General features: G+C 52.3%; 8 protein-coding genes across 8 annotated transcripts in view; 3 read left to right on the top strand and 5 right to left on the bottom strand.

Annotated features, from left to right (window-relative positions):
* Nucleotides 1–7686, top strand: part of VOLCADRAFT_107413 (uncharacterized protein) — a gene marked incomplete at its 5' end in the record, with an annotated part of 9371 nt that extends 1685 nt beyond the window's left edge. The window contains 11 exons of the mRNA XM_002956810.1: nt 1–28; nt 283–323; nt 527–718; nt 1180–1488; nt 2193–2249; nt 2700–2771; nt 3209–3419; nt 3898–4067; nt 4701–4881; nt 5429–5497; nt 6445–7686. The exon at nt 1–28 is cut by the window's left edge and continues 54 nt beyond it. Of these exons, the coding sequence (XP_002956856.1) occupies nt 1–28; nt 283–323; nt 527–718; nt 1180–1488; nt 2193–2249; nt 2700–2771; nt 3209–3419; nt 3898–4067; nt 4701–4881; nt 5429–5497; nt 6445–6584 (1470 nt within the window). The 3' untranslated portion in view covers nt 6585–7686. The remainder of the gene's footprint in view (nt 29–282; nt 324–526; nt 719–1179; nt 1489–2192; nt 2250–2699; nt 2772–3208; nt 3420–3897; nt 4068–4700; nt 4882–5428; nt 5498–6444) is intronic.
* Nucleotides 7687–8812: 1126 nt separating this feature from the next.
* Nucleotides 8813–12147, top strand: VOLCADRAFT_121573 (uncharacterized protein; the record flags this gene model as incomplete). Its single annotated transcript, XM_002956809.1, has 7 exons — nt 8813–9051; nt 9146–9271; nt 9868–9978; nt 10496–10632; nt 11132–11258; nt 11567–11651; nt 12038–12147. The coding sequence occupies exons 1-7, from the start codon at nt 8932–8934 to the stop codon at nt 12145–12147; spliced, it is 816 nt and encodes a 271-aa protein (XP_002956855.1). The 5' UTR covers nt 8813–8931.
* A 2776-nt stretch (nt 12148–14923) lies between these two features.
* VOLCADRAFT_107411 (uncharacterized protein) lies at nt 14924–18854 on the bottom strand. The gene is made up of 6 exons (XM_002956764.1): nt 18496–18854; nt 18124–18262; nt 17544–17736; nt 16724–16815; nt 15964–16181; nt 14924–15455 (listed from the first exon to the last, which is right to left on the bottom strand). The coding sequence occupies exons 1-6, from the start codon at nt 18741–18743 to the stop codon at nt 15218–15220; spliced, it is 1128 nt and encodes a 375-aa protein (XP_002956810.1). The 5' UTR covers nt 18744–18854; the 3' UTR covers nt 14924–15217.
* Nucleotides 18855–28534: 9680 nt separating this feature from the next.
* VOLCADRAFT_77270 (uncharacterized protein) lies at nt 28535–39986 on the bottom strand. Its single transcript, XM_002956763.1, has 16 exons — nt 39864–39986; nt 39755–39785; nt 39605–39666; nt 39148–39174; nt 36636–36718; nt 36078–36166; nt 35331–35409; nt 34980–35102; nt 34446–34655; nt 33966–34048; nt 33154–33443; nt 32366–32451; nt 31430–31616; nt 30787–31013; nt 29711–29789; nt 28535–29130 (listed from the first exon to the last, which is right to left on the bottom strand). The coding sequence occupies exons 1-16, from the start codon at nt 39966–39968 to the stop codon at nt 29038–29040; spliced, it is 1854 nt and encodes a 617-aa protein (XP_002956809.1). The 5' UTR covers nt 39969–39986; the 3' UTR covers nt 28535–29037.
* Nucleotides 39987–41628: 1642 nt separating this feature from the next.
* On the top strand, nt 41629–44024 carry VOLCADRAFT_97870 (uncharacterized protein; the record flags this gene model as incomplete). The annotated part of the gene is made up of 2 exons (XM_002956808.1): nt 41629–42018; nt 43458–44024. 2 exons carry the CDS (start codon nt 41629–41631, stop codon nt 44022–44024), a joined length of 957 nt encoding a protein of 318 aa, XP_002956854.1.
* Nucleotides 44025–46931: 2907 nt separating this feature from the next.
* VOLCADRAFT_97869 (uncharacterized protein) lies at nt 46932–52515 on the bottom strand (the record flags this gene model as incomplete). The annotated part of the gene is made up of 8 exons (XM_002956762.1): nt 46932–46981; nt 47105–47239; nt 47939–48084; nt 48333–48484; nt 48897–48941; nt 49559–49629; nt 51321–51589; nt 52475–52515. The coding sequence occupies 8 exons, from the start codon at nt 52513–52515 to the stop codon at nt 46932–46934; spliced, it is 909 nt and encodes a 302-aa protein (XP_002956808.1).
* Nucleotides 52516–60604: 8089 nt separating this feature from the next.
* VOLCADRAFT_97868 (uncharacterized protein) lies at nt 60605–65797 on the bottom strand (the record flags this gene model as incomplete). The annotated part of the gene is made up of 7 exons (XM_002956761.1): nt 60605–60657; nt 61451–61596; nt 62805–62956; nt 63444–63488; nt 64126–64196; nt 65186–65359; nt 65590–65797. The coding sequence occupies 7 exons, from the start codon at nt 65795–65797 to the stop codon at nt 60605–60607; spliced, it is 849 nt and encodes a 282-aa protein (XP_002956807.1).
* Nucleotides 65798–67535: 1738 nt separating this feature from the next.
* The window catches only part of gcp3 (gamma tubulin interacting protein), a gene marked incomplete at both ends in the record, with an annotated part of 11226 nt that continues 9393 nt past the window's right edge, over nt 67536–69368 (bottom strand). The window contains 3 exons of the mRNA XM_002956760.1: nt 67536–67631; nt 67880–67951; nt 68292–68618. Of these exons, the coding sequence (XP_002956806.1) occupies nt 67536–67631; nt 67880–67951; nt 68292–68618 (495 nt within the window). The remainder of the gene's footprint in view (nt 67632–67879; nt 67952–68291; nt 68619–69368) is intronic.

Genomic DNA, 69368 nt, shown 5'->3' with positions numbered 1-69368 from the left:
GGCGATCCGATGTCGAAGGGCATCAGCGGTGGGCAGGCCAAGCGGACAAACGTATGTGGTTATGTGGTTAAACTGGGCTGTACGGGGCTGTACGGGGCTGTACGTATAGATGTGTAATAATTACGTTTTCCTTTGTTTTTCTCGAGGCACATGTGCGAGGACCACGTGCCGGTCTGCTCACTGCTTTTTTTGTTGCTCGCAAGCCGCCATCTGCCATGCCGGCCCAGCTCGTTGCAAGCCTCACCTGCCCGCAGCACGTGCTCTTCCCCCGCCGTGTTACAGCCGTACAGCGCTTCCATTTCGTTTCCCTTCCGTACTTGCTGGTACGACATACAGCGAGCGCGACATTCGTTTGCTTATCTGTTTGTCTGTCCGTATATCTGCACACAATTACAGCATATTCTTTTATCTTTTTTTGCTGTTTATTGCCTTTGCTCTGCGTCTTGCTGTTGCGGTATCATTTGTGACGTGTCGTTTTGCTACTGCCGCCGTACTGCTATTGCTTTTCTCGGTTCAATGCATGCAGATCGGCATCGCTCTCATTTCCAACCCGCGTGTGCTGTTCCTGGATGAACCCACCTCGGGTCTGGACAGCTACACAGCCAACGAGGTGATGAAGGTGGTGCGGGGCCTTGCGGCCGATGGCACCACCATCGCCGCCACCATCCACAGCCCCACCGCCGCCACCTTCGCGCTCTTCGACCGGGTGATGCTGCTGGTGGGTCCGTCTGCTCGTGCTGCAGTTCATTGGCTCAAATTCGACAGCGGACTAAGTAACTATTGACTTGTGGGCAAATGCCCACAATCCTGCCGAAGCGTGTCAAACCGTGTTTTGAATAATAATAACTGTGCGTGCATGCACGTGTAGGGTTGGGGGTTGGGGTGGGTTAGGGGTTAGGGGTTAGGGGTTAGGGGTTAGGGGTTAGGGGTTAGGGGTTAGGGGTTAGGGGTTAGGGGTTAGTTGCCTTGGTCCGCGTTTATCTAGCCACTTAACCGAATCTACGTCGCTGGCTGAGAGGGGCCGAGTCTTGACCTTGCGAGCCCTTAACCACCTTGCCAGCAAGGCATCTGTTGCCTGGTCTTATCGAATGCTGCATCGCGAGCCGCCGCCTGCTGCTGAACGTTACGTATATGCGTACGGCTAATTGCCGTACATGGATGTGCTGCCGCCGTACACAGGTCCGCGGCCAGCTGGTCTACTTTGGTCCTCAGGGTCTTCCGGCGCTCCAATTTGCGGCGGCCGAATGGCCCTCCTCCACCGCGGCGTCGGAGCTGCTGGAGCTTCACCGCCGCGCCACCGTACAACAGACCGCTACCGGCGGCGACGGTGGCGTTGCTGCCGCTGGACGCGTCAAGGGCAGGGAGGTAGCGGTGGCGGCCCTGGCATTCAACGACGCGGAGGTGCTGGTCGAGACGGTGACGGAGGCGGACCAGCGCGGCGACGCGGCGTCACTGGCGGCGGCGTACGACAAGAGTGCGTTGCGGAAGGTACGGCTCTTAGAGGGTCGTTAGGCACGCAGGCATGCAGGCGTGGCTGGCACTGGGGAATGAACCTTATCGTCGAGGATGGGAAATAGTGCCGGCGTTTTTCTCACATAGATCTTGTTGCTTTCCTTATTACTCTTTCAGTTTTGACTTGTTTATTTTCTTTGACTTGCTTAACCTTCTACTGCATCATCTTATCCATTGCCCCTAGTACGAAAGTACGGCACCTCTATTTTCGACACATCATCTTCCCTTCCCACTTTCATCTCGTGTACAATCTCAGTTACGGTAACAGCTTTCGTGCGTCGTATGATATCTGTCTATTTTAGACAGCCTTCGGCCCCACGGCTCTTGGGCGGCCCCCACGGGCTTGTATGGGCCTGCTACACCTTTACAATTCAAATTGTAACACACACACACACAGTCCCCCACAGCCGACGATCACTCGCCACCTGCCCTGCCTTCAACAACTATTGATTTGAATCCAGGAAAACGACAGGCAGTTGGAGCTGTACCTTTCGGAGGCCTCCCTCCGTACAACTGCCAACCGACAATGCGCACCATGCCGGGTCGCGGCGGCACTACGACGCGCCGGGACCGGCGGCGGCGGCGGCGGCGGCGAGGGGGCCAGTGGGAACAAAGACGTGGAGTCTATCGCTGTTGCACCGGCGCCGGCGCCGCCAGCACCCGCGGCGCCGGCCCTGCAGGTCTCCGGACCCGCGCCCATTCACCAAGCTGCCTCAAGCTCCAGTCTCCCCGATCAGGTACTTGTTTATCGCGAAACCTTTAACTTGCACACGCCTAGCGCCATGTTTTTTAGATTTGCGACAACAACGAGCGGTTACATGCGCACGCACGCACGCATGGAGCATTTCCCAATGCCCCAGTATCTTCTGCTACGCACAAAATGTTCTGCTACGCTCCGTTTCATCTGCAACAATTACACACCAACACGCGGTCAGGTTCTAGGTGTTTCGCACGCTTGTTTCAACCCTTGCTCTTAGCCTTGATTTCGGCTTACTCCCCGCTCCCTTACACATGCATCCCCGCTCTCCTACACATGCATCTCCTGGGCCCCAGCTCGAGCTCTCTACTTCCCGCCACTCTCTGCACCCACACACAGCCCCTGACTGCGGTCCTCTCCACCGCTGTGCTGCTGCATGCTGTTTCATCCCCCCCCACACACACATACATACATACGTACGCACATACAGGTCGCCAAGGAGCTCGCGACTCGCAGTGAAACAGTGACCCCTTGGTTCTGGGGCTTATGGACCTTGATAAAGGTGCGAACCTGGTTGGGAGGCGGTCTTGGCTAAACATGTAAATCACCACCTAGGAGGTTTTGAGTGAATAGGTGAATAGGTGAATCGGTAACGCTAGGCTACTGGGACCCAACAAATGTCAGAGTAAGGGAGTTTCTTGGGTTTTTTCCTCTCCTTTTAAACCATACAACAAGAAATGGCTAAAATAGTACATATGGAGGTGTACGTATGGAGGTAATGCACCTAGGTGCCCTTGGCACTACATACGTGCAAAGCCAGCCTCCTAGACACACACACGCGGACTATAATGCCCTTGAACACGTGCAGTGTTTGTACGTTCCTTCCACGTCATGGTCGCGCTTCATCACTTTGCTAGCTATTTACTTTTTTTGGCGAAAATGACGCTCTCACGTGATGTATTCGAACGAACGCGCCTTATCACACATGCATGCGTGCAGTACCGTACGAGCCACAACTACTGCAACCCTGCTTGGCTGGGACCACGTATCGGCGACAAGTTGCTCATTTCCCTCATCATCCTGACTCTGTACCTCGGAGTGGGGGATAACATGGCACCGGACAACCTGGTTAACGTTCAGTCCAGTTTGTTCATGTGGGCTCTGCTGCCGGCCTTTGGCGCTGCGTCGTACGTGCCCGCCATCGTGCTAGGTGCGTCTGGGTGTGGGTTCTAAGGGTGTGTTTTTGTTGTGTATCGTTGTATGTGTTGTTGTTTGACGTTTGTTTATGTGTACTGAGCTTGCACTAAGCTCTGCTGGCAACGACGTCCCCTGCCTTCCTGTCCTGCCTCGCCTGAACACAATGCGCTAGTACACGCACATATCATGTACACGCGCATATCATGTACGCGCGACCGCCCATTTAATGGCTAGTTGTCTCTTCCTCTTTAATATGATCTGTCCGTCAATGGGCCTTTACCATAAGTCGATCAAAGCAATCTCGTACTCCGAAAAAAAAACCATTACGTACCTGATATAAACGCACCTATCCTGCCTGACTATCTGAGTACCTCAAGAGGTACTCAGATAGATCTATCTGCGCCTGTGCATGCTACCTACGCCTTCTGCGACTGACCTCCCACTGCCTGTATTGTTTGTATGTTTATACGTATGTATGTATGCATGCATAGAGCGCCGGTTGTTTGTCCGCGAGCGCTCTGACGGGCTGTATCGCGTTTTCACCTACCTGGCCGCCAAGCTGGTGGAGGAGCTGCTGCTGTCGCTGATCATCACACTCGCCTTCTCCGCCTACGTGTTCTACGGGGTGCAGCTGCAAGGCAGCTGGGTTGTGTTCTGGCTGGTGCGTCGTGCGGTTGTGCGGTCGTGTCGCTTGGTAGATAGATCGCGCCATGTGGTGTGGTGTCGGACGGATGACTGACGGACGCTCTCGGGGTGGGGGTTTCCTCGGGCGTCGTTGCGCTGGATAGCTTAAATAGGCAGGGGTCGCTTGTGTGCTTGCCTAATACCACTCGCTTGTTGAGGCTAGTAGACATTCACGCATCCTGAATACGTGAAGAGACTAAAAGTAACTTACATATATGTGCGGTCTGGTGCGGTTGGGAAACACTCAGGGTAGTACCCCGGTATGCATTTGGGTGCACTCAAACCACATGCTGAAACCCAGGCAACGGTATAGAGTAATAAACTTCGAGCAAGGCCCCGTCCATCCATCCATCTACACATCAACACATCAACACATCTACACATCAACACAATTACCCCCTTTGGACGCTAGTCTGGGCTGATGTGCGGTGTTTTCCTTACCTCCGTGGCTTTTAGGCGTTGTAGTATTGCCCTTGGGCCTTCGGCTCGTATGGGTAGTCTTACAGGTATGGGGTCACGCACCCCCCAACCATGTAAAACACACATCAACACACACACACGCATCAACACACACACACGCCTACACACCTACACACCTACACATCTACAGGTATACTTTGTGGATCTCTCGGTGGGCATCGTGCTGGCCTACCTAGTGGCAGCTCTCTCGCCCAACATGGATGTGGCCAATGCCGCACTGCCGGGCTTTGTGGTCACACTGCTGTTCTTTGCTGGCCAACTCATGACGGTGGACTCCATCCCCGATTGGTGGCAGTGGTACTCGCGTATCGGTAAGATGGAACGACGAACGGCGGGGACTGCAGTCTGTATGTCTGTATGTCTGTATGTCTGTATGTCTGTATGTCTGGGTCTGGGTCCAAATATCGCGCCCCTGGGTTGGGGTCGAGGGCGTGGTAATAAGCATGGCGCTTCCTCAATGCATATTTTGTGCATGCGTGTATGACTATTACCAACTGATGTTTGCCCATTGACCGGCAGTGGTGCTGGTGCTACTCCTTTGCTTTCCCCGGCACTTCGTTTACTCTTTCTCTCCATCCCGGAAGACCCGGGGTGACTATGCATATACAATGTATATGCCATGTATATGTGTATTATACATAATATACATTATAATATATGCGTATATGTGTGTGTGCGTGTGTTTACAAGCGATACCCTGATGTTAACCCACTACCTAACGTTGTGCTCATGGTAGCTGAAGATTTTCCACACCCGCCGTTCTGCACGGCGGCACTCTGAACCACCATGGCCCGCCCACGCCCCTCCACGTGTGTGCCCACGCACCCGCCCACCCGCGCAATGCATACATACATACAGACTTCCTTCGCTACGCGTGGGGTGCGCTGATGCTGAACCAGTTCGAGGACCACAACGTCGAGTTTGCGGGTAGGGGTGTCTAGCATACGGACATACATACATACATACATACATATGGACGTACGTTGTTCCCTCGTAGTATCTGCACTACTTTTACACAGGTGTGGACTTGCCTATTATAATACATTGTTTACGCAAGCTACCTACCTACCTGTAGCCCGGCATGCCGACCGGCATGCGTGAGATGTATCGTACAGGGCCGTACATACGTCTCCAGCCCACGTGGCGGCCATCCATGACCCGCCATCCAACCCTGCCGCTTACCCACCGCATCCCGTTTAACGAAAAGCTCTGCTTAGGAAATTCCTTGTAACGCCCACATGCGTGAAACTGTCATCATCAAACTGACAAAGTGGGTCCATGCACGTATGTACGTATGTATGTACATGTGTGACACGTAAAGGAGCCCAAGGGTATTATGCGCATATTATGGCCCTATCCCAGGGCCATCAGGCCATCGGGCCATCGGGCCACTGCAGACGGTGCACAGCGCGGGTCCGTCAGAACGGTTTGCCCTTTGGTTTAACACATCCATGATATGATATGATATGTTACAGAGTGGGAGGCTTCTGGGCCGCTTTATCACATTGTCAGTTCTAGATCATTTATCACCTTATAGCACCATCCACCACTATCACACTGTACTTCGCCATACGAACTGTAAGTCCAAGGCGGCGGATCCAGCCTTCAGGGACCCCTCCTCATCCATTCACCCGAACACCCGAAGAGACGGAGGGTTCGGCAATCGCCACCAATCCAGCGTGCGAATCTGGTCCACCAACTGTGACCTCAACTCCACATCTCAGCAGCTAACCATAATCTCGCGCTCCCGACTAATTCGGGGGTCTCCCCAGGAATCAAACCCAGGACTTTAAACCGCTAATTGCAGTAGTGTCAACCCAGACCAGACACATCCAATGCGTGTACGCATTTGCACGTGCCGCGGCCTGCTGCAGGCGGGAAGACGATCTTGGAGTATTACGGCTTGTTGGGAGCGGACAAGTGGACCTACGTGGGCTACCTGTCGCTGTTCTGGATCGTGTTCGCGACGCTGGCGCTGCTGGCGCTGACTTTCGTGCGCCACCAGAAGCGGTGATGAGGCCTGAGCTGATGCTGCTGCTATGAGTTATGGGCGTCGTTGTTGCAGGATCTCGTTGTTGCAGGATCTCGTTATTGCTGGATCTCGTTATTGCTGGATTTCGTCGTTACTTGATCTCATGGATTCGGAAGGATCACGAACTGATGAAGCCATTATCGATCCCGCCGGGCGCTATTGGTTTGGAGGCATCTCGGCAGGCGGGATCCATCGTCTCGGAGACGTCTCATCATCGTCTACGTGACGTGCGTGTTTGGAAAGGAGACATGCACATGCGTCCTCCCATTAACTTCGGAAGCGTTGTTGGTTCTGAGTGATGCATGCACACGTGTATGTGTGTATGTCTATCTGTGCAATGGATGTGAAAAATGAGGAATCGTTTTTTCTGTTCCCACGACCGCGGAAGATATAAAAAATGGGTTATGCAAGAAAAACAAGCGAATTAAGGATATACTCACCCTTGCAGCTAATACCCTTCTAATACCATCGGCATCGTGCACCGAGCGACCGTGGAAGGGACAGGGTTGGATATCCGGATTGATGGACGTACATAGGCTGTAGCTGTACGGGTGTAGCTAGCAGCGGCGATGTACGGACCGGCTCGTACACGACTTACCGTTTTGTCGCAGGCGTACCCCGTTCGTTGCTTGGGTGTTCATCGGTGGTGGGCATAGAACATTTGTGAGTAGAAAGCCGGGCCGGTCGATCTTTTGGAATGGTTAATTGTAGGAATGCTGATGCTTAGTTACAGGAAGTGAGTGCGGGAAGGGAGGGCAAACGGATTACCCTTCCACCCTCACCCTCCCTAACTGTCTAGTGGAGTTGCCGATGAGGCGAAACCGGATTGAGACATCCCCCATGCTTCGTTCTTGAACCTGGGACGAAGGGCTGCTGCAGCATTATGCGGTGATTTCCGTTTGGCGCCCGCTTAGATGAAGGGTTGGCGTTGTTCAGGATGGTTAGCTGTCTGTGTGTTTCGTAGCTTAGGACTGATTCGTACGGTACGGTATGTCCTCGTTGGAACTTTGTACGGCAGGTGCATCCATGGGGCGTTACGCTTTACCTTTCATGTTTATATGTGTGTTTGTACTTTTAGGTGCCGTGCTTCGCAAGTGAAAAAACGCATTCTGTCAGCTGCTGAATGTGGTGGAACTCAAGAGGAACTCCGCCGTACCGCCGTACTGCATTCTCGTACAATTATTGGTGATAAGCTTGACATGCTGTGTCTCCCTTCTATATAAAACGTGCATGGTCTCAGCATGGAAAAATATGAACGATGTCTCAATTATGCACTTCTCGTCGATGGACTTTGTGTAGGGGTGTGTTTTTCCTTCAAGTGTACGAATGTACGGCAGGTGTAATTCATGCGGATCACTTGTCCGCTGCTGTTCCTTACTTGATGTACACCGAGATACAGAGATTCAATGATATGCAGAAGGAGTTTTGGTGTTCCCCCTAAAGGGGAACTAATGAGAGATGCTTTATGGGAGCGACGTCCTGTAATGGGTTTCAGCCTCGCCTGTATAAAGAGCCAACCTTACCAGGTATACAGAAGCAACCTGGATTGCTCCGTTTCATAGGATTTTACCCTTCACGACACGTGTAGCGAGTGGGACCTACCAGAAGCGCAGCAACCGCAGGCAACCGCCGACAGCTTAACATCGCCTAGGAACTAAAGCCAGCTTGAATGTTTAAGAGCAGGTATCATGCAGCTAGGGCCTTCAGTATCGATTCCTGAAGTATGGCTAGGCAACATCTATCGGAGTTGGCAGATAGATTCACACAAGCAAAGTCGCGCTACAGTTAACGGTTCAGTTTTGATCTGGGATGATTCAAATGCCTCCTCGTGGGTAAGTGCAGGGAACGGACTTAAAACCTACACCTCCGCTCAGCCCAAGATGCCCCGCCGGCATATTACATGGCTAGTGCGCAAGCTTTAAAAGTTTATTATATTGCCGTATTATCATTTCTAAAACATATAACCAGGGGGCCGCACAGCCATCGCTTACCCCCGGAGCCACATGCTTGACGCCTCAAGCCGCATGCTACATGCTATAACAACTTTGTCCCTCTTAGGTCATTTTCAATTTATTGAAACGAAGCTCAGCTTAAAAACACGCCACAATGTTGTTTTGTTTCCTAACTGCCGTATTTGGACGAGACTTCGAAGTGAGCAGAAATCTTCGTTAAAGTTTTCAAGATATATGACAAGTTGTCATAGCCTTTTGGTGTGTTTCAACTTTGTCAAACGTCTTAAAAGAAGCTTGCCAATTTTAATTCTTTCCAGGACGCCTGCTTTGAGCCCCTTAGTGTTTTCTTTTTACCGCCTGGTTGGATACTATTAAAAATGGCTGAAGAAGCACATCCATACCTCTCTTACAACAAGTCAGACGATGTCCCAACTCTTGTCGGAAACTGGGTGGAGGAACGAAATCTTAAGGAACTGACGGGCTTTTCACGAAATCTGGTGCGCATCTGTGACGCACATGTGCTGAACCTGCTACCCGGGATACTCCACATGCCCATCAGCGGCCGTCTTCTCGACCGCCCATGTTTCCTAGGGCGCGACGGAAGTGCTGAAGGACACGCTTTCAATTGACAATACATCGCCCTCACGGGCGCGAGCGCAAGGCAACACGCTTATGGCAACACATCCCCGAGTTATAGAGCACGTCCAAGCGCAGACGGTAAGGCATGGCGCCTGGAAGCGGCGAAACGAGCAGCCCGGAGACTTTCCAGGCAGACGCGCTTAACCTGCAGAGCAATGCCCCAAGAAGCCTAAGAAGCCTTCGTCCAGAGCACTGAGCCACCGTTCACATCGCCTCCTCGCCCGACAGCATCCCTTAAAACAAGCATCCTAAGAAAAACAAACATCACTGCCTCATTCCCCTTTCTTCGTCTCTTGTTTGGGGAGAAATCTCCCTTTAACCCGCCTCCTCTTCCTTGGTATTCCCCACCCTTAAACTCCACGCCTCTCCGCACGTGCCGTACGCACGTGTCGTACGCATGTGACCCATCGCACGCAGCCAGCAATCCTTCACCCATACCGTCCACAAGCTCCCATCTGCTTGTGGCTCCGAAGGGCCCTCCCCATCGTTCCCCCATGCTTTCGGGTTCAGCTTTATCGTGTAGTGCGACACCACGTGTTGTGTTGATCAGTCTGTCTTCCTCTTTCTCCTCTTTCTCCTCTTGTATCCGCTTCCTCCATGATGAAGAAGGCTTCCTTGCTTATCATTCATTCATCCATCCATCCGTCTGTCCCTTCCCTATGCTTCCTTGGCAGCACACCGCCGACTGGCAAAGCACGCTTCAGGCCTCGTACCGACCGCCCACCGAGACGCGTGTTGCGGGAATGTACCTGGACCTGCCCAAGATGGGGCCGCGAGAGCGCATGGTGAGGAGCAGCAGCAAGGGGAGGGGAGAGAAGTGGGCTAGGAAGGCCTAGTAACCTAAAGCACACCCGCACATGCACGCGTAGCAGGCGCGCATTATTGCGGTAGAAGCCGCCTCGTAGAGTGTAGACGAGGAAGGCCGACGTGCGGGTGCGGTGGGCCACGCGGAAGCGGGAAAACCGTCTCCTCGGCTGTCTCGTCGAAAGGGATGATCCCTTTCACAAGCTCTCCATTTGCGTCATCAGCATCTCATGCCCTCACACACCACAACACGTTTTTACACTCGCTGACGGCACTCTTGCCCCCCCACCCCAACCACGTGACCACCACGTGATGCTATCTATACACACATACATACACACATACGCGCATACACGGATACACGCACAGCCCTCATGCTGGCATAGGCCAACCTTTCCTTAGACACACACACATACGCACACATACACACACATACACACACACGCATACACACACATACGCACACAAACTCTCTCTCTCTCCCACGTGCACCGGCAGTTGGCGGAGCAGATGAAGCGGGAGGCCCGGGAGATCCCCCCCGAGGTTCAGGCCACCATCTCGGGGGGCCCGGTGCCCGTAACGACGGAAACCGTCTACGGGGCAGATTTCAAGCCGCACGACCTCACAGGCATACAGTACGTACGGCGTCCGGTGACGTGGAGAGTGATGACGTGGCGTGGCTGTGTGTTGTCGCGGCGTGGAGTGGAGCGGGGTGGTGTGCCGAATGTGCAGCATCCGCGAATATGCAACTGCTTGTGTTTTTTTTGTACATGTGCTGCTGTTCCCCTTTAGGTGGCGCAGTGTATACAGTAAGGAGCGGGTCGTGAATTGGGGTGTCTTGCCGCTGGTGGTGGTGGTGGTGACAGTGGTAGTGGTCATGGTCATGGTAATGGTAATGGTCATGGTAATGGTAATAGTAGTGGTAGTGGTCTCTATCCACCCCTCCTGCCGCGCTGTGCTGCGAACAGATAGACACCCTAAGTGATTACGAGGCCTTGCTAGCGGGTCACGTGGTAACATGCAAAGAAGGAATGCTCAGATAAGGAATGCTCAGACAAGGAATGCTCAGACAAGGACTGCTCAGACAAGGAAGCCCCTATCGCTCCCCCTCTTTCCCCCCTTGTCCCTGCTCAGGGTGGGCACCAAGGTGACTAAGGACCCGGACGGCCGACCCGCACAGCGCGACCCCACCTTCCTGTCGGAAACCAACATCATGTCCAAGCAGCTGGCGGACAGACTCCTCGGGGAGACGGCCCGGAAGGTGGGGGCGTGCCGGGATGGGAGGTGCCTGTGTACTTGTGTGTGTACGCTTGTGTGTGTGTGTGTGTGTGTGTGTGTACGCGCATGTGGTTGGATTGACGAGGTGGGGTTTGTTTGTGTGGGGTGTGGGGGGTTCGGGCCAGGCGGTGGAGTGACGGGGGGCTAGGGTATTCACCTTCGTGGGATTCTGGAGGCGGAGTGCCATCCACAACAGTGCGCCAATGCCTCTCGCGTATGAGTAAATGGGTAACGAATAACCGACCGGCTAACAGCATTCCAATCGGCCAACCAACTAACCCCACTCATCAGGCGGGCGCTCTCGACACGACTGTGTTGCCCAACCCTGGCGTGCCCGTCACCATCTACACGGAAGCGGTGGCCAAACAGACGTACGGTAAGTGGCGAAGCTACTGTACAGCGTGGGCGCGCTTTACTTTAGCCGTGGGGGAAGGGAGGGCGGGAGGGAGGGAGGGAAGAGGGCGGGAGGGAGCATCACATCACTGCGGCCGCCGCAGCCTGCCACTGCCACATGACACCTCGTGACTCACCATCAACACCACCACCGTCATCACCACCACTCACGGCTTTCAGTCTCACCAGGGAGCACCACAAACGCCTAAAGGCACTTCCGGCCCCCAGGGTAGCGTCCCATGTCCACATGCGCCTTGCAAACCCATAACCACCACCACCACCATCACCACAACAGCAACAACAGCTGGTAAATCACCCCCTGCTCACTTTCCCCACCATATGATGTAATACGGCAAATCTGCCTTGCAGGCGGCGTTTTCCCCGGCACCACCACCCTCAACAGCAGCTCACCCTTCGGCAAGAGCACCAACTTCACCAAGCCGATATCCGACTACAGCAAGGTGGTCATAGACGAGTAGATGTGCAGGCGCGATGGGAGACTAGTTGGATGTTTTTAAGAGGGGAGCGAGGGAGAGGGGATGAAAGTACGGGGGTGTGCGGAGGGAAGGATGTGGAAGACGGTGCCTAGGAGGCACAGGAAGATGGGGCGAACAGGGACGAGGAGATGCTGCGGTAGCAGTATACGGTATTGTTAGGTGTGTTATTAGGGGTCGTTAACCCCATCAAAACATATGTATGCGCATCTATTCACGTCTAGGCGCACGTGCATGTGTGTCGTCAGCATCGTCGAGGCCATCCACGCAACGGGTCTGGAAAGGCGCCGGACGATATCGACCGAACTGGCGATGTGGGAAAGGGATGGAAAGGGGAAGGGATTGGGATGGGTGACCTGGCATGGCAAACTGCTCGTTCGCATGGCTCCGTGGGGTTGGAAGTGGGCGCCAGTGCAGTCCATATGCCTGTGAGCGGCACATGCCCAAAGCTAAAAACGCGCCACATGCCCGACGGGAAGTTTGCTTTTGCATTGTGGAACGAGGTGGTGCATGGTTCCCAGGCAGGAAAAAAGCAGGATGCACATATAAGTTTGCACACGGGAAAAGCAATGATATAAGGGGATATTTAAAGTAGATGCGCCGATAGATATGTGCTCATGCGGAAATATGCGCGTCTAAGAGTAGACGGCGAGTTATAAGGCACGAGACGAGATGTAAAAGACGAAGACGTGGCAGCGAGGCGAGAAAGACGCTGCTGCCGCCGTCGTCAGGAGCTCGCGGCCAGTAGGTAAGGCCCCACTGGCAGCAGAAAAACCAGATGATTCGCCGCTGTAATGAGACTCGACCGCCCAAAGATCCCCTTCATGCGCATCTGTGCGTGCAGGGCAGGGCAGCATGTAGAAGAGCTTCCATTCACAGTGGGGGCAATGATGGTCTGTCGCGTTGCGTCGTATCCGGGCCGCCAGCTATAGCCCCGTGTTTTGTTTGGTGAGGAGAAAATGCCGCGACGGGGACCCTAGCTACCTAAGAAAGCCTGCTGCCATACTTTCAGTATGTACTTACTACGCCATACTGTATGTACGATGCGTGAAACAGGGGGGTGTATCTTCGACCGTGGCAGCTACCCTGCGAAACCCTGCCTTCCCCGGTATTTCGGGGCACCCTCATCCAGTCACCCTAGTCAACTTCTCAGTGGATCGCTCGGGTTCCGCACCCACCACCAGCATCCAACGGAATCTGCCGGGTCGACAGCGGCCCAACTCCGTTCCTGGTCGGCTCGCAGGTTAACTTTATCCCAGGTCACCACCGTCCATCAACTAGGGGCGCAATACCTTCCACCATCGGAAGGAATTTTTACCCTAACGGGTATCGATCCCGGGATGTATGTATGTATTTACTGAATCTTTGAGAAAGAAGACTGAGTCACCTAGCCGTTGGACTTCGAGCGCCTTGATCCTAAATCGTCAATAAATCGCCCCCTTAATAAAGTGAGCAGTACAATTGGAACCACGTAGACGCATTTGTACGGCACCATCATTACAAGTTACATAACCTATTTTTGGTTACTGCTGTCTGTTCGTTTGCGTAGCGTGCTGTGTATGGACAACATGGCTGGTTGGGTTGGGGACGGGGCGAATACCCATCCCTTTCCCCAAACCTGTCATTGCTAAGTTAACAGTCTAAGGAACAAGGAACGCAGGAGATCAAAGGAAAAACTCCAAAATAAGAAAGTAGTGATGAGATGGACAAACAAAGTGATGGACTTCTAAAAGGCGGCAGAGTAGGGGACTCCTGCCTTGACGGGGGCAAGCCAGACCGCGCACGTGCCTTGCCGTATATTCGCATCCCGTATGTTTGTTTATTATTCCAAGTGTTCATGTATCGACGACCCATGCTCGAATCTCGGCCTGTCCGTCCACTGAGCATTGATAAAGTCAAGGACTTAGATAGCAAGGACCCACTGTTCAGCGACAGAATGGCACATCCAGCATAGATTTCCAGGACAACGCCGAAGATTTGAAGGAAGCCCCTTGCGCAGTAAGGCCCCTTTCACAGGTACTGACAGTTTTGCATGTGTGCGGGAATGCGCGCGGATCCCCCAACGTGAGAAAAAAAGTTAAGGTGAGAGATAAGTGGCAGTTAAGCAACTTACGTGAAAAAAAACACATCAGTAGGTACTCGTGAAACGCGCAATGATACACGGCTTGCAGGAGATTCGATTTTGAGATGCCACCAAGCTTATGTTTCCAGTAGCAACCCCACGATGGCCCACGGCTGCCGTGTACAACAGACTGGAAGGACGTCACGGAATGTACGGCGCCTCACTAAATCAACTGGGACATAAATGTACAACGCTGGTGCCGTACCCGAGAGCTTGCCTGTATAATTATCCGACAAAAATGCACGACGGCATGCAGAGTGAGGCCGCCGTCGGTACGACAGTACGAACGGTATGTATGTAGATATGTATGCGGGCGGTAGTTGTTGTTCAGCGCATGAAACTTGCTGCTACTCATTCACCCTTTCCTGCACCTCCCTGCCAATAACGCCATTGCTGCTGAAGGCACAACTAACAAGCGTATGTGCGGCTGCTTCCATTCGGGAACACCATGTATGATCATCCATGTTAAGGTTTAGTGCACCTCACTTTAGTGCACCTCACTTTAGTGCACCTCACTTTAGTGCACCTCACTTTAGTGCACCTCACTTTAGTGCACCTCACTTTAGTGCACCTCACTTTACTGCATCCATCAGCGAAGCACCATAATAACCCTACTTGCATTCGACGGCGCGTCTGCAAGCGGAGCGATATGGTACATAGTACGACACAACAGCCAGCATCGCACCAGCCGGCTAATACGCTGCTGGGTATCTTCCAACCACGCTGACGCGCACAAATAGAACTGTATCGATGCCATTCTGGTGGATTTCAAGTGCATCCGAGTGCACCGAGTGTACCCCTACAAGTAAGCGATTTAGGTCAATGAAGGATAGCGGGAACGTTCGTAACGGCTGCTGCGTTACCACGCATCTTCCCTCCATCTAGCAAGATCATGAAACCCCAGGGAGGGGTCCCAAGCAAATGCAGTGTCGCTTAAAACAGCCTGCCAAACAGGAAATGATGTAGCAGACTGAGGACCAGGCCAAGGGACAATACCGCAGCAGCGGGCATGTTACGATACGCAGATCCGCCGGTGGTGGAAAAGCTGGGCTGAAGCTGGACGAAATCGGTGTAGCGCGCGGTGTCAATGGTGATGTTGGCGAAGCTCTCGCAGGTGGTGGCGTTCAGACCCAGGCACTGATCAGCGGCGTTGTTTACGGACACGACCCAACTGCAGGTATAGGTGCAGAAACACAACGGCAAAAGACGAAATTACACCTAGGACCCTACAGCCATAAATGCGAAGGGCCCTACAGCCGTACATGTAACCATGCGTGTCCGTACACGCTCCCTGGCGGCTAGCCGTACATGTACATATGTACGTGCAAACCATTCTTGCACGTGCATGTCCGATGGATGTACAGTACGAAGCTGGACAGCGGATGAGCAGATATGCTGTTCTCCACATCACCATGTAGCAGTTATCGTTTAGCACGGTATACACATACACACACACACAAAAACACACAAACACACACACCGTGTAGCTATAGATACGCGCTGGTAAAAGCGCTCTGCAAGGATCTTGTGAGGGCTTTTCAGTGGCCAGCTACTACATACCATCAAGTGAAAAAGAACCGGCAAGCGCAAGACAGGGCGTATGCGCTAATGCACACTTGTGTATGCGAATTCCTACCCCCCCACATTCCGTACGTTCACATCCACAGATTAGGGCTTACCTGTCTTTGGGGTCAAGTAAAAGCGCCATGATGAAGTCCTCGGCGATCATACAGACGCCGGACGAATACGCACAGCCAGGTTTACTCGCGCAAGTGCTCTGGGTGGTCATGGACGGGCAAGAACTGAGCAGATCCTTAAACGCCGTCACTCCGGAACAGGTGCCGATGAAGTCGCTGAAGATGGCTTGCAGCATAGAACCCAGGTCCACATTCGCGCCCTGCGTTCGTGCAACAGCATCAGGCACACGATGAGCAAACCAGGCAGGTGCTCACGGTTGCGCGGCAGTCTCGGAATGATGACGCGACACGTGCCTGATTAGGAAACTCCCTAGTAGTATATCTGAAAGTCGCCCTTGACTCCCATGTGTATATCCAGGGCCTTGAAAGCAGAGAGCCGACCGTATACACGGACTGCTGGCGGCTCTGTGACCGCATTTTTATTCCAATCTCTATCTAGTCTGTCAGTAAGCAATCAATCCAGGTTGTATCCTCATTAAACCTAACCAAAAAGCCAACCTGGGCACAGCTGGAAAGTAAAAGCTGTAGGGGTTCCTATCCAAAAGAGATGCGCAAGATTTTATTCCAACAAGGTGGCAGAGCGCAGCCTCGCTCGACGGTCTCCATGCTGGAGATTAGGACTGTCCCGCGTCGGCATGGCGGCCCCTTACTGGCCCCGGGGATGCCGCTGCTGGCGCCCAGATGCATGATACTAGTACGGAAACCCATGCTCTGCTGGCGTGACGTACGCGTCAACACGCACCATCTTGCTTATGGCGTCTGTGATCTTGGAAATAAGGTTTGAAATGACGTTAGTGTCCGACAACCATGTGGGTGTGCAGTCAGAGGTGGCAGCTGCGGTAGGTGGGCACAGGACAAGGGTTAGCCGAAAGGGCGGGTAGGGCAGACGGGGGGAATAGGGAAGAGCAAGGGGGGGTGAGGTTGTTGCTGCTGGTGCTGCATACCACCTGCGTAATCGTCTGTGATAATAATCTAGCAGCAAAAGGGGTACGGGTTATAACCTTGCACTACGGAGAATCGAACCCTCCACCACAACAGAAATGCCGGCAGCTGCAGCAGGCAAGATGGTTTCGTTTTGCACTAGGTATTGTGCAGTAACTGTCGTACAGTACGGGACACAGCGCCCATAGCATTTATCAAAAAGGCTCAATGCAACTACTGCAATATGCACGCGCGAGTTCTTAATACTGCATCAGTTACTATTACCTAGGCTTGAACCCAAACGGAGAGATACAGCACGGTGGTTGCGTGGCCTCATACTACTTACACAGCCACCAAAATGCGTTTTACAGTCTCGAGTATTGTATGACGTGGGCACACACGATGATATGCCGTACCGTGCTATAGCACGATTATTAGCTAATAAGCTCTTACGATTATCAGCTAATAAGCTCTTCTGCGTATGGCTAGGTACATGCGTGCAGCAGCTACCGGACATGCAAGTGTGTGTGTGGTGGTTGGCTCATGCAACAGTGGGCTCATGCAAGTGTCGGCTGCAGCTCATGCACCCGACCCGTTCGAGGTCCGCAGTAACAAATCGCATTCTGCTCATACCCTCATACCTCCAAACCACTGTTGTATGGGTCCCGTTACAAAGGAAAGGAAATTGATGCCACCGGAGACGTTCGACAGCAGTCCTGTCGCCGCCCACGCACAGTTGTTGTTGGCGGTGCAGGCGCTTTGGTTAGTCAGGCGAAAGCATGTGACGACCTTGTCCACCAACGAGCCGGGACAGATTATCCGATTGTAGAGCCACTGCATACAGTAATAATAAAATTGCATACATGCATATGTGTTTGCCAAGTACTTGACGACAAAAAGTTGTTAGCCTTGACCAAACTAGTAATTGATACGTGTTCTTAACCCAAATTGACGTACAATCAGTACGGATGGGCCGTGTTTGCGTAAAGTATAAATTCATAGCGGGGTTTTTGCTCTATGCGTGGGTGCGGTTCACAGGCACAGCAGCAAGGTACGCGCATATACATATTAATGTACCCGTGCGCCTTGAAGATCGGAAGGGAGTTGAACGTCCGAACGCTTTCCTCCTTGGCGTTACGAAACTGTTTTAAAAGGTAAAGCTAGCATGCTAGCTATCGATGGGCAATTTTAACCCGCCATGTAACCACATCACGTGCGCACCTCTGTTGGAATAAACGCATTGCTCAGCGAACACGTTGAATATGACCAGGAGCAGGAGTCGGTGAGGCGAGCGGTGCAGGTTGAACTATTGGTATAGCTGGCGCAAACATTTCCCATAGCGCTTATGCGAGCTAACAACCTGCACGATTTTTTTCACCGGTTTATTGACATGACGAATATCCATACGCACGCATGAGGGAGTGGTGCGTGTGAGGTCAAGCAAGCAGCAGGTGCAGGGACTTCGGCTCTAAGCTTGTTGAACGCAACGTGAAGCTATGAGACAAGCACTGTGAAAACATTATTACAGCTTTGCGACAAGCGATGCCCATGTTCGAGCCCACTGCACGCCATGTTCAAAACGCCGACACTCACTTCTGGCTTTCCGTTGTGGGCGTCCCATTAATACTTGTGACGAAATCAGCACTAATTTTGCATTCGTTGTCAGCCCAGGCGCATTGAGACGCAGATGTGCTGCTGGAAGCTTGGAGCTGCCGGCGTCCGACGGCTGCTGCCTTGACTTGTTCGAAGGAACTAGTTGCATCATTCGCATCCACATGATTAGGAATGCACAAAAAGGCTAAAGTGCAGAGTACAGCCCAGGTTGTTCGGAGCGTTGGCATTCTCAGCAAGCCGATGCCTAATGTCACGAAAAGTGATTTACCGAGTTCTACTGTACCACCCAGTAGGTTGCTAGACAGACAACGCTAACATTAATACTACTGTTTGGGTTGCTTATGTCTTTAAAAGTATAGAAGAGTATGTGACAGTTTCTTAAGTAATCTGCCGTACACAAATGTGACTCGGACCCGGTTTCCGATCTTTCTGTTAGTGCTTTGGTTTTCTTATATCTTCGGTGCAGTCGAAGCGGTTCATGAGCCTTCGGGTTCGTCTGAGCCGTACAAGCTCACTGAAGCTTGTAACATCCATCCATCCGGTTTCCGCAATAATTATAAGCAGGCATATGTAAGCATTTCACAAAACCATAAGCGTTTGTCTTTTATAAACCGCACAAGCACCAAAGCAGATTATCAGACATCGTTTCCAGTGTCATTACCTCACCAGATGTTTTGCATCTAAAACGTGTGAATGCTAAGAATCCGCGTAGTGACGTATTATTACTACTACTACCATTCTGGCCCTGCACGATGACAATACCCGTACCGTACGAGTATAAAAACCAGGGGTTCATCAAATTTAGGACTGCGGAGAAAAGGTCACTCTGAAAGGGTAACCGCAAGGATCTCTGTTTACCAAGATATATGGATCGTTGTTATTGTCTTGGGTAAAAGGACGAAGGCGTTTCCTCAGCAACTCAGCAGGAAAAACGTAGCAGTGCAAGACTTGCGACCCAGTCGTCGATCAGTCACGTTTTTCCCTCACAATTAACGCATGACAATACCTTTGAACAATGCTGCATCATTTCTTTGTTGACTTCACGAACAATTTTACATAAGCCGTACGCGCGAGTCCCGCCGCCTCTACGGCACCACGTGCATAATAATGATATTAGAATTGCAGGTTTGGAAAGGGCACTTGTGCAGCTGGAAATTCCGTTTGGTGACATGCTTAGAGGAGCTTCGGAGGACCACGGCCGGCGCGTTACTGTTTTGTGCAAAACCGTGCCTTTTAGGACACACTGCTACTAACCGACGGAAAAGCCTGTCTCTACGACAAAGCTACCAAGATTTTGCAGTTGGCGAATGTTGTGTTCTCAGGTTAAATAATTTAATTATTACTCATAAGAGCTTGGCTAACCGTAGCTTCCTTCCACAGGACCGTGAATCTGCTGCCGCCTCAAGGAAACATACACTCAGTTCGCAAGATATATCATCACGACACGTAACCCTTCGTCATCGACCTCATTTCCGTACCACGCTGGCAACTGACAACTGCTGGTAGAAACGGCAGCAAGTCGTCACAGGCCTTTTCTTTTGATGGGCACAAAAGCTGTGCGCATGAGTTCATTTGTATGTATTTGATGATCGAATCCCTCTTCAGCACGAATATCATTATAGGCTGGGCCTTCCAATAACACGTGTTTTTCATCCTCAATTCGGCTATTAGTACCACAACAGTGGCAAAACCGCTGCCCCCTGGGGACATGGTACTTGCCCCTTCGTGCTCTGTTTGCCTCCAAAGCCCAGCAACATAAACGAAACTGCATTAGCTTACGATGTCCAGAGCATGTTGGAGGCCATGCAATGGGAACCCGCACGTCTGGCGAGATTGTTGGAACGTATGTGGGCTCACTGAAACTCAATTACCCCCTTTGGACGCTAGTCTGGGCTGATGTGCGGTGTTTTTCCTTTTCTCCATGGCTTTTAGGCGTTGTAGTATTGCCCTTGGGCCTTCGGCTCGTATGGGTAGTTTTACAGGTATGGGGTCACGCACCCCCCAACCATGTAACACACACGTATGTATTTACCTGCGCAAGTCATAATCCGTACTCAGGCCGTATACGGCGTTCCACGAGCGGTACCCACTCGTTCGTGTCTACTAAGCATGCGGGCGTTACGGACCGGCGTGTCTGAAAGTTGGTTACCCTGAGCAGTCAGGTGCAGGGGTGTGTGATTCATGCCATTCATGTGAGAAAGCCGCTTTGGCCGGTTTTAGCAGATTTATTAGCCGTTTTAGCGAGTTAGCCAGGTATAGCAGGGCCACTTAGCTAATAGTTGCAGATCGAGGGATGAGGGCTCCCTCCCCAGCTGCTGCTGTCGTACGTGGTGCTACAACTGCAACTCAATCGACCCCGTTCCCTCCCTACTTGTTCTTTGATGTGTAGCATGTCAGCTCTCACGTGACGCCACCGTGCATGATTCTATTGCCCGCCGGCGGAACCCAGACTAACTGCTGCATGCTGTTCCACCCCTCGTTTACTGACTTAGTTAGCTTTTTACAGTTGGCTTGTCAATAGCTAGATAGACATGGCCTGCTGCTCCGTCAACCCCCCTTCATGCTTCTGTAGTACTATAACCGTAATCTGAGCGTATCACGGGATCTTCAACCGCAGATCGGTACGACTTTTCTGTCTGAAGTCGTTGTAGTCGTGAAATAACATGCTACCGCTAGCCCTGACCAATGAGTAACACGCAAACAGCAGCATGCAGAGGAGGGAGAGAGCCAGGGATGGCAAGCCGGCAAGCCAGCAAGCCAGCAACCGGCAGGAGGTGTTCGATAGGGTACACGCACAACAACGTTGCGCACAGCAGCGTGCAGCCAAGCATGAAATGGCGATGATGGCGCCCGACGGTGTGGCTTTGAATGGCTGCTGCTGCTGGCTGCCTGGATCGTTGACGCCCCGGCAGGCTCTGTAGAGCTTCAGTGGTTGTGGCGTCGGTGATGTGGCGCAAGTACTGCTGTTGAGTACGCCAGTGCGTGGGCCGGATCATTAGCATATGCGAGCGTGTTGTGCCGCGCCATCTCTCCACTCCAGGGAATTCAATCGTGTTTGGCACATGCATCATGGTAATGTAGTGTAGTGCTATTGTATGTAGTAACACAGCGTGCGAGAGACCATTTCCGGCCCGGCAAAGAATTAGTCACTAGGTGGTTCGAACCAAACATATCATGTTTCTGTAGTTTCAGTACGAAACCCAGCTGCAGCTGATGCATACATATGGTCAGCACGCATCGGCACATGGCGACGTAAAAGGAAATATCGTACGTACGTACATGTGGCAGCGGCGCTCATCTCCGTTTCTCGTGAAGCTCTTCATACGCCACTAAAACCAAAACATGCACCTGAAGTAAGACATAAGGATCATCGGTGTCGACTGCATACATAACCTAAAACACGCACTATGTGGACTAGAGGCCGTGCAAGGTATTATGTAGGCACAAAATAGGCAAAGATCCACCATCAGGCAAAAATACCATTTCGGACTTGCGCACTTTTCCATGCATGCATTGCACATTATTGGCGTTCGTCCAGATTTGCATTTATGAATGAGCGGTACGAATACACGTAGAACACATAATAAAACCTGGCATACCCGATGTACCCGGGGTACGAATGCGCATGGTACGAATGCGCATGGCGAGTGTACGAATGTGCATGGCGAGTGTACGAATGCGTATAGTGAGTGTACGAATGCGTATGGTGTATGGACCGCTCCTCAGTAAGGGAGGGTTCCCATTGCCGTGCGTGTGTGTATGCGCGGGATACAGTCAACCAATCAATTAACAACCACAAACCACAATTGGCTGTCTACACTATCGGGTGCACCAGTGCAGTACTGCACGATAGCGTAGATTACCAATTGATCCATCTGTACCGGCACATACATACACACAATCCTTATGCACACGGACTCAATATGCATACATACACATCAAATGCACTTGCTTTGTTGCCGTTGCATTTCCTCACAAGCAAAGTACGAAGCTCGTATATAGCTATCTACAAATGCTTATCATGCGGCGCGCAAGTCCAATCGCAATCGGAGCATAAGCCCCGTCGCGACACGGGCTATGTCTGAACGGACTATGAGCCATGCAGGGATTATAACTTGCTACAATTACCTGATCGTACATGTTATGAGCATTCCGTTAAATACGGTAATGACTAACATATTCTTATTACTATTACGTTACGTTACGTTTGATTACAAGCTTCTTGAGCTTGTACCGCCCAGACGAGCCAAGAGGCTCATGAGCCGCCGAGCTGGAAACAATAACTGAAAAGAATAAAAAAAAGGCAACAAATCAAAACACTGTACTGTGATCCTCATTAGTTGTCTATGTACTGCAACCTACGTCTCCGTATGCAATCCAAGACATGTGCCAATCCGCGTTGATTCTCGACACCCATCACCGCATTCATAACATCTCCTGGAGCAATGCCTAGGGTCCAGAGCTTAGCACGGATATCCGCATATTCCGGACACTCTAGTAGCACGTGCCGTTCATCCTCCACTGCCTGACGATTATTGCAGACCCGACACCACCTTGCGGCCCGTTCCCTGCCATGGGGTCGATTGACAGCCAAAGGCCAAACACACATCCTAAAACGCATCAGAGTGACGTGATGTTTCGGTAAGATGTAGCCTTTGCAGTGCTTAGGTTGCCCCATCCACTGCAAATAACGACACATCTTCACCCCTGGTTGCTTGTCGTCAGAGACAAACATATGTGGGTCAATCGCCAGCCTTTCACTACCCCAGTCGTCATCAAATCGATCTCGGAGTTCCTGCAATAGCTGGTCAATATCTAGGACATGTGACGCAGCAATATCTACCCTAGCCTCAATCCCTTCATCCGCACCACCCTCAAACCCCATGTCGTACCCTAAAATTTGTAGTATCCTGACAACCTTAGATCCCCAGCCATCGTGACATAAGGAGGAAGCAAAGGCCAAACGAAGCTCTTCCAGAAAACAATGATGATACACCGAGCCTTTAGCTTCTACCAGTCGGTTCCAAAAACGGAAGATTAGGTTCGCCCAGTGTACTTGTAACGGGTACTGCCCCAGTTCCTTAAACAGTAGCCGATTGGGAGGCACCCCCGCCCCAGCCAACTGCTTCAGGAAGGATTTCTGCAGACCAACCATCTTATCCTCCAGCGCATAATCAAAATGTTTGTGCCAGCTGTTGCTGTCAAAGCCTTCGACGCACAAGTACGATCCATCCTGTCTTACGGGGTACAGGTCTGGGGCCCGATGAGTGTCCTACAGGTCCTGGAACGAGGCTTCCCTAGAGGTCAAGAACACCGGTCATGTTATTACTATTACTTGTAACGCATATTACTTGTAACGGAACAACTCCTGCCGTACTATCGTACATCGTACTCCAACAAGAGTATATCCTTACTTTGGTTAGTTCCGTCTAGGCGGACAATTGGTTGTCAAGAACCAACTAGCCACTAAACTCGTATAATCGTTTCCGCTTCCCTTTATTCGTATCTCGTCCTTACTCTACTCATTACATTGGTATCGAGACCTTTTGGTCCGGGGCATGCATCGTGCTGGTCACCTTCGAGCACTCTGGCATCGACAACTTCGTCGTGGACTTTTGGCTTGTAGTCTTGCTGACTTTCCTGCGGTTACTGGCGTTACTGGGTCAGCTTCTACTACTACCACTACTTCCGAGTTCAATACTCCTCAATCTCCTTCATCGGATTCTTCTTCTTCTTCTTCTTCTTCTTCTTCTTCTTCATCGTCTGTGGCAATGAGCACTGCTGGTGGTGATATGGGTCCGATGGCGGCGGCTGGTCAACAGCCTCCTGCTAACGTCGTCGACTTACCAATGGTCGACCAATCTGGTGAAGTCTCCTCTCCTCGTCTTCCGGTTCTTAAAGAGCCACCTCCTGTTGGCACTTTCGACGTTACCGCGGAGGCGGCGGCCAAGGCTCAGATGCCGTTGGGGGCTTACATCTCTTTTGTGATCATGCTATTTCGGTCAGCATTCCTAATGTGTGGCTGGAAGGTTTCAGATCCACACTCACTCGCCTGGATTAATTTTCATCTGGGACCACCGCAACTACTCAGCCATCTCCATTCTTGTATTGGTGCGCTGACCCCTCCGGTCATTCCTTCTTTGGAGTGGCTTCAGAAGGCCATGACTTCCAAGAGTTTTCCGCTGCTCAAGGACGAAGTTAAGTAGGTCGTTGAGCTGCGGAAAACTCTTGGAACTCATCGCCAAAATGTGCCCAGCCGCCACGTAGTCAGGATTATCAGTAGTTGAAGACACGTTGGCGACGAGCCAGTTCTGAAGCCATTCTAACGAAAGAATGACCGGAGGAGTTAACGCAGCCACACAAGAATGGAGGTGTCCAAGGAGTTGAGGTGGGCCCAAATGGAAATTAATCCAAGCAAGCGAGTGAGGATCGGAAACTTTCCAGCCACACATTAGGAATGCTAACCGAAATAGCATGACCACAAAAGAGATGTAAGCCCCCAACGGCATCTGAGCCTTGTCCGACGCCATTACTGGTGGCCTGGTCTTCGTTCTTTCGTTCATTCCTACTGTACTTCCTGTGATAGCTGTCAGCGTGTTAAACCTGAACATACTAAACCCGCTGGTTTGCTTAAACCTCGTGGTATTCCTCTTCAGAAGTGGTCTGAAGTTACTATGGACTTCATTACTGATCTTCCTCCTGACGCTCATGGTAATGATGCCATTTTCGTCGTCGTTGACCGACTCACCAAAATGGTTCATTTTGCTCCTTGCCGTACAACCCTTACTGCTCTTCAAGCAGTTGAGTTGTTTATTGACGTCGTCATTTCTCGGTATGGTCTTCCTCGAGTGATTGTCTGCGATCGTGACCCGCGGTTCACTGCTGCGTGTTTCAATGCATACCGTCCGCGACACCTGGCCCAGACGAGGTGCCGCCCTGGAGCGATGCTGACCGATTTCTTGCCAGCGCGCTGCTCGCAATTCCAGCATAACCGTCTTTTTCTCTTAAACACCAGCAATTTGGTAGGGTTGACGAACGTGAGGAAACTCGACCCGAACAAAGTCGAGCTTGTCATGTCAACGGTATAGCATTCCTTCAAGCCACAAAGAACACAGTAGTTCAAATAGTAATAATAGTAATGCTCTTATTATAGGAACAAATATCTGGTTCGTCCTTGTATGTGCGATAGCGACAGCCACGTGCGGCATTCCAACCTGCAATATGTGAGACAGAAAAGATGATAAATGCCTTATTGCTACTGGTGAAATTTGTAAAAATGAAAGCAAAACTGTCCAATGTCTTTCTGTACGGGCGGCGCAGGGGAGGGCGGCGCTGCACGGGGCGGCGCAGGGGAGGGCGGCGCTGCACGGGGCGGCGCAGGGGAGGGCGGCGCTGCACGGGGCGGCGCAGGGGAGGGCAATACAAACACAAAAGACGGAGGGAAGGGCAAGGGAGAGCAGGGGACAGCAGAGGAGAAGGCACAGAAGGGCAGAAGGGAGGGCAGATGGGAGGGGAAGGGAAGATGACTTAGGGAGGGCGGAATAAGAGTGAGAAAAGGTATTGTGGAGGGTGGGGGGTGGTGGGAGGGGATTGAGGGGGGAGGGTGAAAGGATGGAGGGGTGGAGGGAGGGAGGGAGGGCGCGCCACGCATGTCTCCCTTCTTTCACACCCCGGAGGACAAAACAGCCACACTGGGCCGGCGACCTCAGTGTTATATAGCATATGCATCATTTGCGCCCACACGAATCCCCCAGGGTCCCTGTCGTGTTTAAAGCATTTAGCCGGTGGCTCCCCCGTTTTTTTGACTGGACATCTACAGAAAATTCACACACACAACCTGCAGAGGCACACAAACGCGCGGCATGCTAAAACAGCCATCAAGCTTGTAATTAATTTTCAACTAGCGGAGAAGCACACCAGGGGTTCTTAATTGTTAGGATGTTATGCACAACACATGGGTGAGGGGCAGTTGCGACGGCAGGGTTGGCGACGGCAGCAATGGGGACGGCGGGAACGGCGACAGCAGCAGTGGTGATGGAGGGGAGGGGGACAGCGGCAGTGGGGGCGGTGGTTCGGGTGACAGTGGGGACGGCGACGGTGGAATGGCAGGGTTGGCGACGAGGCGGATGGTGACAGCGGCAATGGTAGCGGTGGCGATGGCGACGGCGGTAATGGCGGCTTTGGGGATGGCGACGGCAGCAATAGTGAGGGTGGAGATGGCGACAGCAGTAATGGCGATGGCATCACCATTGCCACCGTCGCCATCCCCCCCGTCGCTATTGCCACCGTCGCCATCCCCACTGCCGCCATTGCCACTGTCGCCATCCCTGCCATCGCCATTGATCCCGCCGTCGCCAGGAATGGCGACGGCGGCCGTGGCGATGGCAGGGATGGCGACGGCGGCAGTGGCGATGGCAGGGATGGCGGCAGTGAGGTGTTTGCAGCCCTTGGCAGGTCATGCAGTGGTGTTCAGGGTCGCCGTACAGAAAGACATTGGACAGTTTTGCTTTCATTTTTACAAAGTTCACCAGTAGCAATAAGGCATTTATCATCTTTTCTGTCTCACATATTGCAGGTTGGAATGCCGCACGTGGCTGTCGCTATCGCACATACAAGAACGAACCAGATATTTGTTCCTATAATAAGAGCATTACTATTATTACTATTTGAACTACTGTGTCCTTTGTGGCTTGAAGGAATGCTATACCGTTGACATGACAAACTCGACTTTGTTCGGGTCGAGTTTCTTTCACGTTCGTCAACCCTACTAAATTGCTGGTGTTTAAGAGAAAAAGACGATTGTGCTGGAATTGCGAGCAGCGCGCTGGCAAGAAATCGGTTAGCATCGCTCCAGGGCGGCACCTGGTCTGGGCCAGGTGTCCGCGCGGGCGTGCTTCAAAGATCTTATTCAGACTCGCTTTGATTCCTCACTTCGGTTTAACTCTTCTCATCATCCTCAAACTGATGGACAGACCGAACGTGCCAACCGTGATTTAGAAGATATGTTGCGGCACTACGTGGCTGGTGATCTTACTAGCTGGTCTCGTTTCCTTCCTCTGGTTGAGTTTGCTGTCAATAATTCCTATCATGAAGCCATTAAGAATACTCCTTTCTTCCTTAATTACGGCTTCGAACCTCTCACTCCAGCTAGCCAATTGGTTCGCCATTTGGGGGGAGAGAAAGCTGTCCTACGTCGCACACAATTTGCGAATGCTGAAGCTCGTCGCAAGAAAGTGGTGGACGCAGAGCCTTCGTTAGTCAATGGCGTGGCGCTGTCGTTCCATACTGACATGCAGCAAGCACTTGAGCGTGCTAAAGAGTGTCTGCGCGTTGCTCGTGAACGTATGAAACGTTTCGCGGATAAGAATCGTTCTGAGAGAACTTTTCAATTGGGAGTGTCTTTTTGAGTACTAAGCATATGCGCTTAGACGGTCCTTGTAAACTCCTTCCTCGTTACATCGGTCCTTTTGCTGTAACGCAGGTTATTAATTCTGTAGCTTATCGTTTAGATCTGCCTACTAACGTGCGTGCACATAATGTGTTTCACGTTTCTCTTCTTAAGCTCTACCGTGATGGTGGACGCGTTCCTTTACCTCCCGTTTCTGATATTGTGGATGGTAATCTCGAATTCGAAGTCGAGAAAATCCTGGACCATCGTATTGTGAAAAGCAAAGGTAAATCTGCTAAGCGTGGCGCTAAGCGATTCTTCCTTCTTCGATGGGAAGGCCAGGGTCCTGAGTATGACTCTTGGGAGCCTGAGTCTAATCTTACTAACTGCGCTGATCTCCTGCGTGATTACTGGGCATCCTCTCCCGCGACAAATCCTATTCCTGGCCCTTCGTCCCAAAACACTCCGGATAATGTTCTTCCTGAGTCTCCTCCCCTTGAGACTACTCCTGTCGTGCCTCCAATTCCTACTCCTGCGCAAACTCCTATTCCTGAGGTGCGTACTACTCGTTCTGGCCGCGTGATTCGACCACCTGCCTGGACACTCCTTCTTCTCGCTCTTCTTCGCAGCAATCCCGTCAGTGAGGCGCTTACTGCTCTGCTCTTACACGGTTATCCGTGGCGGCGGAATTGAAGCGGGTCTGTCGAGGACGAACAGACTTTAAGAGGGGGAGAATGTTATGAGCATTCCGTTAAATACGGTAATGACTAACATATTCTTATTACTATTACTTGTAACGCATAGGCGGAACAACTCCTGCCGTACTATCGTACATCGTACTCCAACAAGAGTATATCCTTACTTTGGTTAGTTCCGTCTAGGCGGACATTTGGTTGTCAAGAACCAACTAGCCAGTAAACTCGTATAATTGTTTCCGCTTCCCTTTATTCGTATCTCGTCCTTACTCTACTCATTACAGTACATGCACAACAGAAGTTGCATGGCAGATAGCCAGCTGGCCAAGTACTTCGCGACGTCGCCACTTTGCTTATTATAGCATGTACATGCGGGGAAAATATTATTATCATCAGCTTCTAACGAAGGATGTTAATTTGATCTGTTACTCCTCTAGGCTATGCAAGAATTCTCCGGGCTCGGCGGCTTTGACGGCGGCGGCGGTTCACGCACGCGTCCTTGCGCTCGAGTACGACATCGTCGACGGCGACCTGAGGGGAGTGCCGTACACCGGACATACAGACATACCTGATACATCATACGTGCGGCTCCAATCAGTGGGACACGTGCAAAGGCTGTTGGGCATTGCGTTGGCTGGGCAGTATGTTGGTTGGGCAGTATGTTGGCTAAGCAGTATGTTGGTTGGGCAGTATGTTGGCAACCCCTTCCGCTCAAAATTTTCAGTGCGCGCTGCTCTGCTTTGTGTCCCTAGCCGTTGTCAAGAGGAAATCACCGAATTGTCACTGAATGCCGATGGCTGATGAATGGCTGAATGGCATGTTCTGCACCCTGCGATGCCGCCTCAGCAGGCCCCACAAAGCGTACTTAAGGACTTCTGCCTTGCCATCCAAGCGTGAGAATGCCGCTACTGGTATGCGTCCCACAGTCAGTGTATATATAGAGCACCCGCGAGCACTGCAAGTGCATGCATGCACACACTGCTGCAGTGTACCTATATATGCACAAGTGTGCATGTGTACTTGTGTACCGTAGAAAATGTGTCGTTCCTCGCTCCCCTAATTAATAATGAATCCCCCCCTGGGGGGGATACATTCTCATGTCCGCACGCACCTTCAATCCTACCAGGTTCTTGTACCACCGGAACCTCGCCGTGGTGTCCGAAATCAGGTCTAGGATGGCATGGCCGAAGCTGGCGGGGGGTGGGTGGGTGGGGGATAAAGAAGCAAAACGTTTATTTGGATTTTTGCGAGGGGTTGAACGCACGAGTGTGGGGAACGCAGAACTCCGAACTGCCGGTCGCTAAATGAAGCAAGCTACCATAGCCGTGGGAGGATAAATGGGTGCGCTTCATCAGGTTCATCAGTGCGCATGTATGTATGTTGTTACAGGGTGGTTAACTTCGCCAGCGGCCCCCTTTCCCGGGGCAGTCCCTGCTCTCCCCTGCTAGAGGGGCACCCTAATCCGTCACCCCATCCGACTTCAGAATGTATTCGTTGGGTTCGGCAACTCACCACCAGCATCCAACCAAATCTAGCGGATCAACGGCGCATCAACTTAGTTCCTGGTCAGCTCGCAAGTTGATATTATCACGTCCTACACCGTCCATAGGATGGGGGGCCACCTCCCATTACATCACTCCTCAAACACCCGAGGAGCCGGCAGGCGGATTTGAACCCGGGTCGACTGGGAGCAGAAGTCAGGCCTTAACCTCTGCCAGCCGCCTGCCTAGTATGTATATCTCATGTCCAGGTGTTGTATTACGTAGGGCATATCACGGGATCTGGATCTGCCGATCGGCAGTACTTTTCTGAAGTCGCAATACTACAACACCAGGGAGGCTTACAGCTAAGCGGATGTGATAAGGGAACAAATAAAACCGAAATGATTGCCATGTGTGTAACGCCCCGCATAGAGGTACGGCACCTAGTACACAGGCGGTAGACAGGAACACAGACAGACAGACAAAGGCAGCAAGCACAGCACGTTGAGCTCCCTTTTCAACGGCACTCAGCCTTGCACATGCCGGCGTGTACGTGTGTGCATGTACGCTCAATTAATATACATCTTGGAAACTGCAACAAACGGACTAAATTTCCGTTGGTTTATATTCCTGGCAATCATTTGGTAGCTAGCTAGCCCAAAAGATTGCTAGCTACGTATACCAGCCAACATACATACAAACATACCTGGGGTCGCGCCACGCCGACCAAAGTGGCTGGCTGCTCTGGCAAAACCCCAGGAGCGGCTGCCCCGCGGTTGTGTTGAGCAGCATCAGCGGAGGGCCGCCCTCCAGACCGGTTGCTGGTTGGAAACTCATTGTCGGGCAGTTAGACGGCCTGGGCCCCGAGGAGCTCCACCCGCCGGGGTTCTGGTAATAGAGCGCAGCTGGCGAGAGCCCGGAAGCCGTGAACAACTGCGAGAGCAGTAGCAGCAGTAGCAGTGTTGCACCACGACTACAACTGCTACAGAATAGTACCGCGATCGGCGGATGCAGATGCCCAGTGATATGCCCAGAATACAACAAGCAGCAGCAATAGCAGCAATTTCGCAATGTTTTAAATCAGTGGCAGCAGCAGCAGTAGCAGTTGCAGAAGTAGTAGCAGCAGCACCAGTAGCAGCAAAAGCAGTAGGATGTGTACGAACCTGTTTTGACTGCAATCCTGGCTTGGGACTACACATACTGCTAAGAGATACATAGATGGCTGCCATTTCCAACATTATATATTATTGCTTAATTTACGAACTAGCCGGTGTGATGCGGTTAGAAGCAGTGTTCATGCACTACTACGGAACAGGTATAGTGACAGGTGCACACGATCACTCGCCTACCTCACAACGTGGCTTGCCGGCGCTCGAGCTGATGTCGTCGACAAAGTCGCGGTACAGACCTTCCAAATTGCCACCGTCACCCACAGTGACGTAGATTGGGCCGCATGTATTCTTCTGATATTTGTAAACCGGGTGGGTACGTTCGTATGCGTGCACGTGACCGTTAAAAACAAGGTCAACGCCGTACCTGCAAATACATACATTAGAAAAGGATTTGCCGCACGCATGTGTCCCTAAGTTGTCGTACTTTCAATCCATTTTGTTGCCATACGTATGAATACATGTTGAGGTATCTCTTGTGGAATATCTGCTGGCTTGCCGTACATGGCGTGCCGTACGTATTGAGGTATCGACAGCAAAACGAAATCTGCAATTAAAAAAACATGTGACAACCCTATGGGGATGACTAAGGGTATGAAAAGCTAGGTGCACTGCAACAGTACGTTGTGGCCTTGGGCCGTTAGGTTGTTATCGTAGACGGTTTCTTTTTCCCTTTAAAGGGAACAGACCAATTTGTTCCCAGAAGGGGAAAGCATCCACTTTGTTTTCCCCAACGTGTTTTCATCAAAAAGGGTGACGAAAGGGGAAGCCCAAAGAAGCCAGAACTGGGTGACGTCGTCTGGGTAGAGGCTGGCCAGCTATTATACCACGACTTCAGAAAAGTACCACCGATCGGCGGATGCAGCTCCCGTGATGATCTCGCCCTCCAGGATACTACCCTGGGACAACCAGGGATTGAATATCCCCACCGCGTAGATCTTAGATCTCCAGATAGACTGGTGGAGGCGATTACTGTGTGGTGTAGCAAATCACACGAACGCGCAGAGGGCTGTTTGCTGCTTTGCGGCATGTCCTGCCATGTCCTGCCATGGCAATCTTCACGGCGCAGCTGCGTTTGATGGTGGAATGTAGGCGAAGCCCCCTTCCAATACTCACTGATAGAAGATAGGCTCCCAAATGGACAGGAAGCACTCCATGGACTTGTAATGGTTGGTGTACGTGTGGTAGGCTGACGTGTGGAACTGCGTACAATCGTACGACATCATGTGCAGCATAGGAGGTGATGGGATGCGGATGAGACAGCAATATTAATGAACCAGTCAGTCAGTGGGGGAATCAGGCGGAGATGATGGAGAGGCAGTGCGGTGCAGTGGTCGGCGGGGCCCTTGAGAGGGGTAGCGAGGGGAGATGCATGCAGCGCGTGGTGGTACTGGTACTGGTACTGGTACTGGTACTGGTATGAGACCAGTACCAGTAGGCAAGCGGGCCGAGGGCGCCGCGAAAAACTTGTACCGGAATGCACGGCTTAATGCAAATAGGGAAACAATCAATCTAAGGCGTCAATAAATAGGCAACTCCCTGCCGGGGAGGTTTGGCGAAAAGCACAAACAACAATATCATCCATCGACCCTCGTACACGTGTGCACATATATGCAAGCTGAAATGAGAGCTCTTAATGAAGCAAAGATATTACAAGTAAAACCTACCAATAAGATTTCATCTTTAAGTGATACGTTTTTTCTTTTACATGCATAGGCGACGCGCGCCAACAGGATGCCCTTGGATCATGAATCCAGCAAGAAAAATAACCATACCCAACTGCCCAACCAGCCAGTCAATACAATAATACTAGTAGACAGCGAACCAACAATACCACCAACGTAGCTAAGCTGGATGGTTAAAGGTGTTGCCTCACGGATGGCGTTTATTCTGTACTTTCGTACCTGTACGAACAACCACGGCGTCTGGGTGCGGTTCACTTTCTTAAACTCGGATAGGGCCCACTTGTACTGAGGACTACCCGGTTGGAATGCGATGTAGTTGTTGATGGAGATGAGCGTCGCGACACCCCCCAGTACCGTGGAATGGAACATGTTGGCGGTGATGTTGCCAAAGGAGGCGGGAGTGGAGCCGGGAACTGGGAAGCGGGCGGCGTACGCCTGGAAGGGATAATTGGAGGGGAAGCTCCAAGAGGTGGTGGTGAGGGAGATTGTCGACTTGATGCCCGTCGACTCTGCGATCACGCACGCACACGCACATATACGCCGCCGTACTTATAAACAAGAGCAAAATGCGTCTGGTTGCGTCTGGTTGCATATTGCAGAGAGTTCAGACATGAAAGAATTATTACAGTATCGGTGTAATAAGCCGACACTATTTTTTTCATAGAAATAGTCCGACGTGCGATGACACGTATGTATATGTCATATTATGTATGACATACGCGCATATCGAACATATATTGAAATATCCCGGCAGGGATAGATAGGTAGACAGATAGACGCCGTGCGTGTGCGTGCGCTCCCGTGCATATACATATTGCTCCATTATTATTCCTCAGTAATTTCCCCCAGTAGCTCTTTGACCAGCGGCAGCAGCTGCCACCAGCCTAGCTACCCTTTACGCATCAGTATTCCGTACGTAATAAGTACGTACGAACGAAATTTATGAACGAGGTTTAACAATTTAGCAAACTCGTAACCCACCTAAAAAATACTATGTGGTCAACAATGACATTTATCAGTCGACAACGCACCTATCTCGTGATTTCCAGGTATATTGAGGACGGGGACCTTACTGAACAGCGGCTCCCAGAGTACGTTAAATGAATCCCAGCGCCTGTAGGTGTGAAGAAGGATCAGCCGCAAGAGGATGATCATGGCGAACGAGCGAGCCAACCAGCAACACTTGGGCGCACATATGGATGAATTACATTCTCTGGGTGCATGAGTGCGTGTGTGCGCGGGTCTATCTGCGCATGCATGTGCACATCTGCACACGGATTCCATGTAATACATCTGCCCCTCGTGTATGCGTGTGTGGGTCGATAGTCCGGCATATATACACGTAAACTTTGCGTTATGCATGCACGTATGTATGTAGTTAGTTAGATGTGCGTGGGTATGGATGTATGTTAACGGGCATGGGAGCTGCTGCAGGGGAGCTGCTGCGTGCGTGAACGAAGCCAGCTAAACCAGAACCCCTGCTGCTCCTAAACCCTGCAATAACTACTCACTGTTGGTTGGTGCCCCCAGCCTTGTTTAAGTCGGGGTTGGAGGCATGGTAGTTGTCCGCGTAGGAGTTGTCGCCAACGTGGATAACTACCTGGGGGTTGTTAGAAACGACTTGATCTCGAGTCGCAGTGCTGTTGCGCGTCTGACCCACATCACCGATAATGCCAATCCGTAGTGGGTACGGCGAGGATCCGTCGCCGGCCGTCTTCTTGCTGCGGTTTCAATAGTAACCGATTCGGTTAATGTGGTTGTCATCAATCGAAGCAGACGAGCATGACGTACAAACGAAGCAGATAGACAGTCAAGATGGTTAAGCAGCAGTCATGCATGTCTAGAGATCCATTGTACGACACGCTTACGGCGGCATGCCGTGCAAGAAACCATGAGAGCAAGCAATAAATCGCGAATTATTCTACTTGCAGTAGCTGGCCGCTGAAAAGGCCTCTCGAGGTGCAGATCAGGGGTATTTGTAGTTGACATGCGTGCCGTACTGTCTACCAGCTACTACACTACACCACCACTACTGCACTACTTACGGTAGCGTTTTGAAGCTGTAGTTGCCGGCCAGGCTGCCATTGCGGCAGCTTACTTTGTAGTTATACGTCGTACTGGGTGCCAGGTTGGCAAGAATGACGTGGTGGATGTACGGCGAGAGGTACCTATAGTCCCGGCGGGCAACGACCGAGGGTGAGAGAACCCATCCTTTAGTTAAGAATAAAAATAAAGGGACATGCCGTACAATTTGAACCGTCATGCTCGCAACTCTAAGCTAGGACATCCATGCATGGGTATCAGCACCTCCCACCCCGACACCATCACCTATACACACACGCGCGCGCCAGCCCCCTACTCGTCAGTCCCTGCCGCCATGCCGGGACGTAACTTACGAGTAATTGGCCAACGTGGTATCGCTGTACAGGCGTAAGTACGTTATGATTGAGCCCGCGAATCTAGTTTCTGTGCCACCTGCAGATTTATGTACATACATACATACATACATGCGGGCAAGTCGGATACATGCGGCAGACGTGGTAAGGCATAGCACAGCATAGCACAGCGGAGCATAGCGCGCAACACAGCACAGCCTAGGACAGCTTAAAGCGGCCGGGAGACACAACTGCGGGCTCTGCTCGTACAGCCGCACGCAGTATTCTGTATGGTATATCACCACGGGATCTGCATCCGCCGACCGGTACTTTTCTGAGGTCGTGGTATAACACCGCACACCCGGCCAGGGAAACCCGCCGGCTCAAAAGATGATTCGTGCCGTGTAGCAGCGAGTAATGCGCATACGCTGGTGCGGACATCTGTAGCTCGGCTGTAATTCAGCTGCACCGACATAAATATGATTTGTACATCTCAATTTTGCTGACACGTGTGGAGGTGGAGGTGTGGCTCACTCGCTGGGTCAGCCGGGATGGGGGGGGACTAAGCCAATGACAGGGCTACCAGTGTGTCATTGAGGTGATGATATTGAGGTGATGGTATTGAGGTGATGGTATTGATATGTGGGGTCACAGGCGGATGTGCGGTCATAGAAGTAGGCCAATGATATCATTGTTATCATTTTTCAGTGTTGTCGACACCGCAAACATCCGCCAAGGACGAACGAGGATGGACTCGGTGATGGTTACCTTGTGCGGGGGTCACTGCGGCGTGTGTTATGAGGCTGCTGGTGTTGGGCTGCGCGGGGTTGCGGCCGATGGTGGGTGCACCAGTGAGCCTGATGAGGATGGACAGATATACGGACGGACGGACGGAAGGACAGAGGCAAAGTCGGGGAGGGCTTGGGGCCGGGGCTGGGGCTCATGTACGGCAGGTTCCTACCACACGAGGCAACGAATGCATGCGCGGGACAAACAGAATACAACATACAACAAGAATCACAATCAGGGAGGACAGAGAAACCCCAAGTGCCCCTTCCCCCTGGCGTTCGCTTCACGTCTATCCGCCCCTTGCCTGGGGAGAAGCTCAAACACCTAAGGCTAGAATCTGCAGGGACCTTTGACCGTTGACCGTCAGGTCAAGCTTCCCTGGACTTCCATATCAAACCTTCCAACTTCCCCTACCCGCTGTTATATCTCAGGGTTTTCTTTCTTGCACACACAATTCTTAGGGTTCCAAATTTTTTCATCCTTGGACAAACCCTAAAAAGAGTTTTTCAATTATATTCCCTCTGGCAATTCTCTTACCATGACACTAGGTAGGTCGTACCGTCCGGATAAGGGCCCGTAAGATGGACGCCCCATGGGGAGCCATCCGCCGGGTAGCGGATCTGAATTGGGATGGTATAGCAAAATGGTGGAAGGCAAAATATGATGTACGGCAGATAAGCACACTGTACAAAGGGACTTGCCAATGTTTTATGTCATAGAGTAATCATGACTCTCCACTTCGGTCTAAACAACCCCTTAACTCCTTAATGATATTCCTCATGAGCGCCAATGCGGACTGCACGACGACATGGTAAGAAGTTAAAAGAGGTCGGACTGGTAGACTCGCTTCGAACAGCTTCGCTCCAAAAAGCGGATGCGACTAGTAGTCCTGTACCCGATTTATTACTGACGTGGGGTTCAGTACGACAAGCATCTGCCGTGAGATTTGCGTTAGATTGAATTTTTGCAGGTGCGTTAGAACTCTTTTTTTTTCACACCCAAACGCCCAAAGTGTGTGTGTGGTTGTTACAGTGGGCTCCAGACTCCCGAAGAGTAGAGCCATCGGGCCAGCTGGCCGTGCACTGCAGTAGAGACTAATATACCAAAAGATTATCATCTCAGATAATTAACCTCTCATCGGTAACCGCTCTCGCGAACAAATCAATTTGCCAGATATAATCCTCAAAAAGGGGTGATGTGCGCCAACGGATTCCCAACCTTTTCGTGGAATTCCTAAAGCTGCGAAACCCTGAATGCGGCCCCAAAAATCAACAATAACTCGACAAATTGCTTCTTCCGTAAGGGAAGGACCAGGTAACAGTGCCGGGTTGGTTTTCATGTTTGCAGCCATATAACGTCTCCCATGCTCCATGGCTGACACCGCAGCAAGAGCCACAATTTCCCAAACACATTGTTGCACTGATTGTGGGGCTTGGATAAGCCAAAGTTGCTCCCTTGAGACTGGCAATCCTATTGAAAGAGTAAGTTGGTCTGCTATTGCCTGTGCCACCGGACAGGCCCAGAAATGATGATAGCGAGGGGATACACCTCCCACTGAACCTATTGGATAACCTCCACAACCACATATCGTTGGGCGCGACATCCTAAGATGGGAATTTCCTAACATAGCACCCCATCAACCGCAAGACGCCACCAAATCTCTTTTTGTTCATTTTCCCACCGTAAATGAAACCATAAACGATGGAATGTCCGTTGCAAAAGAAAAATAGCTTCATCCAATATCTCAGAAGAACCCGTCGCCTCTTTGATGAAAAGGGTATGGGCCACACGGCGAGCCATCGAAAAAGGTGAAAGTTGCATATTAGTCGCTATTTTAACGGATAATTGTTGGAATCGGATTGGAGGCCCTACACCCCATCTCCAACCAAGCCTCGACACTAGGGTTTGAGTAACCGACTCAATAGGGGGCACCATCGCTTCCCTAGATTCTACACTCAGCGGCAACAAAAGACTAGCCGCCTGTCTCCAATTCGCTGGAATATCATCTAGAAGAGCGGCAATAGCATCCATACATTCCTGCCATTTACGATAGGTGCACAGGGATTTAGCTAGTGGGGTTTGCGGTTGGAGGTATTTATCCACTATTTGATGCCAAGCCTTGCGTATTGCTAGGCCTGCTTGGTCCGTTGCATTCATAACTCCATCCAAGGCCTCTCGCGCGCAAAGAACATCTCCCAACGTATGCAATGCTTTACAGCCCAGGAGGGCTTGATGACGAAATTCTAGTCCCGGGCGGATGTTATCTAACTGGACATTCAATTTTTTTTCTGGAAGAACAGGGTTTCCCCACAATGGCAAATTCCAACACCACGCATTAGGAACTAACGGGTGGTCATCAACATGCCCAAAGTGCACACGATTTTGCCCACAATAGGGCTTATGTAATGGAACTCGCGTAAGTTGCCAAATGCTTTTGCGGCCAAGAAACCAATGCGGTGGCATAGTCCTCACACGCAGCAGGGGTGTGATTTGGGTGGTGAGTGATGGCGGGCTTCTAGAACGGCCCATTGGCCATCCTATTTCATATGAGATTGTACCTTTTGCCACAATCTTTTATATTCTATAACATAGGAACAGGATGCGATGTCAACAATTTTCTGCGCGGGAATTATTTGGCTGAGAAACGTAGACAGATTGGGCATAGTTTTTTTTACGAAGAGGTTCTGTCGGGCAGTGTCGGGCAGTTACGGCAGTCTCCTTTCTGTCCTGGCGACATAGCTTTGTCCATTTTTTAATGCCAACTTAAGCTTACCTTCTTTTGTAGATTACTTAAATATAAAAGGTACGGAGGGTTAACTTGTAGCCGTGAGGTTGAGATCTCTATTTTAGCCAGTCAGGGTCGTCAAGCCCAAATCCGAACGGACTTCTCTCTTCCGGTGGTAACACTGTTCCTTACTTGAGGCTGCATTATGGGACACGTGTACGAGCCTCAATCTCTTCAGGGAGCCTCGCCCGGCAGGCATTGCCGCCGGGCCCAACCCATCCCGTCCCATTTCCTTGCGCACACGCACGCACACGCGCGACGCACCTCGGGCGAGCCCCATGGATAGTCTTTCTGCGGCAACGAGCAGTCACATAGGGCACAGGCGTAAGCTTGACGAAATGTGATTTGTACTTATCAGTTGCGATATCAAAGGCGTGGTATGGATGCTGCCATTGACTACATGCATTACTTGGGTGCAATGGCTTAGGCTTTCGGTAGCCCAATGAATGACGTTTGTAGTTCATTATTTTTGTTTTTTTTGGCGAGTTCTGAAGCATGGCCTTGGAACTGGAAGAAGCATTTGCCCCGAGGAACGGTTAAATATGCCATAGGTGTTAAAGAATACTGAAACGCTTGATCAATAGGTCTGAAAAAGGTTGGTAGACGTTGTTGGATTTGGAGTGGGCATGCTGCAGAAGCGCTCTCTGTCGAGGCACAGACATGTCCACCACCTTAATTAGTATCACCACGGCCAGGTGAGACGCATAACCCGAGAGCTTACAGCGTTGGACGAGGCAAGAAAGCAGCCCATAAAGCTCGTCTCGTTTCCTGAACATGGTTTCGCTGCGAGTACCGAAAGCCAACCGAAGCCAATTTGCGTGTTAGCAAAACATTGCGATGAAACGCTTTTGCTAAGGCTTTTACATCCTACCGGTGGAATACTGATTTGCGGCGTCTCCAACCTACAGCAGCAGGCAGAAAGGCCGTTACCTTATGGCTACACTATTCCCAAACGCAAACGGACGTAACTGCGAGCCTACCTCCACAATAAGGTTGCGACGCACAGATTCCGTTTGCAATAAATGTGACTGAGCTTGGCAGGCCAACAGCGCCAGGATGGCGATGACTTCCGGTAGCATGGCCATGTTCCTACAGTGAACAGACGCTCTACCTAGTCGTAGAAGCGATAATAGGTGGTTAAATTCAAATTATTTATAGTCGTGCGATAGAGGTTTATGCGTTCCGGACAGCTTCGCAAGCGAAGGTTAGTTGCAGTTACTATGTTGAGCCCAATCTTGCAGCACAACTAACATTCGTCACATGCACCTTCACGATAAGAAATCGCCGATACTGCAAGGCATGTATTTATACGCAATATGAAGGAAGGGCCCTTACGGCATCGGTACTTGCCCGACATAGTGAAATGCCGTACAGGTGTCTACTAAGTCATAATGCCGTAACAATGCCGTACAGAGTGGATAACTTCCTCCGGGACAGCAGCATGCCCCATCCACGTCGGTTTGAGATGTAGAGAGGCATTGTCCAGCAGCTCCGTAAGCCGCGTGTCCCCGTGTACTGTCGCTACAGGTCCCCGATAGGTAGGTCGGGACTCGGCAGGGTGGGCTGCTATGGTCATGAGCAAGATGCCTGCGCGTCTCACAGAACGCTCTTTCCAACAGCAACGCACGCGTCGCCCGCGTTGTAATAAATTGCGGGCACCATGTCTCCATGCTGCAAAGGTTCCTCCCCCTCCGCCCAGTCAGCCCGGTAGCTATCCGGTACGGCCCAGACGCTAAAGAGCTGTTCGCGTGCGGTTTCATGCTCGAGCGTGCTCGGCCAGCAAGGATTTCAACCAACAGCCTTCGGTGCTTTTTGCGATAATATTTTAATAAAGGCTTTATTAAATGAAATTAGGATATGGGTATTCAGTCAAAGTTTGTGTGCAGGGTGCATTAGGCAAGCTACGAATAAATTCCATGCCCCGTCCCCTCTGTTCCGCTTCCTGTCGTTTCCTCTACGTAGATGACCCCAAAAGAGCGCCAGATGCAAAGTGCTGGTCATTCAGGGTTGTCCAGTTCAGGGGGAGTTTCAGCAGAAGCGCATGAGAGCCTGGAATCGTAGCGCAACATTGCTGTACCACCATACTTTGTCATACAGTTCTGCTGCAGCAGACACGACATGGCTGTACTGTCGTACCGTTCCATACACTTTGAAGTGTCGTTTCCTGGTAGGCGGCTGCGGCTGACCTGATGCGAAGGTTGGACAGTGCCGCCACCTGCAGTGACGGCAGTGTCATATTTGTTATGCAACAGAAAATTGTTTCCTTTCTTTTGAGGGTGGCTTACAAGGCTGGACGCGCGCTGGACCGCCGAAAGGGGTCGTTAGTGCTGGTGGTTGGTGGTACGGTACTCCGAAAGTTGCGGGTCCCCGCACCCCCGTTTCGTGCATGGAAAAGTCACTTAAACACCTCTTAAGATAGCTCCTAATAACAAAGGACTGTAATTTTCGGTCTTTGTGACAAAGAAGCAGCGGTGCTGCAAGCACTCTCTGGTTTACATCTTGGCGGCATCTTCTGGTACTGATAAGCAAATTCCCCATGCTATAGCTTTGCAGGCATATTTAGATTACATTTGATCCTTTACTGGACAGTTCACCTGTCAAGAACGGCGTGCATGCCATTCAAGTCTTTGCATAAACGGACATCGCAGCGTCCTTTGCGTGCCAAGCGCGTAGTATTATATACTCTAAGTGCAATGGCAATAAGTCTGTAAGCCGTCTTGGCAGCCTGGTATTATCCTGGTTAACATGAGCGAGCGGTCGCTACTCGCCCTTGCAACGAATGTGACATCTGCGTGCTCTAAATTTCAAGCCGTGCTTGCGGATGAGCCTCAGGCAGCCTCAGCACCTCAGCCTTCCGGCTGTCAGCACCCAAGCGTTCTTGCCCTGACGCAGCTGCTACGAGAACATGAAGAGCTGCTTTCGCGACTAAGCAGCAGCAATCATAATCATAGCAACGAACAGCATGTCGTTAGGACAGATGAGCACAGGGACATCGCAACCGTGGTGGCGAAGCGAGAGCGAGTTATGGCGCAGGGCCTCAACGCGCTCGGGTCCATCGCCGTGTCCATGCGAGCAGTCTTGGATGACGTGGGGGAACTAGTCCCACCGGACAATCAATACCTCCCAAGTGTTCAGGTGATTGTCGTCGGTGTGCCTAATTCTGGAAGTTGAATTCTGGGCTGTCATCCTCCATGTCCCTTCGTGCTAGCTACATTATCCCCTCGCCCAGCCTTCCCTTTTACCCTGGACTATGCTGTCTCCCAGTCGACACCCGTACCGGTTTTCCTTCGACACTCCTACCTTTCGCTCTTTAGTGCTCCTTCCAACCGCGCCTCCATGCCCTCCATGGCCTCCCCGGCTTTCACTGAGACCCACCCCAATAGCAGGGCGCCTCTGTGGACCGTTTATGCAACTTGCTCCAGCCTATAATACTTCCGTTCTTTCACGCGCATTCCCCCCTTGCCGCCCCAGGCGCCGGTCCTTCCCGCGCCCCAGCGCCTGCCCGCTGTCCCTGCTGCGCCCCCTCTACTGCTGCTGGGCCCTCTCACAGCGCCAGGCTCGCTACTGCTGCTGCTGCTGCCCCCAGTCCCCTACATCCCATATTTTACCCTGCTCAAGCTCGCGACTTCAACCGCTTGTATGCTAATCTTCCCCATCACCTCCCCATCGGTGTCCTGGAAGACCTCATCCATCACGGCTTTTCCTCTTTGCTAACGTCTTTTGTTTGTTCGTGCGCATTTCCCCACCAAAGCCTGGCGCCACCCACCCTACCTTAACCTCTGAAAACTGTGAAGGCCCTAACCCTCGCAGCCAGGTACTCCCAGTAGGACGACGGCTATCCCAAACTGCCTACTTCACGGTCCACTTCAGGTCCATGTTACCTTCTCCTCTCTCTGCCCTTCTGTCCGCAACTTTCATTCGTTTTGGCCCACGTCACGTGCAACAAGGCTGCGAGATATCCCCATGGGGATATCCCTGGCCCCTTGCACCGCTATCCTCTTTTCCTTGCATGGCATGAACATAAAGTTCTGCAGCAGTCCTACAGTTCCACAGTCTCCCTTCCCGCCAAACGCATCCTTCATGGCTTTTAAGTTCGCAAAACGCGACTTAGAGGACCTCCTGTCCTTGGCAAACCGATACCTTAAGTCCCTTCTCTTCCATGAACCTGACTCTGTCACTCCCCACGGTCCCTTAAATGGCCTTTACCACTCACCGCCTTAACACTTACCTTTAGAACACTACGGACGGTTGTTCCTGCTTTCTTTCTGTTTTTTATTTTAGTGCTGGCGGCTAGGTAGGTAGTTTTCCGCTATCATCATGACTACTAACATCATCGCTAAGACTCTTTCTTCACACGCCCCGACTGGTTAGTTATGACTTATCCTTTACTTCTGGCGTATCAGTTTATCCTTGGCATCAACTTCACTCGTTCACGTGGCTCGTCGATTCCCCCCTTGACCCTCCCCCCCCGCCCTGGCCCCCCCACACACACGCGCACGAAGAAAACGCCGCCGCCCTCTCCCCCAGCCCCCACATCCCCTTTTGGTCCTTCCTCACCCCCCGAACCCCAACAGGAGCTCCTCGTCTACGGCCATCGGCTTCGCTACACTACCTTCGCCTCCATGGGTCTCTACAGCGGCGAGCCTGCACCCCAACAACTGCACTTTGACCACGCAGCCCTGTGGGAGCGAGCCCTGGCAGAGCGCCACCAAGGCATGGCGGGTGCTGCCGCCGCGGAGGCGGGTGCAGCGACCGCGCCTGTGGAGCCCCGCGCCGAGGCAGCCTGCCGTACACTGCTGGAGAACCTGGTAGCCGCGGGTTGGACACCGGATGCCGGCTTCCCGGAGCCCGTGCTGGAGTTCCTGTCAGACATGCCTGGAGCGATGGATGTTCTGCGGACGCTGGTGGAGCAGAGGTTCTTTGGTGGCGGCGGCGGCGCCGCCGCCTCTGGCGCGGCCGCAGCGCCGCTGCCACAGCTGCCAGCTCACGCGGAGCGTGCAGGTGTGGTGGCGGCGGCGGCGCCACCTCCCGCCAATCCGTCTTCCCGTTTGGTCCGTGAGCTCATGCTGGATGAGGACAGCGATGAGGGTGGTGGCAGCAGCAGCAGCGGTTTCACTAGCACGGAGGATGAAGTGGATTAGTTAATTGGGAGACCTGGGTGTCAGATGGCGTTTAGAGTTGGGTGGAAAAGAGAAGAGAGGGAGGGAGGTAGGGGTGAAGGGGATGCAGGAGCATGGGGGTTGAGCTGTCGGGCTATAAGGCCTAGGGGGTGGGGACAAGCCGCTCTCTTATCATTAGTCCGCAGGAGGAGATGGGTCCGGGGCATGAACAACCGTCAGGCGACACACCGATTCCTACTTGTCTCGGTGTGGGGGTGTCGGTGTCGGTGTAAGAAAGGGGTCCTGAAACCGGCGGAAGTCCTTGCGGCGCGCATGCGGCACGTGGCTGAAACAGCATCGCAGCGGCCGAAACAGCGAAGGTACTACATGCACGGTAGTCTGGATTACGAGGCGGGCGGATGCATGGATAGGGAGGGAAGCAACGGCGTTCTGCGTGTTGCGTATTGCATGGAGGCGGAGTATACAGTAGCAGAGGAGGAGGTGTCTGAGGACGAGAGGTTATGATGTCAGATAGGGGAAAGGTTAGTTCCAAACACTAGATGGGGATGGAGGGATTACACGACGAAGCACACACTTGAAGAAGCTGCTTCCCTCTAGCAGAAAGCGTGCACACGTCCCCCTCGATGTACTGCTGTGCGTTTTGTCTGTTTATCGATGTGTGTGCAATCCCCTGGTAGCCCGTCTTGAAGATCTCAAAGCAGGCGCCGGTCCTGCCAAATGTAATGATCCTGTACACGGCTTCACGGCGCAGACGATATTGTCGCCAGTTGGCCCTCTACTGGCTGTGGAAACCTAACATGCATGGCCGACCACCTGCCAATTCGGCCGCAGACGCAGACACAGGCATGCAATTAAAGGTTCTAAAACAAGAAAACGTCAGGCATGCAGAAATGATAAAACAGCGATAAGAGGAATCTAGGAGTAGTGGGCTTCGTTGGGCGGTGAGGTCGAGCTGTCGGTTGCATGTTCGGATATGCTTTACACGTGAACTTGCGAATTGGCCTGCACCCGCGGCCAAGTTTTTAAAAATTTAGGGCAGCATGTTATGCAAGTACGTGCAAGTTAATGCAAGTTCCGCATAAATGCGGAGTTGCATCCGCAAAAATCGGCAGGCCCATAGAAGGAATTGTTTTTGTGTGTAATTAAAATTATTGCTTATGGGGTTGAGCTGAGGCCACAGCAGTCATTGCCGTCGAGGTGGGACGGTTACAGCAATGTCCAGGCTGGTCCAGAAAACTGCTCGTCGCGAACCGACTCGTTCAGGCAGGCAGAAGCATGTCATAAAATACATATTTTATGGTAGACCTTGGAAGAACGCCAGTAAGGTGGATCAGATCGTGTTAGGTATTGAAACAATTATCGTGCTTAATCTACAGCTCTGTTACAGTAAGTCTGCTTTAACGTCTGCTTTACAGGGTAACATGGAGAACCCCGCTACGTCTAAGAAAGGGATATGTTCACCAAAAGACACTCCTTGTTCTGGGCAAATTCAGCTCGCTGTATTTGCGTGGGCGCGCGGTGGGCGAGATGGTTGCGGTGGGCATGGAGGTCTGGTGCGCGCAGTGGGCAACTAGGGCATCCTGGAATAACCAAAAAAGGAGTTTCAGTTTAAGTGTTACATGATAGCCGGCATTCTCAACCGGTTTTTAAAGCTCGCCTTCCGCACACGCACTGTTGCGCAAAGATACAGCGCCTCCGCTCGCCCCTCGGCCAGAGACTTCCCTACCCTAAGGCCAGCTGGCCCCAAGCCACAACGCACACGTAACTTAGTGTGCATACAAGGAACCACGCATGCATGTACGGCAAAATCCTCCCGCCGTACCAGCAGCAACCACGGCCGTACCAGTCGAGCGACGGCAACAGCACTGGCTTAATAGATCAATCTGCATCTCAGACACGCTGTGACACGGTCCCCATCGCCAAGCAACTTGAAGAGCATATGCCAAAATCCAACGAGCTGCATGTTATATATTAGCACCAACAGCAAGATGTATGATATGGTACGAGCACGGTTACATCTTCATCGTGTGGAATTGAACTCCACAAAAAACGTTATGCATATATGCTGTCCTTTAGGTCTCTCCTCTAGGTCTAGCTCGCTCCATGTGAATGAACGTATAAGCCCCAACTGTGGTAAACAAGATCGGCGGATAGGCATCACGATCCGCATGCATCACGATGATGGGCTGCTGATACATACAACCCGCCCTGCGCGTATACTACGCAGCACTATCGCCTATCATGCATATATGCATCACGCATATACATATGCACCATCTAATTTCACGTCCTGACGTCCCTGCCGCAAACAGTATTACTAGTGCAGCGAGATGAGGATGCAGCAGAAAGACGACACAGGCGAAGCGACGACGTGGCTACGTGCTGGATTTTTCGTTCTAGATTTCTTCCATGCACCCGAACAGACCCACATCGTAATGATCAGCATTAGCTTATGAACTCATCGCCCTTACTAACGGCATATCCCAAACCCTACCTGCACTCATTATTATTCATGTATTCCAAATCCCAGAGAAGTTTTTTATATCCTTAATAATAATAATTTATGAATATATTGCCGAGGCAGGCAGGGCAACAAACTCCTCGCCCTCCTTTTTTTATCACCTAATCTGCCAGCACACCTGCCGCGCTTTTACACCTTCTCGCTCGCTGCTTAGGATCTAGAGAGCCCAAGACAGCAAAACCAACGCCGTCACGGCGCCATAACTCACCATCGTTTCAGGGAACGCTAAAACCTCATATGCATATTTCACTCGCCATCTCCCGATACGCATATTACCAGCGTGACAAGCAAATTGCCTGCCTTTGAACAACCACCTTCCCTAAAAACACGAAGCTTAGCATCCCTACCGAGCGACTCGTCGATGGGCCTCTTCTCAACAAGCCGCAAGGGGGGCCTAAATAAGCTTGTCAGATGTTGTCTCGACCTGTTAGAATACCGTTAGATACCGTTGCAACCCCTGCAGTGGGATGGAGGATTTAAAAGCATGTCATATCCTGATGGCATGTCAGTAATCTGGCCCCGCCCATCCAAACGGCCATATTGCTGAACCCTGAGCGACTGGTCAGCAGGCAGCGCGCACGTGACAGCAGGTACAGGTCCACAAAGATGTCCACCAACTCATCGTGGGCATGCTGGCCCAGGTCGATGTGCCGCGCGACAATGTTGGGCGTGATGAGGCGGCGGAGCTCCCGATTCGCGACCATCTGACGAAAGACTGTTTTTCATAAATAAGGACCGGCCAGCCGGCCAGCCAGCAGACGAAGGAACATGAAAGGGGGGCATGGGGATAGAGAGTCTAGGTTTGCTTCATGGCGCCGTCAAGGAACTCGACAATGTGTGTTAATTGCGTGGATTAATTTTCGACGCGTTGTGCACATGCACGTGGAATGAGGGCAGGACTATGAAGTTAAATGCTTGCTGGGTGCCGCAGACGTCGGCTAAGAAGGGCTACACAAAAAGGTGCCAAGAGAGCAATATAGCGTGCCGTGCCAGGATCAACGGCGCCTGTTTGGAGGGAAAAGAATTCTCATAGTGATAATTAATATATATACTTCTCTGGGCTTCTTAAATCGTAAAGGAACCCATGAAACGCTAGGATGGACAGGGCGATGCCAGGGGATTGGGGGCCTCGCCTGGGGCCGTTATTACCGGGTAGCTAAATTAGGCTCCCTATTAGTAGCCTAAAAAAATTATATTATCGCTGATCGTACAAGAAGCCACTGAGTCGCTGCTCCCACTAAAACTGCAACCTACACCATTCGGGACCGCAACCAGACTATGTCCAGGAGGCGAAGCAAGAGGATGAGGATGCGGACGAAGAGACATCAAGGCAGCAACCGAAAGCAACTGTCGGTTGCTGGGTCGTACATTGAGACGTCATGGTCACGGATAGGTGGGGGCCCTTATCACTTACCGTTGAAATCCGTGACGAGTAGCATGGGCCGCTGGTCTAAATCCACATCCACTTTACGTGCCATCCCCTCCGCACAGCTCAACACCCTGCTCAGCTCCGATGCCATGATGCCCTTCTCCGACATGCCGTCCGCGTCGAAATGCCGCCTGTCACAGTGTGTGCGTAGGTAGTTGGCACGCCCGCTGCATTCGCTGTCCGACACCATGCAGTGAAGTACCCCGCCCTGCACCACCCTGACAGCGGCCCGTTTTTTGACGCTGTCCTGGATGTTTGCCGCCCCACGGGCCCCGGTTATCACAGCTCATTGCCAAATTCCAGCTCTTCGCTATCGCAGCTAGCTCCTTTTTGGCTCGACGCCTTTGCCTTACAACTATCCTCACCACCGTCACCTTACCAGTGCCAAGCAACGTAATCAACGGATTCGGAGCCATAGAGCTGTTGCAGGTGCGCATCGCCGCGCGCCGCAATCAGCGGATGTGGCTTAAACAGGAACTTGAAAAAGCAAGAGCCGTCCTCATACAGCCGGTCCACGGGTTGAACCCCCACCTAAACGGGGGTAAATCCTCGGTTATCGTTAGCTCTCCGGATTTACAAATTAGTATGGCGAATGGAAGCTGCTGTGGTAAACAATTCAACATTTAACGGGACCGTCTGTATGGTTGCCATGGAAAGAATCACGCGCCTACTTCGCCCATTGAAGCAGGAAGCTTTCCGTAGACGGCGGATCTTCTTTACAAAAGCGGCGGACATTACAAAGTGCATTCTCTGCGTTCTGTACGCCTGCTGCCGTTCGCGCCATGTCACATGGGGGCGGGCCATTCCGTAAGCTTTCTCCGCCATGCCAATCTATCTGGCTTTCAAATTTTATGCACCCGAACCTCTGAATACACGTCCCCAGTCATGCCATCGTACACATGCCCTAGCCTGAACACGTAGTGCTAGCCCTGTCCCACCCTACCATATCTCTGGTATCGAAGTGCTGGTTGCTGTTGGTGGTATAAACCTGGGAAAGGGACATGCAGGGGTTCCGGTTGCACGTGATTCAAACAGGCTGCAGGCCGTCAATCAAGCTGGGTGCTGTCCATCAACGCGTGGGCGCTGCCTAGGTGAGGCCGTTGTATACCCCCTGAGAGGCTCCCAAGTGATGGAGAGATTCCGGCAAAAGGTTTGGCTGCGGGCCACTGGCGCGATCAAGAACCCTTGCAACGTGAACCGTACGACGTAATATCAGTGTAGCAAACGAACATACCGACGTCCGTACAGATATTCGTACGGAGTCGTTTTTACCGGTCTAATGGTAGCAGGCAAATCCTGTGGATATGGATATGATGGTGTGGAGGTACAAGCCAATAGACAGCCCGTTTAAAACAAAGCACACATGCCCGGTAAATTGCCTTGCTAGCTTTGTCCAGCAACGTAATAACACGCATTCATTCATACATGGCGTGCATGCGCGCCATGGTTTGTAATTCATGGATTCCGAGAAGTATTACAGCATTTGGCGCGCAACGAACTTAAGTTACCCCGAATGATCCACCGTACACGTACAACCCATGACGGATATACGGATCAATAATCTGCAAAAGTGATTGGTGAGCAGTGATACCAGTGATGACGAACCTTTGTCGAAAGAAATTTTTCCAAGGCAGTCGGCACTTGTCGGTACACAGCATCGTTGAAATCATCGGTGCCTGTCCGTACACATGCATGGAAAAGCAGACAGACATTCGTGAGAACAGGCGTGTAGTATCCTGGCGGGCAGTATCCTGGCGTGTAGTATCCTGGCGTGTAGTATCCTGGCGGGCACACCACGTGATCTGCATCCGCCGATCGGCGCTTTTCTAAAGTCGTGATATAAAAACGCGCCAGTCGTGGCGCAGTAAGCATTATCATTCCTTGCACCTCATTCGTCGCGATTGTTACCCGCCATTTCCGTGTAACAGGTCGTACACCGCTAGTGCTACCACGTCGACTACCATTCTACGACATGCCGTACAACGGTGAACAACCCGTACGTGTCACCGTTTACAGTGCTGCTTGCTGCAATGGACATGTCATGCATACAGCTCTCCGAATGTGGGGGACGCCGTGACATCCCGGCTGCCTCTCTGGGTCTTCTCGCTACCCTGCGCCGTATTATGATCAGCTTGCGATTCCGCGGTGCGCAGATAGCAGTGCAATGGGCGGCCCATTGTGGGCCCATGTTCGTCGCTGGCTGCAGTGCCGCTGCCCCGCACTTCGTAGTTCATGTCGCCGTGATGGTGCCACTTTGGCCGGTGTTCAAGGAGAGTGCTGCTCACTGCTCGCGCAACCTCGCTCGCAGGAATACTGAATACTTGGAACATTGAACCCATCATAGCCCATCCATGCGGTATATACGCAGACTTAGGTCAACTTAGACCCTCCTTTTTAGATGTCATTAGAGATTTAAGTAGACTTAGGTTAGAAGACTTAGATCTTTGGGTTGAAAGGAAGTTCCAGCTTTATACTTCGGGGTTTTAGGAGCAACAGTATATTAGTATGGAAGGTATGTAGTAACCCACGCAAAGGGGCTGTCCCTGTACTGGGCTGCCAAGTGCTGTCCCAGTACTGGGCTGCCAAGTGCTGTCCCAGTACTGGGCTGCCAAGTGCTGTCCCAGTACTGGGCTGCCAAGTGCTGTCCCAGTACTGGGCTGCCAAGTGCTGTCCCAGTACTGGGCTGCCAAGTGCTGTCCCAGTACTGGGCTGCCAAGTGCTGTCCCAGTACTGGGCTGCCAAGTGCTGTCCCAGTACTGGGCTGCCAAGTGCTGTCCCTGTACTGGGCTGCCAAGTGCTGTCCCAGTACTGGGCTGCCAAGTGCTGTCCCAGTACTGGGCTGCCAAGTGCTGTCCCAGTACTGGGCTGCCAAGTGCTGTCCCTGTACTGGGCTGCCAAGTGCTGTCCCAGTACTGGGCTGCCAAGTGCTGTCCCAGTACTGGGCTGCCAAGTGCTGTCCCAGTACTGGGCTGCCAAGTGCTGTCCCAGTACTGGGCTGCCAAGTGCTGTCCCTGTACTGGGCTGCCAAGTGCTGTCCCAGTACTGGGCTGCCAAGTGCTGTCCCAGTACTGGGCTGCCAAGTGCTGTCCCAGTACTGGGCTGCCAAGTGCTGTCCCAGTACTGGGCTGCCAAGTGCTGTCCCAGTACTGGGCTGCCAAGTGCTGTCCCAGTACTGGGCTGCCAAGTGCTGTCCCAGTACTGGGCTGCCAAGTGCTGTCCCAGTACTGGGCTGCCAAGTGCTGTCCCAGTACTGGGCTGCCAAGTGCTGCCCCAGTACTGGGCTGCCAAGTGCTGTCCCCCTACTGGTTGCACCCATCCCAGGGAGACGTGTACACTACGTACTTGTCAATTATTTTATCTAACTTACTCAGAGTACTACTGCCGTTACGAAATAACATTTCGTCCAAGCCCGAAAACGTCCAGTCGATTTCGTTGGGGACCAAGAAGTCGGTAAGAGGTGCTGGCTTCGTCCAGTCCACCAACAGAATTTTCTTGTACGTAATTGCGACTCGCAGAAGCCACAATGCGCCCCGGATGCGGTCACCTGAAAACCAGGGAAACAACAGGATATCCTTTCCAAGCCTCCTTAATGATCGCATGGCCATGCTCATGTGTTCATCCGCCAGCAGCGGATACCTGTAAAATGATTCAATAACCGAGCGATGCAGAACTTTGCCATGGCGTTGTAAGCAGGATTGCCAAGAGTTGCCAGGCTAACCTTGTCACCTGATCGCTCGCCTGCATACCTGTTCCCGCACATGACCCTCCCCAGCAGATGTGGACCAAATATTGGGCATCTGGGGATAACTTGTTGGCGTTGTGAAATGCTTTGTACTCTTCAATTATCTGTCGGTAGGGCTCAAGGCATTCTGCAGGCTGCGCCCGGGTAAGTGCAAGGCTGTGAACAAAAGCAATGACTGTTATTAGGAGGCGGTACCGTGACAGGCCGCACATTCTACTGTACAATCTATAACTTTGGCAGGGTAATCTGCTGTAAAATAGCGTGCGAGCACTACGAAACGTTGGAAAGTCCATATACAGTGGTACGCCTTTCACGACCAGCAATTCCTTGCTAATGAGTTTTCAAGGTTTGCAGCTGGCGTCCCTGCTGGCCTCAAGCTTCATGACTCCGCCGAACCAGGACTAGGCAGCGCCTAGCTACAGGATTGTGCAGATGCGAAAAGCAAGCCTAAAGTACATTTTTTGAGATATTAATAGTGCGATCCTTTGGAGCCCCCGTATTGTTGCTGGGCCGTGGTATTAGCAGTACGAGCTGTAGTGCATAATATCGCATGTCCCAGCCGCTGACTTGGAAACCAGCGCTGTCCATCCCGTCTCATCTGGACTTGACTTACAGGCGTATAATTAGCCGTGCCTGTGACCATCTGCTCTAATCTCTTTTCCTGTCCTCTCTAATTGTCAGGACAAGATTGGCGAAATTCAAACTATTCCTAGTTCGTGATATTACTATTTTATTGGATTTTTTTTAAAAACATCCTAGCTCGTATCGCTCGTACGTACGGCAGCCTCAAGAACATTATAACACAATGCTCTGCAGCCATATATGACGCGTCCAATCCATCATGCTTGGAGTATATGGAGTTTACGGAGTATGGGAAGGATGGTGGGTGAAGGATGTTTCCGCTTGGCTAAACACTAACATTAAGTTCAAAAGATATCGCTTCTAGCACAGCGAATCTGAAAGGGAACCAGGCCGCTCCTAACAACTGGGAAGCGTAAGCTGACTTTACTGGCCGATATACTTGCGTAAGCACAGAAGATCGGGCTTTCAACTTCAACTTAGACTTACAATGTTCATAAAATGGTCCGCTTAAATAGTCATAATAGCGCGCCATAACCTCACACGTAGAACCACACGATCAAGCTCCACTAGCTCCGAAGTTACGACATGGTCTCGGAAGCGCGCGCTAACGAACTGCAAAACCTTACACACTCCCCTCCTTAAAAACAAGCACCGTCCTCGGTGCGAAAACGTCACTAAGCGGCCATAGTCGTGCGCCTCTCCGATTCCCTGAACGAAATCGGTACCAGGCTAACGAGGGGAAGGCAAAAGGGAACCGGAGTCAAGGCAAAACCTTCCCCGCACTGGATACCGGCCTAAAATGTGGCGCACGACTCCTACCATATCCGGCTTAAGAATCCGGAGAAACGCAAAAGCTGCTACGAAAACGACTTAAATCTGACTACACGGAACCCAAATACCCAGACGCGAACACACACGTGAAATGCAATACCACACTACGTTGAACTGACTGGTGTAATCTACGGACAGGAACAGAACGAAGACGCACAGATATACCGAATACACATGATGACACACACACACATCCAGCAGCAGCTCTATTCTGCTAAGAACTGTACGATCCTTGGGGCATGCTCCGGGAACTTGGCTCTGAACCACGCATAGCGATCTGATAGCCTGAACGCGGTCCAGCTTGGGCTCCTCAGGAAGGCACGAAGCGCTGGCAGGTTGTGCACGTCGTCGTATGGTTCCCATGAGGGGTCGCGTTTACTACTTGTGGACCACTGCACGAGGAACATGACGGACGGGCGTGCGCGCTTGTTGTACCCTAGGCGAACAGCTGTAACAACGGTATCTGCACTGTCATATGGGGATTCTAGTGCAGTAGGGGCTGCAGGTGGAGGTGGTGGGCGGCTGGGAAAGAGCGCTGGATCGTTGTCGGTCCATGGGAGAAGGCGGCTGATGTGGAATACTGGATGCAGGCGGCAGGGGGAATGGAGAATGACGGTGTTGCCGCTGGTGGCGCTGCTGGTGCGCCAGTCCACTTGGGGGTTGTTGGTAGTAAGCCAGGGTTTCCCAAGGATGGCATCATATCCGTCAAGGTCAAGGGTGAAGGTGGTGCGCTCATGGTGAGAATGGATGGTCAGAGAGGAGGGTGGAGGTGCAGAGGGGGAGATGTCTGTTGGCCAAACGAATGCGAAATGACTGCGATACTGGTGGTGGAGGTTGTGAAAAGTGGGTGATAAGATGAACTATGTGGGATCGAGGTGGTGAAGGGTGGTCCGGTGGTTGGGGTGGGGGTGCTAGATGGGGAGTGGAGATATGTTGGATGAGGTTTTTAACAGATGTGGAAGGTGGCGATGGATGGTTGGCGGAAGCGAATGATGGATGAGACGAGGTGGAGACGTGGTGAAGGGTGGTATCGGGAAACAGGGTGGCGGATGTAGACGCTAGAGTAAAGGGATGTAATCAATGTTCGCCTGGCATGCTCCCGTCGTTGTCGACATTGCAGCTGCACGAGCACGCTTGCAGCCGGTACGACGGGCAGGCTTACGGACGATTTTAGCGAGACGAAGAACGTTAAACGCTACGTTGTTGTTCGTATGCACAGCAGACGACGTCGGCAGGCTGTGGCTGACCGTATCTGCCGGCGACGGCCTAGTGGCCGGTTTAGCGTTGGTCTGGGGATCGGTTGCGGGTGGGTAGCTTCGTGTCTGTGATAGCTGCGGGAATCGTCGTGCTGTCGTCGGAGGGAATGAAGGTCTTCAGGAATGGATGACACGGAGGAGCAGGAGAGTGAGCGGGCGGGTGAGCGGGGCGGTGATACATCGGGAAGCATAGGAAGGGCTCCATAGACGATTCGCCCGAGTTTGGTGGCGGTGGAAGCCATGGTTGTGAAAGAAGACGATGATTTCGACGATGACGATGTCAGCGGTGTCGATGATGACGACGAAGACAAAGACGATGGCGATGAGGAGGACGACGATGGCGATGACGATGAAGATGATGGTGATGAGGGCGATGACGAAGTGATGAGGGTGAAGACGAAGTGATGAAGGCGAAGACGAAGTGATGAAGGCGAAGACGATGTGATGAAGGCGAAGACGATGTGATGAAGGCGAAGACGATGTGATGAAGGCGAAGACGATGTGATGAAGGCGAAGACGATGGCGCGATGGCGCGATGGCGCGATGGCGCGATGACGACGAAGACGATGGCGACGATGAAGAGCTCGGCGAGGAGGATCACCTAGGTCTCGATACCAATTGAAAGGGAACCAGGCCGCTCCTAACAACTGGGAAGCGTAAGCTGACTTTACTGGCCGATATACTTGCGTAAGCACAGAAGATCGGGCTTTCAACTTCAACTTAGACTTACAATGTTCATAAAATGGTCCGCTTAAATAGTCATAATAGCGCGCCATAACCTCACACGTAGAACCACACGATCAAGCTCCACTAGCTCCGAAGTTACGACATGGTCTCGGAAGCGCGCGCTAACGAACTGCAAAACCTTACAGAATCACCCATGCAATACGATGTTAGTTTGTTACAGTGATAAAAAGCGAAATTTCTCTAAAATGTTCGCATATCGGGTGCCGGCGGACCGGGCGCCGTACACGCTCGTCCAGCTGGGCGACCTAAGTGGGACGCGCGCAGGGACGCGACCTTTTCGACCTGGCAACTCGCAGATTTTGGTCGGCTCGCGCGACATTTCATTAGAGGACCTTTGTATGGAACTTTTTCAGGTCGCTCGAGTGTCGCAGGAGCAGTGGTGACGCACTTTGTGGAGTGATGCACGTCCATGGAGTCCAGGAATTAACTTTGCGCAAGCAGCCACTCTGTATGGCCAAGTAGCAATCCAATTTCCATTCTTCGTAAAGAATCGGGAGAGTAACGCTACAGGAGCGTCCATATAATAATAGGACAAGGGGCTCCGCTCGTCAAAGTAGACTTTGACGTGGTGGCGTTAGTAGAACCAAAACTAACTCCAGAAAAGCTTTACGAAATTCATCAAGAATACGGTGAACCCAAAGATAAGAACAAGCGGAACCTTGCGGAACCGAACGCAATCGATCAACGCAGCGATCACTCATGAAAACACCAAGAGATGCAATGGAGGCTCACTCTAGGAACCAGGATTCCAAGGACAAAGAGGTTCGGCAGGTCAACTCGTCGGGTCAAGTCAAGTCGCATGTCGCACGAAGTGCATTTTCCACAGGACAACGTATTACAAGTGACCGATTATCTCCGACACTGTCACATTTACATGCGCCGCACGGTGGTGGCCTGGTGGGGCTGCGGGACCTTAACCGCGGTGGGTGGTGGGGGAGCCACCCTGCGGCAGCATCACTCCTGGGCCTGCCCCGTGGCCCTGGGCACGGTGGGCCAAATTCAATTGCAGATGGTTGTTCGGGTGAGCCGAGCAAAGCTCTGGCTGATGCAAGCGCCACCCCCTTGGAGGGCTGTGTGTAGGTTGTGGTAGTGTGTCCTGAGGTGCCTGTGTAGGCGACTTTCCCCGAGTCCTGCTTTATAATTTTCTGGTGCAGTTGCGATGCGTCGCTGTTGCCCCCTGTTTGGTAGTGGTGTCCCGCTGGGTGTCTCTGCATTTTTGGGTGTTCTGCTGGCGGGCTGTAGCTACTGTTCACTTTCGGGCATTGTGATGCGGGGATGCATTGCACCGACCTTGCACGGGGTCCACTGTAACCTTCATTCATTCAGTGTATGTGAAGAAGTGCATGAATTCTCGGTCTTAGAGGGCATTGCGTTATGTGTGTAGTGTAAGGTGTGCAGGATTTCACACGCAGCGCAAGTCGCGCGCCTGCCAGGGATTCACACGGCAGCCCCGGCCCATCATCAGATCACACGCAGCGCAAGTCGCGCGCCTGCCAGGGATTCACACAGCAGCCCCGGCCCATCATCAGATCACACGCAGCGCAAGTCGCGCGCCTGCCAGGGATTCACACGGCAGCCCCGGCCCATCATGAGCCTATGACAGCTGCCGCCACGTCAAGGCGATTTGCTTTGTGTGCTCGTGAGGCAGGGAGCTCTGTCCAGCTGCCGCTGCTTCTGATGGGGTGTTACAATGTGGGCGGCTCGTCCCGAGAGAGGACAAGCACCGGGGGCTATGACCGGGCCGAAACACAGGGGCGTGCGGGCGCGTGGCTCTACGTCCGTCTGTTCCGCCGCGCTCGCCTCACCCCCTCACTCACGCCAACCGGGGCGCTGTCCCAGCCCCTGGCTAGGCAAAACAGCGGACACAGAAGACTGCGAACCGAACTAAGCGAGAGCCGCACGAGAGGCGCCACACTTCTGCCTTCTGTGATTGCGCTAAACATGTACCCGTTTGGTACCTGCTGAGGCTTTGCTGCTTGACCATCCACGCTCTTCTCGCACGTGGGTTTGTGACCTTCACAGCTGCTCCTCTATCTGTTACCGCAATCGTGCTCGCTGCCATCGGAGCGGTTACCTTTCGCTAGTACCCATACTTGCGTGAAACACTCTTATATCAACCGAGTCTAATACAATGACCAGCAGTGAATTTGACAAAGTGTCCTGCTCTCATCCAAAGTCAGACCTGTGCCTAAATGCGAACGTAAAGGCACAATTCTTTGTCAATATGTTCTTCGTTAAACGTCTTACTTATAACACTCGTAGAAATTGCGAATATATGAGTTTTTGGTGCTTATGTGAGCTCGAATGGGCTGGGGACCGGAAGGCACATAAATTAGGTCCCTCGCCGGTCCCACGGTCGTACATTCCGGGTCCCCTGGCCCTAGATATGCCCTACATAAAGGGCCCCCGTACGCACAAACGTCTCGTACACTAGTCCACATTAGTGGCATAATGTAGTGATGGTTACGGGAAACGCTAAGTGTAAAGGTCTTGAGATTGTTAGCAAGAGCCTTATGCTAATGAGCGTTTGTCTGTTATCAGTTGTCCGACGATAGGCTTCATCTTGTAGACTGTGTGCTATTTTTGCCTTTGTCGATTACTTAGGGTTTGAGCGGGTGTGGATAGGGGGGTGTTGATAGTGGCTGGGGTGGTGGGTTGGAAACCGTGACTGGCGTACTAAGTCCAAAAGGCCGCATTTCCATGGCCGTGTTGTTCTCTAGGCCGTCGGCAGCAGGGTGCTTCCTGAACCGGGCGGCATCGGCCTGAATTCGCGGCTGCAATCCTTGGCTCCGTTCGGCTTGTGGCCCCTAAGAAGATGCAGGGGACACAAATACAGATGTGCTCCACGCGGCGCAATTACTCCGTTGGCCACATGTCGGCAAGCTCAAACAACCGCCAAACCTTATTCAGAAATATGCATATATTGCCCTTGGGCCTTCGGCTCGTATGGGTAGTTTTACAGGTATGGGGTCACGCACCCCCAACCATGTAACACACACAATATATTCATTGTAATGATACTCATTTTTGTACACAGTGCACTTTTCAGATGCGAGGTACAACGCGTTAATTGGTATTAAAAATATGGTGTGACAATCCAGGATTGCCCTGGGTGGGTGGGGGGAACTGGGGGAGAAAACTTAGTTTTCACTGTCCCAGCAGCGGGACACATCTTTTAGTAATAGTCAAAAGAACGACAGTTAAAGAACAAAGCGCCTGCGCGACACAAGGAGAAGCCTGGGGTCCCCTGCCGTACTGTGGTCCGGCACATGCATGCAGGCCCCTTGCTTCCACGCACCACGGCAGCTCCCCTTCGCATTAACTACTCGCCTATCTCTACACTCATACTTCGTTTCGAGATGCCGAAGCTTATACCTCCAGCTTGGTGCCAGCTATTACAAAAAGTCTTTAAACTTGAATGCTAGAGAAGCGTGGCTGAGGGCAGCATGTGGCGAGTCGCGGCATGTGGTTTTTCGCGACGTGGCCGTTTCTGCCTAACGTTGCGGCACGGATCTTTTTCACATGACCTCTTCGCACCCCATTGTTGTACACATGGTGTCACGTTTGGGTGAGTGTTCATTCCCGCTCCCTCGCGGACAGCAAAGTGTAAGTAAGCTTACAGGGTGTTCCCACTTGGCCGAACTTTCCGCCCAACTGTCAGATGATCGTACAGCCTCGAACTGTACGAACGGCTGGCCGCTGAAAGAAAAGGCCTGTCACGATGCATATAATTCTTTTCATGTTTACAGACTAGTTATGTCTACTGGTGTCGTACTGTACAGTCCCCTCTGGGAGAGATCCGTCGTTGAGAACGCAGTTCATCTAAACCGTTTCTGCCGGGACATTCCTTTTTCATCACGAAAAATAGAATGCCACCATATGGTTACACGTCCTCGGTACAGAGCAAGTACGCCGGGTGTTAGTTCGCGCGCGTGTGTCTACAGGGTTATATTGGGCGCAGGGGAGCCGGATGAAACTGGAGTGTGTTTCTTCTTGGCCTGTAGTATGCTTGCCCCTTATCAGCACCAGATACCGAGCGAATATTCACGCGCTAAAAATGCCGATCGTGCAGTAGCAGTAATAGCACCTACGTTAGCCATATGTTTTTTGTTGTTGTTGTTACATGGTCGTGGGTGCGTTCCCCGTACCTGCAAACCACCCTAGTACGAGCCGAGGGCTCAAGGGCTGCCAAATCGCCTATAAGCACCATCCTACCTCGCACTTCCAACGAGACAAGTGATGAAGGATACTAACTACCAAAGGGAACGATAGAGTTGCGGTGAGACCATATGCGTTCCAGCATCCTTGCCAGGCGTTCAGGTTCCCACTTCATAGCGTCCTTCATATGTTCGAAGCGTGGAAAGCCCATATCAGATCTGATTTCGTCGTACACCGGACAGTCCAGCAAAATGTGTTTCTCATCCTCGATATGGCTATCAGTGCCGCAGCAAGGGCATACTCGCTCCTCCCTAGGTATATAACGCCGTCCCTTACGCGCTCTGTTAGCCGCCAGTGCCCAACAGCAAAGCCTAAACTGCATAAGCTTGCGATTCGCCGAACGCGGGATAAACATTGTGATATGCGGGAGCACCTCCTTCCTGCCCGCTTGCTCGGCCGCCAGACCCATCCAATGCTTATACTTCGCCATGTGGATTCCTGGTTGCTTGCCGTCTGACGGATACACGTCAGGCTGGACATCTAAACGCGTATGCTTCCAACCACTCACTAATCGGTCCTTGAACTCCAAAATCACACCTTCTGGCATTGGCCTGTTCATCAACCACTCCACTCGTTTGTCTACCTCGTGCAGCCCTTGCGAGGCCTCTTTCCATACGTCGTGCCCCAAAAAACATAGAAAACGGAGGAGTAGTGTCCCCCATCCGGGCCCTTCGGGGTTGGAGAGGGATTCTGCGACCTCCTGTCGCAAAACTTGGTGTGCCACAGACCCACGCTGTAAACGGACATGGTTCCAAAACCTCACAACCTGCTTGAGAACGTGGCAGTGTAGGGGTAGCTGCGATAGCTCTGCGAACAAGAGGCGGTGTGTTGGTCTGGCAGCTCCTACAATTTGCCGCATGAAAGATATCTGAAGCTCATCACACGATGCTTGGACAGCACTTCTAGTAGCCATATGACACGCAGGTAGAGCCTGCTGCCATGCGTTGACCTCGTTTATCTTGCATCCATTGGCGGATGGTCAACGTAAGGTCAACGTGCCTCGAAACGCCACCGTACTGCCTCCTTTTATTACGCCCAAGTATAATTCAGTTCCAGGTGTCCGGGATGGATATGCGTTGTGGTGAACACGCGAACTTCTCAGCACAGACATGCACATCATTACGGACGGCCCCTTACAGCCCTCAGCAGCCAGCCATCTAATACTGCACGAAACTCAAATTGATCCATCGAGCTATCTGTCTAGCTATCTGCCTAGCTATATGGTCTATACTCATACATTATTGAAGGTGCTTATGAAGGTATCCTGATGGCATGTCAGTAATCTGGCCCCGCCCATCCAAACGGCCATATTGCTGAACCCTGAGCGACTGGTCAGCAGGCAGCGCGCACGTGACAGCAGGTACAGGTCCACAAAGATGTCCACCAACTCATCGTGGGCATGCTGGCCCAGGTCGATGTGCCGCGCGACAATGTTGGGCGTGATGAGGCGGCGGAGCTCCCGATTCGCGACCATCTGACGAAAGACTGTGGATGGGGGGGGTTCCACACATGAATGCGGGGTTAGATATGATCCACGCGAACAAAAATGCACCACGGGGTTTGGGGCCACGTGGCTCATGACACATATATAAAGCGGCGAACGGATACAACGTAAACAGGTCATCAATTGCGTCGTCCATCTGTTGCAGCTGGCCGCTGAAAAAACAACTCTTTAAATGCTGGCAGAGCGCCTTATTAACGCGCATTTATATAGACGATCTCTGTGCCATACCGCACAACTACAGAGTGTGTGCGTGTGTGTGTGTGTGTGTGTGTGTTTGGGTGGCATGACACCTGATTTTTTGAATGTACAGCAGCATCAAGGCCCCGCACTCCAAGGCCCACACCCCTCGCCATCGCCGCGCCCATTAATGTTCGAAGCTACACAACCCGACATTCTGGGTTCCCTTCCCCCCTTACTATTCCACCCCGCCCACCTAGCGTCCCGTCGGCCCCACACGCTCATCATCATCCCGTGACCCCCCTAGCAGCCCCTCGCGATTGAGCTATCCATCCTGGAGCAACTACCTGGAGGAGGCATGCAACTTGATGAGCTGGGCTCCTAGAACGCGAATATATAGGGTTTTAGGGTTTTAGGGTTTTATTGTCATCGCTACTTACTGTTGAAGTCCGTGATGAGCAACACAGGACGCTGATCCAAGTCCAAACCTAGATCACTGCCAAGACGCGCGGCGGCATTCAGCACCCGGGTAAGCTCCGAAACCATGACTGGACTTTCGGAACGTTCGTCTGCATCAAAGTGCCGCCTGCCGTTGGGCCATCAGTAGCGGTGGGTAGATGCGTGGATGGAAAGGCGGGTCGTATGGGCCACATGTACGTACGTATGTATGTGCGAAGTGAAAATCAGTGGGTCGTTATTAGGTTGGTTGGTGGGTCGTTAAGTTGGTTGGTAGGTCGTCCTACCACACTGCTAACGGATCCACTTCAACTCAACGAACTTCACGAGCATTCACCTTACGCCACCTTTACGTTATACATTATCGTCTGGTTGTCCAACTGGAAGCTATTATCGTTAGATAGTGCCCGTACTAGAAGCGAGGAAAGAAGGATAAGGCAAACTGCATACATTTGTCTAGGGTTTGGCAGTACTGGTAAGGCGCGACCATTGCCCCCGGGAGATCCTGGGATCGATACCCATTAGAAGCTAAAGTCCTTCCGATGGTGGAAGGCGTTGCGCCCCTAGTTAATGGACAGTGGTGACCTGGGATAAAGTTAACCCGTGAGCCAACCAGGATTGGAGTTGGGCCGCTGTTGACCCGGCAGATTCCGTTGGATGCTGGTGGTGCGGAACCTGAGCGATCCACTGAGAAGTTGACTAGGGTGACTGGATGAGGGTGCCCCGAAATACTGGGGATGGCAGGGTTTCGCAAGGTAGCTGCCACGGGCGAAGATACACCCCCCTATTTCACACATTTGTCCACATCGCTCAGCACATTATTGCGTGCCGTCGTTGTCTGTATTCAACGGATTAAATCACTATATATTATGTTATATATACCAAGCAACAACGCCAAGGGTGCCCGCGCCGCTCGTCGGACAACTACCTAGTGGTTCGACGGGCGGTGTTGCAGGTAGGTGGTTGGTAGGTAGGTAGGTAGGTGGCAGGTAGGTAGGTAGGTAGGTAGGTTAGGTGGCAGGTAGGTAGGTAGGTAGGTAGGCGGCAGGTAGGTAGGTGGCGGTAGGTAGGTAGGTAGGCAGGTAGGTAGGTAGGTAGGTAGGCAGGTAGGTAGGTAGGTAGGTAGGTAGGTAGTAACCACCTGAAAAGTGTAGTACGTTGTTGCCATCATCGACGAGCTAAACCCAAAATAACTTGTTCAAGTGTGGCACTGTAATCCATCCAGTGGCCCAGGGATGTAAACGCAACCGTTGAATGGTAACCGTTCAGCAACCGTTCAACCGCAACTGCAACCGCAACCTCACGGGACCGCGGGCGCCCTCACCACCAGCACCTCACCAGTGCCAAGCAACGTAGTCAACGGATGCGGACCCATAGAGCTGTTGCAGGTGCGCATCGCCCCGCGCCACAATCGCCGGATGTGGCTTAAACAGGAAATTGAAATAGCAGGCGCCATCCGCAAAGAACTCGAGTACAGGCGTAATCCCCACCTAAGAAGGGTGCGTGACATTCGGTGTTTGCGGCCAAGTGCATATGCATATATGTATGTCTGTATGTACGTATGTTACACCTTGAGTTGGGTTACCCTCCAAAGCTGTTTGAGGCCAGATGGGCATGTACGGCAACAAGAGGAAAAGATTTTCAAGGCCTACATGCCGTCAGGTCGCTTTAAATCTATGTTTTTGCATTCAATGCCTAATTCCATCCACGTTCCGATTTGTCGTACCTTGTTGTACGTACGTACCGCTCTTGCAGTAAACACATAAATTCAAACGTCTCACCAGCTCATTGGGGGGGAGGACAAATGGATTGTGCGCGCAATAGCTGGGGATAGCTTTTAGATTGGGCTTTGCGGTGGGTTCCCACTAAGTCTTCTTGCACTTCCCCATGGTTACCCTAAGTATTAACCAACCGCTAACCACCGTTCACGCGTCAACTATGCTTGCCGTCATACTCATCCGTACCAAGCGCACTTACCATTCCATTCACCTCAAACTGTTCATTACTGCTAGTGGCATACACCTGTGGGGAGAGTAAACACAGCAAACGCCAAAAACATGAGCCGGGGACGTTTTGCAGCGTGTGCAAGGTAAGGCGGGTAGGCACCAGGGTTTGGTGGATGGGCCGGAGAGGCCAAAGCCAAAGCGGATATCTTCCGTATTACTCTTCCGTCCCAAACAAATCATGCATTCAGCCATCCCACGCACAAAACACTGTGCGCGCGATATATAAAGCGATGTGGAGCGGTTGGGAGTTTTCCTAATCATCATCGTCTTCCTCCAACTATCATCCTGCACGACCACATCTGCAAATCGCGCTCCTCCTCAACGAGGTTCGACACGCCGACGCCGACCAAATGAACAAATGCGCGGTGATTAACTAAGTAACTAACTTTGAGCGGACCTGCCAGCCGACCGGGAGAGGAGTGGAGTTGACGTTGCCGTTGATGGAATCTGCGGTAGATTCCACTGGATATTGCTGGTGGTGGGATTTGAACTTTAAACCCGGAAAAGTTACTGACATGACTTCGCAGGAGTCGGCATGGGTGAGGAGAATGAGGGTAGTGCCCCAGGACATCGCCAGGCTGTAATGGCCATCGTTGAAACTGGAACCACCCCCTACTTCACACACAATCAACTACCTGACGACTCCGGCGTACCTTCGTTGCCCGAAATCTCTCAAGCGCAGCCGGCACTTGCCGGTACACCGCATCGTTGAAGTCATCCATATCTGCAGATCAGGAGTATGCACGCACGCAAGCGCACCAGCAGTACCGGTTTGTTTAACCAAGCATGCATACAAGCAGCTAGAATTAATGTATAAGCCACGAGTCGTTCTTGGGGGCGTCCAATTGTCCATTGTGACGACTTTACCTCGTACAAACAGATGCCAAGGGAGGACATGGTTGCGTTAGCAAGGGCCTTGCTGTTCGGGATGCAATGGGTGAAGGCGGGCCGACAGACAGACGGACGAACATGGGTGAGTAAATGCAGGTTTCTGCACACGCAGGAAATGCATAGGGCCCTGGAGGGTGACGACGTCACGGTGACTGTGTCATGTAACGCACGCTACACATCGTATGTTAACCCCCGTCGAGTGTTCATGTTTGTAACACGACGGACGGATTCCCGCCGTATGTTGACTATCACGTAGTAGCGCTGGGGGCTGACGGGGCCAGGCGATTCCGGTTTCAGCTGCTGCTTGCTCGGGTGGCGGTAGCCAGCTGTCTTGCACCCATACTACTGGCATCCATCGGTGCTCTACTGCCGTATGTCTGTACGTACGTCTATGCGTCCCATTGTCCCGTGCATCTTTCCTTTCCTTGATGGCGCCCCGAAAGGGCCGGGATCTGTCCCTCCAAGGATACACACATGCACACGCACACGCACACGGAGCCTAATAACGCGCAACTGTAAATGCAACCAACAGCGTGAAATCAAGTTGCGGGTGTTCGGGGCGCAACAAAACTCCGCCCGGTGGTCCCGCATGTCTGCAATTCGAGTTTCATGACGTCAACGGATTTGTGTTGTTTACGCTGATATGGCGTTTGCGCTGTGGTGCGCGCAAGCTGCTGCGCGCCGAAATGAATTGGGCTTGGTTTCTCGTCGCAGTTCCGACATGTTTTATAAACCGCAGGGAGACGTTGGAGGCATGCGTCCAGAGGTTTTACGGTGAAGGGCCGGGAAAAAAATAATGGGAATGGGATTGTGTCTGCTTACCTAATGTGTTCGCGATGCGGAAGAGCGCTGGATCAAGGCCCGAGAATGACCAGTCGATTTCGTTGGGCACTAAAAAATCCGTCAGCGGTGCCGGCTTCGTCCAGTCTACCAGCAGGATTTTCTTGTGCGCGATCGCGACTCGCAAAAGCCACAAGGCACCCCGGATACGGTCACCTGGATAAAGTACAAGCAAGCACGGAAGGGCAAGAAGCAAAGGATAACCGGCAAAACTTGGTTGCGAAGCAACTTGCAGCGTCGACATAACTATGAAGGCGATTAATGATTTGAATTTGCTGAGTTTGCTGAAAACGCAAAACATAAAGATGTGATGCCCGGGTTTAACAAGGTTAGTTCGGCATTACTAAAGTTTGTCGGCAAACGATCCAAGCCCAGCGCTCGCGCACCTGTTCCCGAACAAGAACCACCCCAGCAGGCGTGGACTAAATACTGGGCATCTGGGGAGAATTTGTTGGCGTTGTGGAAAGCTTTGTACTCTTCAATGAGCCGCCGTTGGGGAGCCAGACATTCCGCAGGTTGTGCCCGGGTAAGTGCAAAGCAGTGAACAAAAGCAATTAGTGCTACTAAACAAAGGAAAAGCGGTAAGCTGAACATATTTCTGTCTTGAGATGCTCAAAAGCGAGCAGGTATCGGAACGGAGAATTAGGGGAACGCAGCTGCGCCTATGTTCGCTATATCGCTGCGAAATATGCGCATGAGATAAAACAATAACATTGCGGAAACATCACCGAATGTTGGCACGTTGCGGAACGGCACGCACACGCAACGGGCTAACCAAGTAGCGGCCAATCACTACCGTTTTAACCAGCTACATCCTAATTGCCGTGGTGTTTTCGATGCGTGAAATATCCTCACCGCTTCTGGGATTTCGCTTCCATAGTTCTTTCCCACGCGCGTACCGTGTGACATCTATCGCTCTATCCATTCCACTGTCCCCCTGTTTCTTTTTCATCCAGATATGTGACAAAATGTACTTAATCATAGCCGGTGTGCAAAATTCAAAACTTATGAAAACAACATCAGTTCATCAGTTCCGTTCTATCTCGCCACCAAAATCTCTGCTCCTGCCTTTTCCCATGCAACAGAACCCTGCAGCCTCCCGCCTGCGAAGGCCTAGGTCCAGTACACACAACTACCAAAGCTAAGGGAATTAATAAACGTAGTTTATTCCCGTCAAAAAACTGCTAGTCAAGGCTGATGGCGCCTGATGCTCCGGTCAAACTCGCTCAACAGGGGGTTGCCGTCGTCCACATTTCATGTTTCTTCATGAAGTCGAGTTGAGCCAGCAAGTGTACGCCTGAGTAAATGCTTTCCTGAGCTGCGGACATGGTAGCAAGCGCGATAACATTCGAACCTGGCAAGTGCAGCACCGCCAGGAGCGAGGTGTGCACCATATCATCGCGCTGTAATTAGGCGTCGTGTTATCCAAAATCTACTTACCGATTGTTGACGCCGCGATGACAAGTATAATGGCTCCTCACAGCTAAATTTATCAAGCCTCAAGAAGGGCATTGACCACCCCCCTCTCAAGTTTGCGTCTCCATTGAACTAATGCGACCATCGTGACGAACACCCTCGTACACACGTACGGACTGCCAAAATGGACCTGGAATGCCGGGACGGGACGCAGCCGCGTGCACTAACACACGCGGCGACGGTGTCTTTTTACAATCCCTGCCACCGCGCAACGGAGAGCAACAATCCCTTCCCCTCCCAATTTGTCAAAAGTAAAAACCATATTAAGGGGGCATTGCCCGAAGTAGCCCATATTCCAATCAGTAGGGCTCCGTTCACGAACGCCGCTCTTGCCGCTCTCGTGTTTCGTGCAGCTCTAGTCCTGTCTCGCCTCCGGGTTCGTTTGAGCCGAACGAGCTCGCTGAAGCTTGTAACATCCATCCATCCAGCTCTAGTCCGTCCCTCTTCGTCCTTGTTCGTTCCTGGGTCTGCAGTAATGGCCGGTAGTAGAGGTAGTAGAGGTGGTAGGACCGCATCACAGTTCAGACCAGGCCGCAGTCCACATCCCCGCCCTCAATACTCGTCTCCCTGAACCCCTACTATCACTCTTCCCCGAGGGGGAAAACCGTCTGCTGCAGCCACCGCTACAGCCGCAACCGTCGCCACCCCGACACCCAACGAGGACAACGCTATAATCAAAAGCCCCCTCCTCTCCCCCGTCTCCCTTTTTCCCCACGTATCGCGCTTCCAAAGCCTCCGCACCAGGGGGCCCCTCGCCTCACCCTCCCTCCCTCCACATCCTCCCAAGCCTCCAGGAACCCTTTTCTGCCCCCCTCCCCCCTCCGCCACTCTTACATACGAGTCATATACATGTATATCACAGCGCCAGTCCTGCCACCAGACTCCCGCTCGTCTGCACCCCCTTGGCACTGAAGTCCAAACGGGCGAGTAGGAACCGAACATCATCCTGAGCCTGTGGATAAGAGGTCAAGGCAAATCCGGGGGTTCATGGCGTTATGGACTTGCTGGCCCGGGGTATTAGGGCCCGGGGTAATAGGACCGGGGTAATGCAGGGCGTTGCGAGCGCACCTTGAGCGTCCTGCCATCACTCCATATCGGTGTAGGGAAACGAACGTCAGGGGGCGGAGATCACTGGATCACGACTCTGGGGGAGCAAAGCGCCCCGCTTACAGGCTTAAACCCCCATTCTGTCGTTCTTACCTTACGAGCTTCACCACCAGGCCAATCGCCCGCAGCTATAAAACCCCAATTCGGCTGCGTCTCCCGGCTCGCCTACCGGAGCAACGCTCCGTCAACCCGGGTTCCCTAGCAGAACCACGTGTTGGTAGGTGAGAGCGAGTCGCGACAGCCACCCAGGGCCCAAGGAACGCCATAAGATCTTACAACGACACCCCCGCTGCCCAGTGCGTGTGTGCGTGCGTGTGTGCGTGTGTGTGGGGGGGGGGAGAGGCCGGAAGAAGAGCGTTGCGAATCAAGTCATGCAAGGAAATCAGAAGTCAACTGCTGGCGTCCAAAGATGGTTGGGGAAAGACGAACCACGAACGAGTGAAGAAGATGGGCGGGGTGTAAGAGCCGGGGGGGTTTCGCCCCCATCCGGCCCCTGAACTCTCACCTCCTCGGGCAGGTTCTCCGTGAACTCCGCCACAGCCCGCGTGTGTTGAGCACCGAGCTCCACCAACGTCTGCCGTACGTCCGCCAGCGAAGAGGGCGCAATGGGCGGATCTGCACCGCCCAGCCCCGGCAGCCCCTTGACGGACTTTCCACCGGCAGCAGCAGCAGCAGCGGCGGAAGAGGTGGAGGCGTTGTTGCCCCAGTCGCCACGCGCCATTCGGGCCTTGGCCTGTGTGGCCCTGGCTGCTAGCAGTCGGGCGCCGCCCGCCACGAGCTCCTCTAGGCGGGCTGCCACAGCTCGAAGGGAGACCATGTTGGAGAGGGCGTCCTGGCGGGAGGGCGGGGTGGAGAGAGTGGGGTGGAGAGGCACAGAGTGGAGGGGAATTATATGATGCCAAGTCAAGAAGGTAAAATCCAGTACTGGCGGCTGACTGCGCAAGCAAGTTGCCAAACCAACTGCTGAAGGAGCGCGAAGAAGCCGCCATGGCGACACGCAACGGCTCTCCAGGGAACATTATTTACCACATGTGACATATATTTTTTGGTTGGAGGGCGCGGGATGTAGGAAGTCATGAATGGCGCAGATACCGACTGCCCGAGTCCTAATCACTGCAATGATGCAAACCGCAGGAGCGAGGAGGAAAGGCGGAAGCGGAGGCGCCGATGCTGGAGGAACACGCAAAGGATAAGGGAGTCCACGTCCACCACGTCCATCAGCCCGCCCAAACCAAACTCGAATCCAAACGCACATTTCTACCCACTCCCCGCTACCCACTCCCCACTATCGCCATCGCGTCGCTCCCCTGAAACTGCATCACACCGGCGGGCCCCCCAAGCCTCTCCCACTTCTTACCCAACTCCAACTCCAACCCCAACCCCACAGTCGCACCCAGGGTGCGACAGTCCGATCGGGTCCCGACAGGAATGGCACTTGTGCTGAAAATCCCGACAGGCTTTGAAAAATGCTTTCGGGCGGACCCGACGAAAAAGGGGGAAAATGCCAAACGGCCATCGGGAGCCCCCGCCGGGGCCCGGAGGGCTCCCGTCGGGGGACCCGACAGGGTTAGGGGTGCTAGGA

The sequence above is a fragment of the Volvox carteri genome (assembly GCF_000143455.1).
Source record: "Volvox carteri f. nagariensis unplaced genomic scaffold VOLCAscaffold_65, whole genome shotgun sequence".
Lineage (NCBI taxonomy): Eukaryota > Viridiplantae > Chlorophyta > Chlorophyceae > Chlamydomonadales > Volvocaceae > Volvox > Volvox carteri.
Note: the sequence above shows the minus strand (reverse complement) of the source record. Positions and strands in the feature narration are given on the sequence as shown.

What these genes read in the sequence shown, in the direction of transcription:
- VOLCADRAFT_77270 (XM_002956763.1), bottom strand. Translation starts at nt 39,968, where the DNA reads ATGGCCATGCTACCGGAAGTCATCGCCATCCTGGCGCTGTTGGCCTGC. An exon ending in TGGGAGCCTATCTTCTATCA is followed by an intron (nt 31,617 to 32,365) that starts GTGAGTATTGGA and finishes ATGTATTTGCAG; the next exon opens with GTACGGCGTTGACCTTGTTT. An exon ending in TCGGCGTGGCGCGACCCCAG is followed by an intron (nt 29,790 to 30,786) that starts GTATGTTTGTAT and finishes ACCCCCCGCCAG; the next exon opens with CTTCGGCCATGCCATCCTAG.
- VOLCADRAFT_107411 (XM_002956764.1), bottom strand. Translation starts at nt 18,743, where the DNA reads ATGCCAACGCTCCGAACAACCTGGGCTGTACTCTGCACTTTAGCCTTT. An exon ending in CAGACGCCATAAGCAAGATG is followed by an intron (nt 16,182 to 16,723) that starts GTGCGTGTTGAC and finishes GCACGAACGCAG; the next exon opens with GGCGCGAATGTGGACCTGGG. An exon ending in TTACTTGACCCCAAAGACAG is followed by an intron (nt 15,456 to 15,963) that starts GTAAGCCCTAAT and finishes CTATACCTGCAG; the next exon opens with TTGGGTCGTGTCCGTAAACA.